This window comes from Hibiscus syriacus, unplaced genomic scaffold (genome assembly GCF_006381635.1).
Source record: "Hibiscus syriacus cultivar Baekdansim isolate YM2019G1 unplaced genomic scaffold, ASM638163v2 tig00113726_pilon, whole genome shotgun sequence".
NCBI lineage: Eukaryota > Viridiplantae > Streptophyta > Magnoliopsida > Malvales > Malvaceae > Hibiscus > Hibiscus syriacus.
In genome coordinates this window covers 3835808-3907896 of record NW_024063472.1, presented here as the reverse complement: position 1 = coordinate 3907896, position 72089 = coordinate 3835808, and the positions used below count along the sequence as shown (strand labels likewise).

The following is a 72089-nucleotide window of genomic DNA, read 5'->3' as shown; positions in this document are numbered from 1 at the left end:
CTTGTTGTTTCTTTTCTTTTCTTTTTTTCCGTTTGTTCTCGTGGTCTCTTCTTTGCAGGTTGGGTGATGGCTTTATAGCCATCACCGACGCTCGTCTCGGACCGGTCCGAAGGGTGGAGTTCGGTGAGTCACCGGACTCCCAGTGGTGACTCACCGTTGGGATGACATGTGTGCGGCTGGAGTGGCGGCGAGGCTGAAGCAGCGCCGCGTGGTCTTCTAGAATCTACGGCGGACTGGGACGTGTCCCTAGGGTATTAATACCCTAGGGTTTCCTCTGGCAAACCGTGGACCGTTGGATCAAACCAGATCCAACGGCTGAAATTGAAGATGGCGGCTGAGGAATAAGAAAACCCTAATCTATTAGGGTTTGTTATGGGCTCATTGGTCTGGGCCACCAAGTTTGTAATTGGGCTTCCATTTGGGTTTTGTAATATTAATAAATAATATATATTAATAATAATAATTATTATTATTATAATAATAATAATAATAATAATAATATAAATAACATTTAAATGAAAAAAAAATGAATATCTTCAAAGTTGGTAACATCGAAGTCTTGGGTTGCAGGGAATGCCATGGGACAATGACTGGGCTGCTGCACCTAGTGGCTCAATTAATTAGCCTAAGCTCGAATTAATCACCCACGTTTGGAGAAAACTGGGCTATTTCTTTTTTCTTGTATGACAATGGTTGATAGAAAATCATTTGGATTGTATCAATTTAGAATAGGGTAAAGTATATTAATGGTCATTGAACTTTTCTAAAGCTTTCATTTAGGACCCCTAACTTTTAAAACTTGCAATACAATCCCTCAACATTTAGTTCGTTTGCAATATGGTCCCCCAACATTTAGTCTGTTTTCAATATGGTCCCCGACGTAACTATTGGGGACCACATTGCAAACGGACTAAATGTTGGGAGACTGTATTGTAGGTTTTAAAAGTTGGGGGACCTAAATGAAAGCTTTAGAAAAGTTCAATGACCATTACTATACTTTACCCTAAACAAAAAGACATTTATGTATTTTTTTAATCTAATTGACATTCGATTAATTAATGACATCAATGCAACACAATTTTAATACTGGTATATATGTTATTAATAATATGAATGTTTTATTCTAAACTAGTTTATTGCACACAAGTGTTGCATATGTATATATCTCTTATTTTTTTTATTTAATAATTATTTTTGCTTGTATACATATTTAATCATTATTAAAATTTTAAAAGAATTTACAGTATAAATGTTATTAAAATTATCTTTTAAATACTAAATTACGACGCCTAGTGTTAAAGAATATTTTTAACCTGAAATATATAATTATAATCAATATTAATTAATGTAGTTCACAAATATAATTAATATTTTTTAACTAATATAAAGTAAAACTGGATGACATAACTGAAATATATTAAAACGATAGCCAGAACAACTCTAGAATGACTAAATAAATTATAAAAGAACAATGTCAACAACTTAATCTCACAAAAACACTTAAGAATATGTTTCTTAGAAAATCTCGAGACTGAGAATAACACATTCACTCAAGAGATAATCACAACCCTCAAAGTTTCTTTGTCACGCTCTTTAAATTTTTAATGTCAAAATTTGGTCGATGACAATGTTGAATGCAATAAAATTTTGTGTTTCAAGCTTTATTTTAATTGTTTTAATACGCTAGATCGATCCTGATATTGAATCGACTCGAGTAAAGTTTCTAACTAAAGAACGGTAGTATTATTAGTAATTAGTTGAGTGAAAAGAAAAAGAAAGATCATTTAATGAGAAATTATCCCAAATTGTGATAGTGAGAATTAAAGTGGAATCAATTAACCGATCGCTAATGTTATCATTTTATAACATATCAATCATTAACAACGTCACTCCGACTGATGTGGCACGTTTGGTTTACTTATTTAGCACCTTTTCGTCACGTCAGGCCCCCATTGACCGACCATATGATTGAAACAACAACAAAAATTCTTTAACGAGAATTCTCAATTCATAAATGATGAACCCCAATTTCAAATAACCATACAACTTCTCATTTAATGTTGACAGTCACATGATCTCTCAGATAAAAATGCCTCAAAACATTATCGTTATCCCCTTATCAATTCCAACCATCTTTGGAATCAGAAAGACTGTAGCATCTCTTTTAACGCAAAGTTGTCATCTAAATTGCAGAGTATAGATTCCACCCCAACAATGTAGGTCTCATATTTCCCATAGCATCCCTAGCCTTTTTTTTTTAATGTATTGTCGATTATGTTCTAGGGGTTAGTCCTATGGTGTAAGTGATGGTCGCTTTTTGGTTAATTGCTTGTACTGGATATTGGTTTTTTTTGCTGTGTTTCTTTCGGGTATGATTAATAAAAGCTTTGGATACTCTTTTAATGAGGGGTTTTAACGAGGCCCTGTTACTTTTTTTTTTTTTTTTTTTGCAGAGTATGCATATACAACAAAAGTCAATACAAAGGTCAATGTTTACAGCATTGGAGAGTGGTAATCCCTGCCAATAGGTAAATAAAACCATTTTATTGTTTCTTTATAATCATTCTACCACTACATCCCAGAAAGTTGTTTGATTTGTTGTCTGATACACATTTAAATGGCAACTTTGCGTTAAAAGAGATGCTCCGGCATTTCTAATTTCAAATATAGTTCAAATTGATAAGAGGACAACGATAATGTTTTGAGGCATTTGTTTCTTGGGGTGAGGTATTCGAAAGATCGTCCACATTGAGTGACCAATTGCATCCTTATTTACAGTTAAGGTTTGTGAATTGGAGATTCTCTTTAAATAAGTTTTATTTTGTTGTTTTAATCAAACCTTCGGTCAATTTTGTTTCAACGTTTTCCAATGGTACCAAGTAAGCTAATCAAACGTTTCACATCAACATTTCATAATTGAAGTGGCGGCGGTTGACGATTAAATGACAAATTATTATAAAATGATAACATTGGTGATTGTTTTATAACTTTTAAATTTTCAATGGTGAAAGAAGAAACCGACTCAAATTTTAATGATCATTTATGTACCCTTATGTTTTAATGCATCAAAACATTGCTTTAAACTCATTTGAAATCATGTACATGCACATTCATATATTTTTCATCACATATATGCACCCTAAGTGCCATTAATGTATCTCTTGATGCAACAAATAATTGTACCATCACATACCATTTTAAAATACATGCAAGTTGCTTTAAACATTGCTTTATGTTTATCATTGATACCATATAGTATGTTTTTACATAAAATAAACAAGTTCTGAAAATTAGGGGTTGCCTCGGTGGCCCAATGTGAGATTTTAAACTCATTCGGGTTTAAGGTGTTACATTTAGTGGTATTAGAGCATCAGGTTGAGTCGACCCTAAGACCTAGTGGTTAGTTTTAGTAAGGTGTCAATGAATACCTGCCCCTAGGTACTTAAAGTACTTGTATAAGTCTGGAATCTTGATGGTGCCTCATTTCTTAATCAATATAATTGAATTGGGGATGATAGACAATTTCTAGCATAATCCCTAGGATATGATAAAGAGGCAAGCCTCTAATCTCGATAAAGTCAGTAAAGAGTTAATGCCAAGGCTGGAGGATATTAGAGTCTCATTAGGTACATGAGTCGTGAAGGCGACCTTCTTTAGAGTTTTAACTTTCACTCTCATAGAGATAATGTGCGTTATTCCTAGAACCTAGACCGTTCAGTTAACCACTCAGGGTGCGTTAGTGCCAATAGAATTCCCAGTAGAGAGACTAAACAGGTATTAGACAGTCAACTTCTATGGCTCAAGTGGTGATGACTAGATTCAATCAATCAATGGTTGAGAGAGAGACCGTAAGAACTTTACGACAACTTCACCTACTTAGAGGTTGACAACAAGAGTATGTCACCGCTTTACTCAAAGTGATATTATCGGTTGGTGAAAGACTGTAGAGGCTCTATAGCTAGAAGTGCCTACGTAGAATCAGTTCCCAAGTGAGTTTAGAGCAAGAATATTAGTGATGTGTATATAGATAAATTGAGAATGCAATTCTAACAGCTAGTTTAGGGAGATCACTCAGTGTACAAACATGAGAGAATGACCTTCTTGGATTGAGATGTTATGCTCCAAAAGTTGATTGTAATTGATTCCTTGAAGTAAAAGATGTCCCGATGGGCTTCATTCGATATCTGTGAGCAGTTATGCTCAGAGTGTTTTTAGTGTGATATATAAGGATAAGTTGGTTGGGTGAGTCAGGCACCTTGAGTACAAGGACTTGTGTACCAGTAGACATATCTTAATCAATAGCTAAGAAAGTCAGAAATTTTAGGGAGTAGAGGAGAGTGACGTCAGCTTAGTAACTCTAGTCAAGTCAGGGGTCAGTTGTAGGGTCTCGTAGGGAACCATCAGCTCTACCGTCAGTGGCGAGCGTTGAAAGCTCTGGTAGAGTTTTAAATTATCCAGAGTGTGAGAATTGTGGTAAAAATTAACGAATACTGTGCTTTGAATTTTTAAGAGAGTGTTATGGATGTGGATCCTTGGCGTATACATTAAGGGATTGCCCTAGTTTAGATATTGATGTTTCAGCTCGACCTAGGGGAGCGTTTCCTATGTCTAGCTTGATAGAGAATCTACCTAGAGAGGTGTTAGTTCTATGCTCAGACAGAGAGTAGAGGAGCAAATCAACCAGTTCTTGATCCGACTATGTGCGTTTCAGCTTAAAAATCGTAGATAAACATGATCAAGATGTCTATGTCACAGATGAGATGTCTGATATATTTTCAGTTACTTCAGTTTTTCAAGTTGCTTTAGTAGTTGAAAGTGTGAGTATTCTGATGTGATGTCAAGTGAACTAGGTAGGAAGTGTATTCGTGTAAATATTGCGAGAGTGAAGAATGCGAGTAATGAAAATGTGGATCTTAGTGGAACAAACAAGAAAACCTTAGATATTTGATGACAGCTTAGATCAGACTCATTAGTCGACCTAAAGGAAGTTGTTAGCACAAGTGCTGCTTTGAACTTAGAGTTTCAGGATTCGGAGATGGGAGAATAGGTGGTTGTCCCTTGTTGAGTTAAAGATCAACTTTAAGAAGATATTTTACAGTAAAATATTTCACCCTTGCATGTTTCCTAAGGGAATATTCATGTGGGTTGTCAAAGTTATATATGGGACTATAAGGATATCTTCATATCATCAATAGAGGGTTTGTGAGATCGATCCACATAGATTTAATAATCCCAATACAACAGTGGAGATAAGGATCTCCCAGTGAGAGTTAAGAATTTCCAGGTGTACATTCCCATGCAGCAATTCTAGAATATCACCCTAGATTCTAAAGGTATATTAGGTGCGATAGTGAGTTGTGAGTCTCAAGGCGCAGTGAACGCTCAGACGTCACCAAGATGTCTTCTTGTATGAATAGTAAGTGAATCAGTTTAGTGAGCCAAACCTCGTTACTGATTTATTCATGTTGGTATATGAGCATGAGCCATATACAACACACATTAGGGTACAATGTTGTATAGTACCGCAGGTTTAGGTGCTTTAGACTAAAGAAGATAAAGTATGTTAAGCATCATTAGCCAGTGTAAGTCATCATCGAATAACTCAGTGGTGGTAATTTTTAGTGAGTGCAAAACGTAGAGTCTCAAAATCCTTTAGTCAGGATACAAATGTGAAATATCTCCACTTTGTGAGGTGTGCTCTCTAAGAGAGCCAATTGTTGCTAGTTTCGCTCGGCAAGTGGTCGATTCCCAGTAGTAAACACATTAGATGCTCGGGTAGTTGTGTAGTGCATAAGTAAACCCCAAGAAAAATGAGAAATAGTCAGGTAGTATAGATGAGTATTGAATCAGAGTTACATAGTAGAAGCGTAGAGTTCGAAGTAAAGAGGTCGAGAATCATCTTTATATCCTCAATAGTCGGCATCGAGACTGTGTATGGCATGTGTTAGTAGAATCTCAGCATGTAGTACGCAGGTTACCTATTTTCAACGAGCATCAGAGAATTATAAAATTGTATAGTAAATTAACCCATTGAGTAAGGTTAGTAAGTGATAGATTTATGGATAACAACTGAGTTGTTGAGTGGCGTTTTCTTTATGGAATGTTTTAAGTATTCAGGGTTAAGATAACCAGGGTAAGTCGTATTTCAATATAAGTAAATTTTGAGGACAAAATTTCTTCTAAGGATAAGAGAGTTGTAACACCTCAAATTTTGGGCTAGTAGTTTCGAGTTTACCCGAGAGGTAAATAGACCCCGTGAAATTATAAATTTAAGTAATTATGCTTAATTGGGTTGGGCTTGGGCCTAATTAGCCATAAAAAGGATATTTTTGACCAGTGGAAAGATATGGGATAACCAAAAGTGTAATTATCCAATTTTCAAAAGATTGAGACTTTTTATCTCTTCATCTTCATTTCTTCTTTCTTTCTCCACCAATTCTTCTCCATTCTTCCTCCCAAGCACCTTAGAACAAAGGTAAGATCTTGAACTCATTGTTATACTTCAATTTCGTTCATAAACCCACCAGTAACACCTTTTCAATGAATCAAGTCTTGGTTTAATTCCTAGCTAGAGAAAGTAAGGGTTTTTATCCTAATCACCAAGAAAATGAGTTTAGCTAAACAATGAGCTTCATTTTAGGATCCTAGCATCAAGGTAGGGTATTTTTAATCCTTAGTGGTGTTATGGCTTTATTAAACATGAAGATTTGCTAGGATTAAAGTATTTAAGTATTTTAGGGTTTATACTTGATTTAAGACATAAATGATGAATTTGATGTAAAATATATGGTATTAAGACACTTTATGGCCCTAATTAGCTCTCGAATCATAATACGGTTATAAACCAAACTATGGCCTAAGAAGTGATTTCAGGTGTTTTCTGAGCCTAATTGAACCATTTTAGGTTCGTGTATCAATATTGGATGAATAATATTGATATTGGATGATTTGGGGAAAACGTTAAGGATTTCAAGCTGGGAGTATCGATACCGAGAGGATGAGTATCGATACCAATCTCTTAGTATCGATACTGAGGGTTGTAGTATTTATATTAGATGTACAATATCGAGATCGAATGCTCAGTCTTGAGATCAATGGTCTCCATACCGAACGACTGGTCTCCATACCTAAAGACTGGTCTTTATACCAAAAAATTAGTATCCATACCGAAGGCTTAATAATAATACCTAAAGAAGTTGAGTGACTTCAAGATGTTAAATAGACTCAAGAGTGAAGAGTTTAATATCGATTGAGATCGAGAATCTAGCATGGGTGTGGAAGGTAACTAAAATAACTTTGGGAGATAAAATTACCAAATTACCCTTATAAACCTCGTATTGAACATCTAAGAATAAAGAATCATTACAGAGGGTGTACTGAAAAGCGGTATGATGAGATAATCATATTACGTAATAACAAGGTTGTGAATAGCAAGAATATCAACGAATTATGATTGTACAATTGTCCCTCTAATTCGAGGGTGAATTGAGGGAAAGTGCAGTAGGAGCAATTAGGGATTTGCTACCTAATCTTAAACCCGATCCAATTATCTATCTAGCTAGTGTTACAGACAGTGAGCGATCAACATAGTAATCATCGTGAACTTATGAAATGCGTATAGACTTCTCTAGAGACAAAAATAACTAAAATACCTTTAAGCAACGAATGACCTGAATAGAACAATTTAATAATTAACAAGAATAACAGACTAATAAACCCTTGCATATTATTTTAGATGAGGGAACAATGCAAGATAACAACTAGAACAACAGTAAATGAGATGAGTAATAACTTAGAACAGTTATAAAAAGTAACCACTAGGATGTCATAAAACTAGCCTTTGTGTATGACACATAAGAAACAGTCAAGACACTATAGTTACTTTAGTAATAGGACGATTGTCTTGTTTGCTAGGATGTCCAGGTATATATCAGTCAGTGCTAAAGAACTTCTCTTGCCAGCTGGGCATATATACCCTAAGACTCAATGGAGTAAGTTGGTCGGGTGTACGTTTTCGATGTAGAATTTTGGATCTCACCACATAGTACCTTCGGGTATTCAGGTAGGCTAAAGGGGTACGCGAGCTCAAGATGTAGATCCCTCAGCCACACCATGATGCCCGCCACAGCTTGTGTGTTTGTTGTGATGTGTCTTATAGTAGTGTTAGTGGTAGGCTAGAGGAATGTGTGCTCCAAGATGCAACCCCTCAACCATACCATGATGTTTACCTCAGCTAGTATATGGCACATCAGGTTCAATTTTGCATTCAGATAATACATAGTAGAGTCAGTATTGCATCTAGATAATGTACAAAAACATTAGTATTGCATTTAGATCATGTGTATTAAAGACAATCATTAGGGTTAGTAACCTTTAGAGGTATTTTAATGGTGAAGCCCTTAGCATAAGATTAAGGGAATCCTACGTCAGTGATAAAACAGTTAAGTCTTAGGTAGGTATTACTCGATCTAGATCATGCATGTACTTACGGCTTAATACCATCTCTTCAGCATGTTTGTGTTTATGAAACTCTTAACGTTGTTTTAGATTAGCTATTATACTGTTGGGCTTTGTAAGCTTAGCCTTTGGATGTTTTTTATTGGCATGTCAGTAGATATAACAATTTGTGGAGCACCGTCGCAGTAGGATTTCCAGTATCTCCTTTAAAGTACTGTAATGTAGTTTAGTGGGTATATGTATTCATCGAATCTTACTCGTGTATTCAGATTTATGAGAAAATCTTTTATTATTTGATTTAAAATATGTGTCATGGAGCTCCAAATTATAAAATGTTTTATAGCTGATATTTATGTTTATCATTGATACCATATAGTATGTTTTTACATAAAATAAACAAGTTTTGAAAATCAAGGGTTACCTTGGTGGCTCAATATGACATTTTAGACCCATTCAGGTTTAGGGTGTTACATTTAGTGGTATCAGAGTGTCAGGTTGAGTCTTTTCTAGAACCGAATGTAATATTTTAGACTTATTCGGGTTTAGGGTCACTACAAGAAATTTCTATTATTGTGACAAATTTAATTTTGTCAAAATTAATTTTGTCACTATTAGTAGCTTTTTGGTGACAAAATAAATAATCGTCGCATTAGATTAAAAAAGATATACAATTATGACAAAAAGTAAAATAGTCATAATAATTTATCATAATTAGCAAACATGTGTATCATATGGTGACAAAATAAATTTTATTACAAATTTTTGTCACAAATGTTTCCCTCTAATTTTTTGGCGCCAAATTGAAGGCATATAGTGACAACTTTTGTAACTAAAAGTTTTACTAACTATGATAGAAAAATTATCACAGCAAATAATAAGATATATATTTGTTGTGCCAAATTTTGTTTGTAATTATATATTTTAATTATAGTGACAAAACGTATAGTCACAAATGATTATCTCCAATTTTTTGTACAAAAACAAAATCATATAGTGACATGTTTTATAACTATAAGTTATAATTATTGTAATACCCTAAATATCATGTCAGTGACATTATTGAAAAGATTTAGAATTTGAGGATCTATTTGAATAATTAGTAAAAGATTATAAAAATGATTTGAAATAGTGTTTAGACTAATTTGTACAAGAGATAAATTAAGAGGGCATTTTGGCCCTTAAAGGGGTAAATGAATTTAAAATTTATTTTTATAATGTATTAAAATAAAAAGGGGGAAAGAGGTTACCAAAAAACCATCTATCTTTTCTTTTTCTTCCCCGTGGAAAGGCTCTCCTCCATAGCAAAGGTGAGATTTCAATTTGATGGTTTATCCTTTTATTTTTGGTTAGTTATTAAAGCCTTGGGCATGATAGAAGCTTAACGAAGGATTAGATAGGATTAAAACTATGAGATAAGTGAAATAATATAGATTAAAGAAAATGATTTTTTAAATAATATATTGATATATGAGTGTTTATTGATGTTTATTGGTAAAATTGACTTGTCAAAGAGGGAAATGAAAGATTAGAAGCTTGTGATTAGTGTAAAAACAAGTTAGAAAATTTGGTGTGATTATTGGAATCAAATGGTATTCAGGGATATGAGATGTTTTAAGTACCTAAACGAAGGAAAATTAGTATGGTTAAGTAGAAAAGAGTTACATAGTATTGTTAGGGGTAAATGTGAGGAAAATTGGCCAAATTTGGGTATGTCTCGGGTTTAAAACTGGAAAAATATGGGCATGGCTATCGGTACTGATAAAACAGTAGTGATACTATAGGCAAAAATGGGTTGAATTAGATGAGAAGTATCGATACTAATTTAGGGTATCGATACCAAGCAACATCGAACCTAATTTCGGTACCGATACCGGAAGGGGGTATCGATACCATAGTATAGTAGTATCGATACCATGGTAGGGGTATCGATATTGAAGAACAAAAAATTTTAAGTTATGCTAATATTGTTGTAGAAAGGTTAATAATAGTACTTTTAATCAATGTTTAAGAATAATTGTTAGGAAATATACTAATAATTGATATTATATATGTACTTAATGAATATGGAATAGATCGAAACCAAGCACCCGAGATAAGCAAAACTAGGGGCAAAGGCAAAGTACCAAAGTAATCAACCGTACATTTTGGATACATAGCAAGGAAAGTCAGGTGAATGCATTTAATTGTATAACTATATGACGTAATAATCATATATGTATGACCGTTTTAAAAATGTACATGGTGATTACCAAATAGGCTCTAAGTGTGCATTTCACGGAATTCATTCTATGTGGATGAATAATCGTTTCGACACTGAGTGTGCAAAACGCATAATTCTTAATATGTTTATGAATGACGTATGGGCACTGTGTGTGTATTATTGGCATGAAAGTATGTCATAGCTGAAATGCATATGGGTGCATTATTGGCATGAAAGGATGCCATAGTTGAAATGCATATGGGTGCATTATCAACATAAAAGAATAATGCATATGGGTGCATTATTGGCATGAAAGGATGTCATAGCTGAAATGCATATGGGTGCATTATCAGCATTAAAGAATAATGCATATAGGTGCATTATTGGCATGAAAGAATGTCATAGCTGAAATGCATACTGGTGTATTATCAGCATAAAAGAATAATACATATGGGTGCATTATTGACATGAAAGGATGCCATAGCTGAAATGCATATGGGTGTATTATCAACATAAAAAATAATGCATATGGGTGCATTATTGGCATGACAGGATGCCAACATTGAAATGCATATGGGTGCGTTATCAACCTAAAAGAATGCTATAATTGGAAATGCATAATGGTGCATGATAAACATGAATGAATGTTATTAATGAAATACTTATGTATATATATAAGGTGAATTGTCGTAATTGTAGTGGATGAGTATCCATGTAAATTATAGAAAAATTTTGGTATTATTGCACTGGCATTATGGGTATAAATCATAAAATGTATAATGATTGGAAGGGTTAATTTATACTAGGAATGATTATTATAGTAGAGACTCCTCTAAAATAAAAGAATAATGGCTTAAATGTGCAATTGATAGAAAAGTGTCAATTATGCCAGTTAGATAAATGGTTAAAAAATGTTGGGTAAAAGATGAAAGGTTAAATAATGTTGAGTAAAAGATGAAAGGTTAAGCACTGTTGAGTAAAAGAATAATGGACTAGTTGTGCATTTAGCAGAAAAGTGTCAAACATGCAAGTTAAGTGAAAAGCTAAATACCTTTGGGTAAAAGAGAAATGTATTATAATGTAATGTGATATGAATGATATATAAGAGATATGAAGGGATGATATATATATAATGTATAATAATGCATAACTCGTATGAAGGGATGTTATAAAGGAGAACGTAAACAGAACATAATGGGTATAAAAGGATACCTAAATGAAAGTACAAAATGGTGTCTTAATAGTATTTAAAGTGTCCCCATAATTATTATAAAAGATACATGCTTAATTAGCACATTGGTGAAATACATGTATAGTACTTTCACATTTAATGTATATAGAGCAAATAAAAGAATAAAGGGGGAAAACATACAGAAGGATAAGTATGATGAACATATTATGAATAATTTCCATGATATTATGAAAGAATTATGGTTTAATTGAGAATGGCTTAACTGGTCCTTATGAATGATGAAATTAAAGTCCTTATTCAGTATTTATAAGATATTGTAGTATAATTGTAATATCTTTGCAGTATTATGTGTCACTAAGTTAATATTTTAAGTGTGTTTATTTCACACGTAGGTAAAGACAAAGATTAATTGCGTAAGGAGTGTAGCAGTAGCAAAAACTTTCATCAATTAAAGGTTGACTCATCAGTAATATTATGACAATCTTATTCATTATGAGAACTTAGTTGGCATGTAATTAAACTATATTACATATTTTGTAATTTACTTAAGTGATAGTTTTAGTATATCGATTTTATAAAAATCATACTTTGTAGTTGATCAAATTGAAACAAATTTTTATGGATTTTCAAATGAAAAAAAGTTTTATAAAGTGATGTAACCTCTGTATCTCGTGTACGGAAATGTATATGGAACATGGGTGTTACAATTATTATTACAAAAAATTTATCACAACAAATAATGAGATTCAAGGTTTTTGTAAAAAACAATGTTTGTCGTTATATGTTTTAATTACAGTGACAAAATATATTGTCACAAAGATTTCCCTCCATATTTTTTTACTCCAAAAAAGTAATATAATGAAAAATTTTGTAACTATAAGTGTAAATAATTATTACAAAAAAACATTGTCAGAAAAAATGATATTCACATTTTTGTGACAAATTATATTTGTAGTTATAAATTTTAACTACAGTGATAGCATATATTAATTGCCATAACTATTTTTCTCCATTTTTTTTGTTTCAAAAGTTATATTGACAATTTTTATAATTATAATTTATAGTTATTATTATATAAAAATTATCACATCAAATAATATGTTGAGTTAATCGATTGATGGAATAAGCCAAGAGGGGGTGAATTGGCAATAAAAATTTCGGTGGAAGCTTTTGCAGAAAATTGAAAATATTTGCACAGTGATTTAGAGTGGTTTGACTTTCTCAACCAAAGTCTACGTCCACTACCTTAGCTATCCACACTAAGGATTTTCCACAAATTCACTAATTTGTCTTTCTTTTGAGGACAAAGAGTAACCTTACAAATCCCTCAAGAATTATACCCCAAATTCTTGAGAACACTCTCTCCCAAAGAGAACAATACAAATTTTGCAAACTTACAAGAAAATCCTCACAAGGAAAGATGTTTGCACAATTCTATAACAAAGAAAGAACACTCAAGAATAATACAATTGAGTACAATAAGTTTTCTTGAAAGAAAAGATGAATATTGAATAAAATAGGCTTGAAAATGCTCAAACTTGAGGTTTGATGCTTTCTCTTTGATTCTCTCTTGATTCTTATTTCTTGTTGTTGATCAATGGCTTCTAAGCATGTTTAAATACTCCTTGGATCATTTTTGAATGTTGGGGATCATTAGTGGAGTTAATAGAGCCGTTATTGTGTGAAAACACTTAATAAAATTAGTTAGGAGCGTGCATGCATCGATGCCTAGTTAAGGTGCATCGATGCATCAAGTGTAAAATTCAAATATTTCGACCGTTGGAACTCTTAGTGCATCGGTGCACTAAAATGCATTCGATATTTCAAACAAGCCTAGAGTGCATCAATGCATGGTTTGTGCATCGATGCATAAAATACATTCGATGTTTCTATAAAATCCTAAGTGCATCGATGCATGGAAGTACATTGATGCATAAAATGCATTCGAAATGGGGTGTGCATCGATGCATCAATGAGTGCATCGGTGCATCCCTTCACAAATTTGATTTTTGGCTCGTTTTTTGTTCGAAATATTTTGTGAAAAATGTTTCAAAAATATTTTAAGTATAAAACACAATTGTACACTTTAGTAAGGATTGAAATTAAACTTCGAAAGACTTGGAGTAATATTTTGATATTCGAATAATTGTATCGAATATACTATAGAAAATCATTTGTAAAATCTTAAAATTCATTTAACTTAATTTGTTTTATCGAAACATCAAAATGTTTTCAATAACCTCCCCCTTTTTGATATAACAAAACATTTGAGTAATTTTAAGATTTTTAAGAAAATCATTTTGAAATCAAATTTGAAATTACTCCCCCTTACTATGATACATCTTCTCCCCCTTTTGTTAAATAAAAAAGACTCTTATAAAAACTATTTTAAAGAAATTTTTTGAGAAATAACCAATATATCGTAATTCAATATTCATAATAAACGAATGTGAAATGGAAAAATTTGTCATATGCTAACAGATGCAAAAATCTAATAAACCAATATAAGTTCAAAGACCAAATATATAAATATAAGTTCAAGCATTCAAAGTTAAACATCCAAACAACATAAATAATCCACAAACATTCAAAATGTTAAAACAATAAGTTCTAAATCTACGAAAGCAAAAGCAAAGCAAGGTCTAGTCGTCAATAAGAGGATCGGGATGAGGATAATGTGCTCGCACTTCAAATGTGAGAGCATCCATATGTTCACGCATCTCCTGTTGAAACTCAGTCAGTTGAGATTCCATGGAAGCAAACCTCTGATCAAATGACTCCATAAATGATCGAAAATATGGAGGCATTTGTTCCTCTTGTTGTACTGGTTTCGATGCTGGCTCATCGTCTGGTAGACGTGATCGTCAATATCTTGCATAAGCTGTTGAAACTTTGGATCATCGTCCGTAACTGGTGCCTGGTGGAGGAGGAACATGAGAAGAGCTAGGAGCAGAAGGAGTTCGTGAAGATCTAGCTCCCGGAATTTGCTCAGTGGGTCTATATTCCCATTGACACGTTACCTTATATTGTTTCCATCCGGCTTTCTTTAAGGAAGTTAGGTTGATTTGGTTTTGGAGAGGCATGGGAATGTCAACCGAGACCTTAAGCTTTAGTCGGATAAATAAATTGGAAAGAAGACACCCATAAACTAAAGTTTCGATGTTTTTGGAAGGAATGACGTTTACGATATCGACAAGCTCACCAAAGATAATTTGTGGCAAATTAATCTTCTTATTATGTTGGATACAATGTATCCACCATAAATCTATGACTCTAAGTTTGGAGTACCTATCTCCGGATGGTCTAAACCACCAAGAGATCATCAAATGAAGGAAATGATTGTTATGAGTTCGTAAGGTACTAACACTATCATTAGACTTATAGGGAGTAGCCATAAGATCTTTTCCATTATCTATCCCATCATCGTCTAAACCAAAAACATCAGCAATTGTTTTTGAATTAATAAAAATGACTTCTCCTAAGAGATAGGATCGTATGCCCAAGGTTGTGGTTTGACTAGCATTTTGAACACAGATCGCATTTGAATAAAAAATGTGAACTAATTGTTGATAGACAATGGGTTGATTTTGGCATAACTTATCACATTTCCAGGAACGAAGAACATGAAGATATTTAAAGTTAATATCTTACATTGCTTGAATGAAAGGGATACGTTCCTCTTGAATTTTGTAGGATTGAAAATGACTAACGAACCTATCATATAATTCAACTCTAAGACGACCGGGTTGGTTGAAGCAAGAGTTAAGAATGGTTAACTCGGGTTCGTTTGGATTTGGATTTTGTGAAGGAGGAGGAATAGGAGGGCAGTTTAATCGACTTGAAGAGGACTTAGGTCGTTTAGGGTTTGACATGATTTAGGAAATTGGAATAAGGAATGTAACCTGCAATTTTGAAACACATGTATGCAATATAATTAATCCCAAAACTCAATTAAGTCTGCAATATTTCAAGATTCTCTAAATCAAATCCTAATGGGCAAAGTTTTGAAAAACTATTTTGAAAATAATGTTTGAAAAATCATAGCAATATAGTTTTCATGAAAACAACACAATTGAATCAAAAACATCTAAATTAAATCAATGATTTTTGATTTTTTTTTATTTTGAAATTTCCAATATTTTTTGAAAAATGTTTGTTTTTGATGAAATTAGTTGTAAAATCAAGTTTATAAACACTAAAAAATCAATGTCCGATGTAATGTTCATCCTAGAACTAATCAAAACTAGTCTTAAGTTCAAAAATTAATAAAACAGGGGATTTTACCTTGAAATTTCGGATTTTGTGAGAATGAGATGTTGTTTTGCAAGATTTAATGATGCAAGTAGGTTTTGGAGATGAAGAATGATCAAAATATGTCTAGAATATGTTGATTTGAGGCAAATGGAGAGTTTAGAGTGAGAGAGGGACAAACGACGGGGAGTGTTTAGGGTAGAGGGTTTGTGAAAAATGAAGAAAATAAGCATTTAAACCCAAAATCCCGACGGGTGTATCGATGCACTGCTGAGTGCATCGATGCACATTCAAGGAGTGTATTGGTGCACCTTCATTTTGCATCGATGTACATTCATAGGGATGAATCGATGCACCTTCATAGTGTATCGATGCATTGTGCACAAAAATGTCAAAAATCCATTTTAAACACTTAAAATGCTAAATTATTTAGGTCTGGTGGTATTGGCAACTCATATATTGAAAATTAATCATGTTTAATCAATCAATTTTATCCTTAAACTACATTTGAACATATAATTAATTTTCACCAAAGATCATAAACTCCCCCTAACTATTAGCATAGAATGCATTCAAAAATGTTATTTTATAAGCATTTTCAAATCTAATTTGAAAAGTGCTAAAAATATTTTAAACACTAAGTGAAGATAGGTTAGTTAAACCTAATTCTCTCCTAAGTGTCTTAAATCTTTCTTTGTCTAAAGGTTTTGTAAAAATATCTGCTAATTGGTGCAAAGTATCAACAAATTCTAGAGCTATATCTTCCTTAGTGACATGGTCTCTAATGAAGTGATGTCTAATTTCGATGTGCTTAATTCTAGAGTGTTGAATGGGATTTTTAGTGAGACAAATAACACTAGTATTGTCACACTTGATAGGAATGGTACCTACTTCAATTCCATAATCAAAAAGTTGTTGTTTCATCCATAAAACTTGTGCACAAAACTACCGGCTGAAATGTATTCCGATTCAGTGGTAGATAATGCAACACAATTTTGTTTCTTTGAAAACCAAGAAATCAATATATTTCCAAGGAATTGGCAAGTACCGGAGGTGCTTTTTCTATCTAATTTGCATCCTCCATAATCCGCATCTGAGAAGGCATGCAAGCTAAAACTAGAGTCTCTAGGATACCAAAGTCCTAAACTAGGAGTGTCCTTAAGGTATCTAAAGATCCTCTTAACGGCTAGTAAATGTGATTCTTTAGGACATGATTGAAATCTAGCACATAGACAGACACTAAACATGATGTCTGATCTACTTGCGGTTAGATAAAACAATGAGCCAATCATGGATCTATATAATTTAACATCTACACATTTACCTCCTTCATTTATGTCAAGCTTTGAAGAAGAACTCATTGGAGTGGCATGAGGTTTCCCATTTTCCAGTCCAAACTTCTTGAGCATATCCTTGACGTACTTAGCTTGATTGATGAAGATGCCATCTTTTCTTTGCTTAATTTGGAGTCCCATGAAAAATGAGAGCTCCCCCAAACTAGAGTCTCAAATTCACTTTGCATTAGCTTAGAAAATTCTTGGCAAAGAACATCATTAGTAGAACCAAATATTATATCATCAACATAAATTTGAACTACTAATAAATCTTTACCTTTATGCTTTAAAAAAAATGTAGTGTCAACCTTCCCTTTTGAAAAACATTTTTCAATTAAAATTTTGGCAATATTTCATACCAAGCTCTAGGAGCTTGTTTTAAACCATATAGCAATTTTGTCAATTTAAAGACATGATTTGGAAATTTTGAATCTTTAAAACTAGGTGGTTGTTCCACATACACTTATTCTTTTATAAAACCATTTAAAATGCACTTTTAACATCCATTTGATATAATTTAAACTCATTGAAACATACAAATGCTAATAACATTCTAATTGCTTCCATTCTAACTACGAGAGCGTATGTTTCATCATAGTCTATGCCCTCTTCTTGAGTATACCCTTGAGCAACAAGTCTAGCCTTGTTTCTCACTATATTACCACTTTCATCAAGCTTATTCCTAAATACCCATCTAGTACCTACAATAGATTTATTACTAGGTCTTTCAATTAATGTCCATACTCTACTTCTCTCAAATTGATTTAACTCTTCTTGCATAGCCATAATCTAATGTTCATCATTTAAAGCTTCTTTAATATTCGTAGGCTCTATGCATGAAATAAATGCAATATAATGACATATATTTCTAAGAGAAGATCGAGTTGTTACCCTTTTTGATGGATCACCTATTATTTCACAATCCTTAACATAGTTGTATTCCCTTGGATAAGAAACTTCCTTTTCTTTAATGGTTGGATTCTCGAGAGGATCTTGAGTTTCCTCATCTTTCGTTTCTTTCTTTGATGATGGTTCTCCAATGCCATATCCAACGTCATTTATGTTTATAATACCTACATCATCATTCACACAAGAATCCTTCCTCTGAAGGGGATTATCATCGAAAACAACATGTATAGACTCTTCTATAACTAAAGTTCTTTTATTAAACATTAGATAAGCTTTAGAGTTTAAGGAATAACCCAGAAAAATTCCTTCATCACTTTTAGCATCAAATTTGCCAAGATTTTCTTTATCGTTGTTTAAAACAAAACATTTACATCCAAAATGATGAAAATAACTAATGTTAGGCTTTTTATTTTTAAAAAGTTCATATGGAGTTTTCTTCAAAATATGCCTAATCATTACTCAATTAATAACATAACAAGCGGTATTGGTGGCTTCCGCCCAAAAATATTTTGGCAAATTATTTTCACAAAGCATGGTTCTAGCCATTTCTTCTGAAGTTCGATTTTACCTCTCAACAACTCCATTTTGTTGAGGGTTCTAGGTGCTGAAAAATTATGGCTAATACCATTAGAATTATAAAACTCAGTAAATCCAAGATTTTCAAATTCAGTGCCATGATCACTCCTAACACTAGTTATAGAGTAACCTTTTTCGTTTTGAATTACTTTTAAAAACGTGATGAATTTTTCTATTGCTTCATCTTTAGTATTTAAGAATAGAACCCAAGTATATTTAGAATAGTCATCTACCAAGACAAATGCATATTGTTTTCCACCCAAGCTAGTAGTTCTAGTTGGCCCAAAAAGATCTATATGGATCAATTGTAATACTCTACTAGTTTATACATCATTAATGGACTTAAAGGAAGCTCTAATTTGTTTTCCTTTAGCACAAGCATCACAGATTTTATCTTTATCAAATTTTAGCTTTGGCAACCCTCTTACTAAATCTCCTTGAATTAGTCGTTACAAAATACTCATACTAGTATGTCCTAGTCTCCTACGCCATAACCAACTATCATGCTCATCCTTAGTAACTAGGCATAAATTAGTCAAATCAATAGAGTCTAAATGCACCATGTATATATTTTCTATTCTATGACCAACAAACATAATCAAAATATATGCAATGTCAATCAATTTTGTAAGCACTTTAAAATAAGACATTATATCTTTTGTCAAATTCATCTAATCGGATTATGCTTTAACCCATTCACATATAAAACATTATGCAATGTTGATTATTGAGATTGAAAGCATATGCATAAAGTTTTAAAGATGTTATGCATTAAAAGTTGATATCATTGAAAATTTGAAATCTATGCATAAGCATTAAAAGTTTAAGGTCAAAATTTGTAAAACCAATAGTATTTGAAAATTTTGATATGAATTGTTAAAGAGATATCATTTACGTGTAAAACAATTTTGACCAAAAATTATTATGATGAACTAAAATTAAAAAAGATGAAAAGTTTATATTGTTCATCATAAAGTATTTTTCAACATACATGAGATAAAACATAATTATTCAATATTTAAATTTTCATGCATGCATAAGCAAAATGAGCAACCAAATAAAACAATAGTAATATTAAGTTTAGAAGTTACCCATTCATTTTTCATGTGTGGCTAGAGCATCTTGAATAACATCATTTTCATCATAATTGCTCCCACACACCTACAAGAAACATTTAAGTAGATTTTGGTATCCAAATTTCTTTGGATCCTTTAGCGTTAGTTTCAATGCTCCTTGTTCCCTTGGGAATCCATACTTGTCTGATTTTGAAATATTTTCTTTTCTTTAAAGGACAAGTATGTTCCTTGTGACCATGATAATGACAATATGAACATTTTGTCATTATGGAACTAGATGAATTATTTAAAATGATCTCTTTTTGTTTTGTTAAGCTTTCAAGCTTAACTTTCAAATCGAAATTTTCTTTTTCCATACTTTCAAATTTCATTTTTGAAAGTTCTAAATTCTCCTTCAATATTTCGTTTTGATTTTCTAAATATGTTTTAGCTTTCAAAAGAAGATCATTTTTACCTATAAATTTAGAAATAAATTTATTGTATTTGGAGTTCATAGTCTCAAACTCTGAAAATAATTCATCATAATCATCTTGTAACTCATTAAAAGATTTTGAATTTAATCTATTTGAGTTAGAAGATACATTTGGCTTTGTGAGAGCTAATAGAGACATCACCTTTATTGGTTCTTCTTCTTCCTTGTCTCTATATATCTCCTCAAGCTTATCCCACATCTCCTTGGCACTTGAACAAGAAGAAACTCCTTTATATACATTAGTATCAATTGCACAACACAACATGTGCATAGCCTTTGTGTTTTGTTGAGCTTTCTTCTGTTCTTGATTACTCCACTTCTTTGCCTTCTTCTTAGGAGAGGAATATCATTTCTCGAATATCATCCAAGCTTCCATATCAAATGCTTGGATAAATATCATCATAAACCTCTTCCAACGATGATAATTTGTTCCATTGAAGTATGGAGGCACGTCAATTGGTTTGGATTCTTCCATGGAGAATGAACCGGAAGTGGACTCCATCTTTATCGATTTAACTATTCTCGGATCTACTCAAGAGGCGATTAAACCTTCAAATGAGTGAGACTCTGATACCAATTATTGAGTTAATCGATTGATGGAATAGGCCAAGAGGGGGTGAATTGGCAATAAAAATTTTGGTGGAAGCTTTTGCAGAAAATTGATAAAATTTGCACAACGATTTAGAGTGGTTCGACTTTCTCAACCAAAGTCTGCGTCCACTACCTTAGCTATCCACACTAAGGATTTTCCACAAATTCACTAATTTGTCTTTCTTTTGAGGACAAAGAGTAACCTTACAAATCCCTCAAGAATTATACCCCAAATTCTTGAGAACACTCTCTCCCAAAGAGAACAATACAAATTTTGCAAACTTACAAGAAAATCCTCACAATGAAAGATGTTTGCACAATTCTAGAACAAAGAAAGAACACTCAAGAATAATACAATTGAGTACAATTAGTGTTCTTGAAAGAAAAGATGAATATTGAATGAAATAGGCTTGAAAATGCTCAAACTTGAGGTTTGATGCTTTCTCTTTGATTCTCTCTTGATTCTTATTTCTTGTTGTTGATCAATGGCTTCTAAGCTTGTTTAAATACTCCTTGGATCATTTCTAAATGTTGGGGATTATTAGTGGAGTTAATAGAGCCCTTATTGTGTGAAAACACTTAATAAAATCAGTTAGGAGCATGTGTGCATCGATGCCTAGTCAAGGTGCATCGATGCATCAAGTGTAAAATTCAAACATTTCGACCTTTGGAACACTTAGTGCATCGGTGCAGTAAGGGTGCATCGATGCATAAAATGCATTCGATGTTTCAAACAAGCCTGGAGTGCATCGATGCATAAAATGCATTCGATGTTTCCATAAAATCCCGAGTGCATCGATGCATGGAAGTTCATCGATGCATAAAATGCATTCGAAATGGGGTGTGCATCGATGCATCAATTAGTGCATCGGTGCATCCCTTCATAAATTTGATTTTTGGCTCGTTTTTTGTTCGAAATATTTTGTGAAAATTGTTTCAAAAATATTTTAAGTATAAAACACAATTTTACACTTTAGTAAGGATTGAAATTAAACTTTGAAAGACTTGGAGTATTATTTTGATATTCGAATAATTATATCGAATATACTTTAGAAAATCATTTTTAAAATCTTAAAATTCATTTAACTTAATTTGTTATATTGAAACATCAAAATATTTTCAACATAATATCAAGTTTTTTGTAATAAATTATTTTTGTACTTATATATTTTAATCATTATAAAATATTATACTATTAGAACCTCCCTATTTTTTAGTGTCAAAAATGTTATATATTAACAAAATATATTGTAATTAATAAAATTTAAGAATTTTGTAATTAATTATTTTTGTAGTTATATATTTTAATCGTTATGAAAATTTATACTATCATAAATATTTTCCCCTATTTTTTGTGCAAAAATGTTATAGTGACAAGTTTTGTAACTATGTGTAATAGTTATTGTTATAGAAAAATTATCACAACAAAAATTATATTTTTTATTTAATAAAAGATTCAAGTTTTTTATTAAAAAAATTATGTTTGCAGTTATATATTTAATTATACTGATAAAATATCATTATTATTATAAAAAAACAAAATGATCAACAAATTTAATTTTTTTTCTTATATATATATATAATTAAATGGAATTTTTAAATAAAATATAATAACAAAATATATTATCAAAAATTTTAGGGGCTTGTTTATTTAATAAAAATAATTATTCTAAATTTAAAATCTAAAATAAACAAAAAATAAATTATAAAAAATTGTAAAAATGAAATTTAAATTACTAAAAAATTGATATATATATATATATATATATATATATATATATATATATATTGAATTGGGAATGGACAAGCTAACTTAAGCTCTCATGTAAGGTTGTCCGTGCAAGTCTTGAACAATATATATTAATCATAGTTGGAAAATTTTCCTATTAAATTTTTTATATTAAGTTTAGTTAAAGGTTACTTCCGTTTGTCATGTTATATTCACTACAATACTCTTCTTAGTTGTATAATTATTTTAACATTTTTTATTATATAGTTTCATAATGGTTAATGATAGAAGTTGTTGGTTAAAGGGTCATGTTAATTTTTTTCCTAAGTTTGATGGTCGCATTGAATGCAACATTAATTTGATGGCCAAATTGAATTTTTTAATGTACAAGAGCCTTAGGTATCTTTTTTCTGAAAATTAATATAAATTAAATCAATATTAATTAGGTATCGATGACTCGAAAATACATGTAATAGGCTTTATGGGTACCCAACTTATGGGTGCCCACATATTACTAATTGAGACGTAGACCGAATTTTTGGCACAAAAAAATTTTGAATACTTGAAAAAACGAGTACCTAGATATGAACATCCCTAACTAATATATATATGATAAAAAAATCATGTATTAAATTTACTACGATTATTTTTATAAACTATAACACATCAAAGTTTAACCATAAATTATTTTTAATACACGGATTTTATATACGATTTTTATTATCTTTATTAATAATTAATATTATTAATATTATTGATTTATTTTATATTTTAATATTATATGAATCTCTTCAGAACCATCATGTTCTGAAGATTATACTTTTATTATTATTATTTAAGAATATATCAAAATATCCTCTAATTAATAATAATAATTGTACTATGCGCTTAATAGGAGTGTACTTTTTTTTTAATATTTAATTTATTACAATATTTTATTATTTTAATATTATATGAGTTAAACAAATAATTGTGCTATGCTCTTAATAATATTATGTCTAATTACTCTAGTATGGATGAATTTAAAAGAAATCTAAACCTAAGGATTTGATCTAAAAATTAAGATTCTATGACTACATTGAAAACCCAACAAAATTAAATGTAATTAAAAAGAACCAAGGGATTAAAATGTAATAAAATAAAAAGGAAATAGTTAATTAAAAATAAACATAATAGCATAAAATGATGACTAAATTGTACTAAAACAAAATAGAGAGCCACGATCAGAAATTAGAAAGAAACATTCAGTGACCAAATTAGAATAAAGGAAACAAAGGGTCCAAATATAAAAGTATGTGATACTATAAGGAGCCGTGTCCTAATTATACAAAAACCCAAGCCTTTCACGCTTGTTGTTTTCACTTGGCCATTTCTCCTCTTTGTACGCCGCATCTCTCTCCTCCTTTTTTTTTTCTTTTTTACCATTTGCAAACCCTAACCCCAAAATTAGAACACTCTCAAATCTCCCCTACTCTCCACGGCTGGGACTATTACTGGGCATTAAATCAGCGTTGGTATAACCCCGACCCCCGTTGGAAATTAATTTGGAAGCTTCGTGTTCCTGAACGGTTACGTAGCTTTCTTTGGCTTGCTATGAAAGAAAAACTTCTCACTGATCATGTTCGTTGTCACAGAGGTTTCACACATGACCCATCGTGCCTGGCCTGTGCTAATTCTGAGGAGACACTCCTTTATATTTTACGCGATTGCTCCAACATTCATGGAGTTTGGAATTCTATGGTGCAATCTCATTTTCCTGGATCTTTTTTTACTGCTCATTATAAATCTCGTATAATATCAAAACTTAGTATCACAATAAATAGTGTAAATCTCTTGATGAATGGCTTACTATAAATCTCTCCTGTAATGCTCCTCTTTATAATGTTTTTGGAATATTTGCTTTGTTTCGATGAGGAAGAAGGAAAAACGATTGTTCGGAAACTTCCTAGTGATTCTTTGAGTATCAATGGACACACATTCACGTTTGACTCAGTTGCCAGCTCGGATGCAACTCAGGTACTCATCATGTCCTAATCTCTTTTTCCCCCTTTTCCTTCTTTTTTAGGTTATTTAACTTCGTTTAATTATTTCTTAATTAAAAATTAGCGAGATATATTCCGGCTTGTGGGAGCACCACTAGTTGAAAATTGTCTTACCGGGTTTAAAAGTTCAGTGTTCGCTTACGGGCAGGTACTTTTCTTCTTCTTTTTCTTTCATTTCTATCCTTTTCAATTTTCATTGTGTTTGAATTGTTTTGTAATTTTTTTTTCAATTTGTTTGTCTGGGTAAATTGATTTCTCACTAGACTGAGACTGGTAGTGGAAAGACTTGCACGATCTGGGGTCCAGCCAACGCCTTGTTGGAAGAAAATTTATCAAGTGACCAACAAGGCTTAACTCCCTGTGTGTTTGAGCGACTCTTTGCTCGTATAAATGAGGTAAAACTGTAAAAGTTTTAGTTATGTTCATCTATGAATGTGCTGAATGTTTCTGTTTTGAATGGACCATTTTTAATAGTTGGTTTTTATGACCTTCTATATTATAGGAGCAAATTAAGCATGCTTATAAACAACTCAAGTACCAATGTCAGTGTTCTTTGTATTATCAGATTGTTTAGCTTTGTATTATTCTTATTTTTTACCCCTTTTTTCACTTTATTAGATCTATAATGAGCAAGTCACGGATTTTTTGCATTATAAGGAGCGTAGAAGTCACGCGATTGCTCCTCTTGATGAATGGCTTACTATAAATCTCTCTTGTAATGCTCGTCTCTATAATGTTTGTCCTTGGAATATATCATTGGAATATTTTCCAATGATATACTATTGACTCATCCTCGCTGCTCAACCGTAGCATCTCCTGGGCTAAACACTACCTCGACGCTGCTGTTTCTTTCACCGATTTTTAGCCTTATAATGCTGAGTTAATCCGGTGGCAACCTCTAGGACATAGTTGGGTTTGCCTCAACACCGACAGTGCCGTCTTTGTGCCATCCAATCTCGGCACTGCTGGTGGCATTTTCCGAGATCACATGGGTACGTTTCTCCTGGGTTATAGTCCTCGGTGATCCATGCAGAATTATGAGGCGTTTACGAGGGTCTGAAGCTGGCTTGGTCGAAGGGATTTCACCACGTCTTGGCGCAAACCAACAACGTAACTGTCCTTGATCTCCTCTCCCCCTCGTCCTCGGAGAGTCCATTTGCTCTGGTGCGTAACATTACTGGTATGTGCTCAAGTTCCTAGTATGTCGAATTTGTTGCAATTCGAAGAGAAGCAAAATTTTCTGCCGATCACTTTGCCTAACTTTCGAAACCTCACGATCACCTCCTCACTGTGTATGATGCACCTCCGACTTGATTTCCAACGGGGGTCGGGTTATCCCAACGCTGATTTGATACAAGATTATAGGCACGATGGGTCATGTATGAAGCGCTTATGAGTCATTGTTGGGACTATTACTGGGCATTAAATGCCCCATATATGTATTTTTTTAATGTATATATGGATAAAAAAATGTTGATTTCAGGCACAAAAACATATTAAATTAAACAAAAATATATTAAATTTAAGCAAAATAGAAAGTTATGTTAAATTTATTTCGTCATAATATTTTCTCAAAAAAACAATTATGTTATTTTTTTGAAAAATTTGTATAGTCATAATTAGAAGTGCATAAAAAATCCGAATATTCGATTTTACGTAAAAAATATCCGAAATCTGATTTGGGAAAAACCGATTTTTTTTAACCGGATCAGATATTTTAAAATCGGATAGTTTAATCGGTTTGGGAAAAATTGGACGATCGGATTTTTTACAGGATTAAAAATTGGTTTGAAAAAAATCGGATAAAAAATAGGTTTTTTATTTGGAAAAAATTTGGTTTGGGGTTTAAAAATCCGGTCTGGAGTTTAAAAAATTGGATGACCGGATTTTTTACTGGATTAAAAACTGGTTTTTTTAAAAAAACATGTTTTTTTCAAACCGAAACCGGTTACACCGGTTACATCATCTGACCCTCCAAACCGGTTATGATCCGAACCGATTTTTTTATAAATCGATTTTTTGGCTTGATGAAAAAACCGGATCGATTTTTATCCGATCCGGATCGGATTTAAATCCGACTATGTGCATCTCTAGTCATAATAACAATTTATAACAAATATTAATTTATTAATATAAAAAATTATGACAAATAACATTCTTTCACTATAATTATAATAAATTTTAATAAATTTATTTAGTTACAATAACACGGTATATTTTGTCAAAATAAAAAGTTATGTTACATTTATTTTGTCACAGTATTTTGTTAAAATAAAAATTGTGAAAAATTTATTTAATCAAAATAACAATTTATAACAAATATTAATTTCTCAATATAAAAAATTGTGACGAAGTAATATTCTTTCACAATAACAAAATTACAACAACAAAATTATTTAGTCACAGAAAAAATTTATAGAAAATATTTAGTGACGAAATAAAAGTAGTGAGAAATTAAATTTTGTTGTAACATGTCTTTTAGTCAAGAAAACATTTTTTATTTGATGTCATAATTTAAGTTAATTGTGACAAAATTTACTTTTTGTGATAAAATGAATATTTTATTTTAACAAATATTTTGTCTATGTATTTTACATTTAGTGCCGAAATAGAAACTGTGACAAATAATGTTTGTTATTGTATTTATTTTTGGACAAAAACTCTTTATATTTGATGTTAAAATATAAGTTAGTTATGACAAAATGTAGTTTTCGTGACGTAATGATTAATTGATTGTGACAAATATTTTATTGTGATAAGTTAATTATAGTAAAAAAATTATTGTTACAATAAATACTATAAAATGGTAACAAACAAAATTTTGTCACAATATACTTTACATGACAAGGTTGTTCTAACAAACATGGTAACAAATAAAATTAGACAAAATAAATATATCATGACAAATTTAGTACTTTAGTGATAAATAATTTTGTTGAAACAATCGAAATTTGTTGTAGTGGGTGTTACAGTTTGTCTTTGAGACTAAGGTTAAGCAACTTAAATCTTTGGATCTGGTTGGCTCTTTGGCTACTGAGTTGGACTCGTGATTTAATTACTCAACTGTTGAGGGTGGTAGAATCTGGATTTTGTGGAAGAAAGGTTTGACTATTTTTTTCATTCAGGTTGCTAGTCAATCCATGTCTTTCATATTGGACCTATTTGGTAGAAAGGCTATTATTACAACAGTTTATGCGTTTAATGAATAAGCTGGTAAGAAGACTTTATGTGATCAACTTTGAAGTTTTGAGGTTAGCGTTGGTGCTCTTCCATGGTTTGTTGCTGGGGACTTCAACACATTTCTCTACCTTGCTAAGAGTTATGATTTTGGTAGTTTGGGCTCCTATATTAGTGCTGACATTATAGATCTTAGACATTACTTGCAAGAAATTGAATTTCTTGATCATCTGTTTACTTGGACTAATAAGCGGGATGATGGTATTTTCCTAAGATTCTTTAGAGATGGTTTAGTGCTTGTGTTTTCTCTTCTCGGTTTTTCATTTATTTTAATGAGACTTGTGTGGGTTATTTTAAAAGTGAAAGTGGGTGAAATAAGGAGACCCCCTTTCTCCTTGTTTGCTCTTGCAATGAATGTGCTCTCTGTTCTGTTGAACTTGGTGATTGTTCAAGGTGTTTCTAAATTCTATCCTAAATGTAAAATAGTGGATCTCACTTATCTTTGTTTTGTTGACAACCTCCTGATCTTTTGTAAAGGGGATATTGATTCGATCTTGGGTGTAATGAGCGTGCTTGATGAGTTTTATATAATTTCTAGATTGAAATTGAATGCTTCCAAGTCTAAACTCTTTGCCTCAGGGAAGAGTGGTGATTGTGTTGCTGAGGTGGTTCGTGCTATACGATTTTAAATTGGGAAATTTCCTGTTCATTATTTGGAGATTCCCTTAGTGGCTAGGAAACTTACTATTAAGGACTGCACTCCCTTGCTCTTGAATATTGCTGATGGCTAAACTCTCGAGATAACGTTCTCGAATAAATTAATTCACGAGATAATGCACTCCTCAGATTAATTGCTCAAATAGGGTGAAATCTACAGTGTTGGTCGTAGGTCGCCATGCCATCCGGGCGACCTACTAGGTCGCCATGTCCTCCCGGCGAGCTATGAGAGAGATTGCATGTGTCATGCACGTTCCAACACGTTGGGCATCCGAAGCCATCCGACCGAGGCCATTCGAGCGAGCTATGCGAGGGCATCCGAGGGCAAGAGGAATCACGCGAGGAGCAGGAGGAGTGCATGGCGACCTATGCTGGGAAGCTGCCACGCCGTAGGTAGCCCGGAAGGCATGACGACCTACGGCCAACACTGTGCAATTCGCCCTATTTGAACAATTAATCTTGGGAGTACGTTATATCGTTAAATAAAAAATTCGAGAACATTATCTCGAAAATTTTGCCATTGCTGATAGGTTGAAAGCATGGTCTGGTAAGCTCCACAGTTATGGAGGCAGACTCTAGTTGATTCAGTCGGTACCTTGTAATATCTCCAGTTTTTGTGAAGACAAGTTTTTCTCCCTAAAGTTGTGATTAAAAGAATCGAGCAACTTTATTCTCGGTTCTTCTGGCAGAGAAGTGATAAGTCAGCGAGAGGTACGAGGGTGTTCTGTGATCATATTTTCTCTCTTAAATATGAGGGGGATGGGTTTGAAGAGGCTTGATTGTTGGTCCAAGGCTTGTTAGATTATGCTTATTAGAAACATCGTAGCTAACCACGGTTCTTTGTGAGTTGTTTAGATGCATTAATACATTTTGAGAGGGATTGATTTTTGGATTCTTGAATGTAACTATGATTTTAGTTTGATTATGAAGAGGCTCTTGAAGTTGAGGACTGAAGCTGCGAGGGTTTTCTCTATAGTTGATAATGGGACTGTTTTCACTGCTAGATGGATATGAGAGGAGGTTCAAAGTAAAAAGGGATAGAGTGATTTGGCAAAAAATGGTTTAGTTCCCCTTGCACATTCCGAAGCACGTTACCATTGGATGGATGACTATTCTTGATAAGCTACCTACATTCAATCGTTTGTGGAGGATAGGATTGACGGTAGTTAATGTTTGTCATTTTCGTAATTTGGATCCTAAATCTAAGGACAATAATATTTTGGGTGTTCCTATGTAAGGGAATTTGTTCTAGTGTGTTGAGATGGTGTAATATCTCTAGATCGGTTTATGAGTGGTTTGAGGAGTTAGCTTGAGTTATTGTTGTTAGACAACATGGTTAATTCGAGATAAAAATAATAATAATATTATTATTATTATATAATCGAACGAAGCAAAATAAATCAAACTTAAAGTAGAGGCAAGAAATTGGTTTACTCATATTTAGACACTGAATCAAATGAGTAGAGTATGATAAACAAAAGAAATATTTTTTTAGACCTGTATGAACAGTTTCCTTAAGACATATTCGTCCTCTCCTCGGTGTTTTGAGTAACGTTGGACGTCGGTCTCCCAGGATACAACAAACGATCACAACAGTAAGCACAACCGTAGTGATCAGTCGAACACAATCTTGTCTTCCTCTATCACCGGAAAGAACGAATTTGGAAGGAATTTTCTAAGTGTTTTTTCTATTCCAAAATTCTAAACTTGTGTAACTTGTAACTTTTTGCTCATTGTGCCTAAACTAGCTTATATATAGGGAGAGGAAATTGATTGAAAGGTTAAGACCTTTCGATGAAATGACTTAATCTTTCAATTAAATGACTTCTCCTTTTGATGAAAAGTGCTTAATAAGTATGATTGCATGGATGCAATTTTAAACCAAAAATTAAGTTCATTCATCAAGTGACATGACTTATTATTAATTAGTTATAAATAGCATCAATTCATTTAATAATTTTTTCAACTCCCTCACATGAATGAACTTGATGATTCAAACACTGACTCAATATGGTGATAGATTCTACGTTCGATATTTGCATAGGATAGCTAGGTGTCCCCCTTTGAACCTTCCCTTGTGAAAATATGTTTACCTTACAGGCTGTCTAGTAGACATGATGTCCTTGAACTGTTCTGTTGTTAGTGTAAGCGATGACATACCTCACACAGATATCTCACTGACAAGAATTTGGTTCTCATGGTTATGTCCATATAGCCGTAGACATCTCCTGGTTCTACAAGATTTTAGAGAACTATACCCCAATAGTCTCTTTGAAGCGGCTCCACTTCACTCTCACATAGGTGACTTATGTTGTTCGGCTCACCGAAACACATAGTGGTCATTAAAAGCATTGCTTAACCTTTTCCACATTTTAGTCACTATTTTCATCATATGAATGGACTTGGGGATAAGAACCCCCACAGTGACCTCACAAGGTCTATGCAAGTAGGTTGTCCCTATTGAACTTAGATCTTGGGATCTCCAGCCAACTAAGTTGGGTTTTCGTTCACATAGCGCCTTTAATATTAATGGGCTTTAGTCATATTCCTTTCGATGTTTATCAACTTGATATCGATTCAACTCAATGTTTAGCGGAGCATATCCACAATGCTATCTTTTGATCTTACAAAATCAATATAGATAACTCTAGTTGAGTTCAATTGTTTAATAATATTATGTCAACGACGTATGTGTCTCGACTTACCATTATACTTGTACAAGGCACCCCCACGCTTTGATGTAGTTGTAGGAAAGTTTTCCAAATTTCCATAACTCATATGTTGTCTCGCCTATTTTCTTGTAAGTTACCTTATTTAAATGTAATTTGCTGACAACTCAGAACATGACCAAATGTCATTCATAATTCTTTAGCAATCTTATGGATACTATACTCTTCATATTGTGTATCTGACAATCCATTCGAGATGTAATTCCGACATAGAAACTTAGAATGATTTCAAGCTTTAATGACAACAATGTCTATCTCATCCTCTCTATGAATAGGAGGATAATCCTATATTTGATCATATCCAGCATGATTAAATATAACATCTTATGTCGCTATATCTTGAAATTCTATCCATGAATTTCACATGCTTCTCGTTGTGGCTCACAACCACTGACATCGTTGAATTTTATTCAAAGTCGGAATAAGAATCAACATTTCAAATCACGAGTTAGGTGAATCAGTGGGGTTACCATTGTTTCGTGTAAAACACGTAATCAGAATTTGTAAATATTCCAATAATAAATTGAAAGTTAATTCAATTTGTTTTACCATTTGTTTCTATTGAACAACAAAATTTAATTAGAAATTAAAATTCTAAAACAAAATTTGTAACAATGCTGTTACCTCCAAACGATTTTTGTTATCAATAGTAAATCAAATAAATTTTGTTGAACAACAGGATTAAAATCCTAAAACAGAGTTATAGGCCATATTTTTGTTCATCGACATATCATAATTTCGTTTCGGCACCTTATTTATCGCAACGAATTTTAGTCAAAACTAAAATCCAACAATTGAATAATTTCTATTAAACGATGAGAATTTTGTAAAATTAAAATCCCGAAACAGAAATTCATAATCAACAATCTTTTTGTTGAATCCGTTAAAGGTCAAGATTTAGTAAAACTAAAATCTGAAACAAATCAACTTCTGTTGGACAATGGGATTAAAACCCGAAACATAATCAATTTCTATTGAACGATGAGAATTTAATAAATTAATTCTCGAAACAGAACTAACTTCTGTTGATCAGTGGGAATTTAATAAAACCTTAAACAATAGTATAATCTCAATGTATAAATATTATAAAAGAAATATTGAATTGTTACACATACATTTTCGATTTCTTGATCGAAATTCCAATATTGCCAACTTTTCACACTTGAAACAACGTAATCCTTATCCAATTTCTGGAATTGCATATCGGACATTTTGTCATATGTTCTACTACCTCCTTTTCATTCTCAATTTCTCCACTAGATATAGACAAATCAAAATAAACGTGCGGTGCATGGCTTATAGGCAATTCAAAACAAAAGTTCCTTACTGCACAAAAGTTAGTGTGAATGTATCTCTAAAAAGTCTCAATCTTAGTTTCTTGCGTTCAAAGTTTCAAGGAAGTGATGGTAAATATTAATCAATAAAGAAAGAAGCAGTACATGCGTACCAATTTAAAGGCCACTACCCAATTTCCTAAATTATACCAGTTGAACGTACCAATTTTTGTATGCGACAGAGAAACCAAATTGCATTGATCTCCATTGTTTGGATTAATATGAACCCTAGACCCCATTCATAACAGTCTTTGTCGGGCCTCCCTCAGAGGTGGGTAATCCACGCTTTTTTCTTTTGTTTGTATTTGTAATTCGTCTTCACTATCAAATAGAAAAAAAAAACACACACACACACACCGCAAAAGGACCTCTGATTTATTAGCGAGAGTCGAGAATTAAAATCCTTCTGATAGAAAGAAAGTGATGATGATTTCCATGATTATTGCTTTCAACCAAGATATTGTTCTCCTCGATGTGGTTCTTTTCTCGCGAGTTATATTATGCTTTCATACCTGGACTTCGCATATTAGCACCACATTTGATTGATTTCTTAAGTTGCTCTGCGTTCAATAAGCATGGAATTGACCAGAAAGACGTTTGGCTTTGTACGCAATAACCCCAAACATAAAGGGATTATAACTATATATATGTGTATATATCCATATGGATTCACATTCCAAACATGCAGACTCGATCACTAAGAAAAATCAATTCATTTTCCCACTGGTCGATTGTCGCATGGCTTAGATTAACTCAAAAATATTTCGTACGGATTAAAATCGTAAAATAAAATATGAAATATGTCTTAAGATTGTTTGACAATATGGTTAATCCGAGATGATAATAATAATAATAATAATAATATATAATCGAACGAAGTAAAATAAATAAAACTTAAAGTAGAGGCAAGAAATTGATTTACTCATATTTAGACACTGAATTAGATGAGTAGAGTATGATAAACCGAAGAAGGATTTTTGTTGAGGCCTGTATGAACATTTTCCTTAAGACAGATTTGTCATCTCATCGGTGCTTTGAGTAACGTTGGACGTCGGTCTCCCAGGATACAAGAACAAACTATCACAACAGTAAGCATAACCATAGTGATCAGTCGAACACAATCTTACCTTTCTCTATCACCGGAAAGAATGAATTTGGAATGAATTTTCTAAATGTTTTTCCTATTCCAAAGTTCTAAACTAGCCTTTCTCTATCACCGGAAAGAACGAATTTGGAATGAATTTTCTAAATGTTTTTCCTATTCCAAAGTTCTAAACTAGCCTTTCTCTATCACCGGAAAGAACGAATTTGGAATGAATTTTCTAAATGTTTTTCCTATTCCAAAGTTCTAATCTAGCCTATATATAGGGAGAGAAAATTGATTGAAAGGTTAAGACCTTTCGATGAAAGGACTTAATCTTTCAATTAAAGGACTTATCCTTTTGATGTAAAGTGCATAATATTTTCATAAAAGGATTTAATCTTTTCATGAAGAGAATTATTGAATAAGTATGATTGTTTGGATGCAACTTTAAACCAAAAATTAAGTCCATTCATCGAGTGACATGACTTGTTATTAATTAGCTATAAATAGCATCAATTCATCCAATACTTTTTCCAACAATTGTTTGTCTTAAGGGGAAGTCTCTATTGGTGGTGATTATGAAGCTGGCTTGGAGTGGTTTTGTGTACAACATCTGGTTGGAAAGGAATTCTTCTTGTTTTCAGGGAAAGAGTTGTTCTAGTGAGGATCTTCTGTCCTATATAAAATCTATTGTTCGTATACGGTTACTATGTAAGAAGTTAGATAGGGTTGACAGTGTAAATAATAGACGTTACATAGCTTGGGGGCTGAACTAACTCTCGGTTTAGGGATTTCCTTGTTCTTTGTAGTATACTTTGTTTTCTTGGATAATAAAAAGCAACTTATCCAGAAATTAAATTTTTAACTCAAATTAATGAATATTACTTAGGTCAGCCTTGTTGGGAATTTGGGCCTCCGATAATTTCTAAAAATTCTACTCAACAACATTGCCCCAAAGCCTCATGAAGTAAAATGGAAACCCTACGATTAAAACTAACAACTCAATCAAATGCTTGCACTATGTAAGGTCTGGGCCACTATCACTCGCCCGCTTTCTTGCCTTCTTTAGTGATCATATCGGCCACATCTTTTAAAATACATTTCTCATTCCCCCTCATCATTTTTAGGGTAAATTTTATCTTTTATCATTGAATTTTATGAGTTGTATCATTTATGCCATTAAAATTTTAAGAAAAAAACACTAAAAATTGGTTTACATTGATTTTGCAACAACAAAAAAAACTATATCGAAGAATAATTTGAAGAAATCTTGTCATATCCTGTTCAAACACTTATTAGAAGATTTTTTTCTTGTAATTAGATAAAACTGAATCTATTTTTTTAAGATTTGTGTAGATGTGAGCACATCTTAACTATAAATATAAATAGATTTACATCTGGTAATATCTAAACCAGAAGTAATACCCGATGTAGATGGCAAAAACCAGATATTAATTACTGCAAAATCAACACAGATGGAACCAAGAATCGGAATAATGGAGAAGCAATGTGCAGTGTGGTCGCTAGAGATTATAATGGAAACTGGCTTTGGGGATTTGGCAGGAAAATATGAATATGTACTATATTGGAAGCAGAACTGTGGGGTATACATGAAGGCTTAAAAATAGCTTGGATGAAAGGAGAAAAAAATGCGATTTTGGAATCAGACAATAAGGAAGCTGTCAACCTTATCAAAAGCAGATCGATTGAACACATGCAATTAACAATTCTTCAACACATAGAGAATTTGTTAAGGAGAAATTGGGTAGTGGATCTTTAGAACATACCAAGGGAGGCCAACCGCGTTGCTAACTTTGTCGCCAAGCAGATGTAGAAGCACCAGGAAAATACAATTTTCTGCAAAATTACCCAAAGGAAGCTGAGGAGTTGCTATTAGCTAATAAAACAGGCAACTAAGCGGCTCATTCACCTGTATTCAATAAAAAAATTAGACTGAGTTCATTCATTACGGGGAATTCAATTGTAAAAAGAGACTCTTGAGCTCTCTTAATTAATAAACTTTTTTATCATTATTTACAATATATTTTTTATTAGTGGTAAAGAAATTATTGTTATTTCTTAAGGTTTCGGATTTGAGTATTAAAAATATTAGGGGTATGTGTGTTCAATGTCAAATGATTGAGAATTATATTTAAATAGATATTACCTTATATTTATCTTAAATTAATAAAAATAATTAATCAAGAGCTTAATCGTTTAGGTATTGAATTAACTCCTCGGGATCGAGGACCCCCCATTTTGCGCGTTTCTTTTACAATTAATTTTTCAGCTAACGCACATGTTATTATGGGTAAAAAATAAATTAAAATAATTAAAATTAAGAAAACATCTTATAATTATATGATGATATGTCATAATCTAATTGGTTAAATTTAATTAAATCAATAAGATATGTAAATATTGAAAATTAAATGTGTAACTATATAAATGATTTTTACAATATATCAATATTTTTGTTAAATGTTAACTATAAGTGGATTAAAAAATTAAATAATTAGGTGTATAAAAAATATAATTAATAATTAATAATGAAGATAAAAGTGGATAATAATTAAGTGGTTATAAGTATAATTTACCCTAAAATGCAGGATGCACGGAAAGATATGTGGGATCGCCCTCATAATAACACATTCTTCATGAGCATTTGCAGGAGGGGGACAGCAGGCTTCACCACGTACCTGATTCTCTTTCTGTCGGTGAGAATAGTTAAAAAGTGAATGGCAGATCGGTAATTGTATGTAAAATCAAGCCCTCTTTATGAAAGACACTCCAACAGAATAGTCACATTCGCATTTCACACTATCGCTGCTCGGTGTACTACTAGTACTAGTATTTATAATTGCACTTTTAACCAAAATAATCCATTCGATTCTTTTTCTGATTCCTAATCAAATTTTATCTTTTTCTAATTTCTGTTTTTTAAATGATTAATTGAAAAAAAATAGCAATTCCTTCTCAAAGGTTTCATTGCTAGCGTTGAGAAATGATCGAGTGGATCTCGTTTGTATTAAATGGAAACGGAAAATGATGAAGTTGTACATATCAACAGCAGGGATAAAGAGGGTTACGATATCCAACTCGATTGAAGGAAGTGGGAGTAAAGGAGGAGCTACGGTGGCAGCAACCAGTGCTGCGACCGCGCGTGGACGGCTATCAAGCCGACCGCTGTTGCCGATTCTCTTGGTATTGGGGATTGTTTTGCCTTTCCTTTTCGTTAGAGTTGCCTTCTTGGCTCTTGAATCCGCTTCTTCGTCTTCTTGTTCTTCTCCCGTCGGTAATTTCATATTTGCTCCATCCAATTCGTTTCAACTGAATCTTACTATTTTTTTTTTTAGAAATTCATGCTTTAATGGTGTTGTTTGTACCTTCGATTCGCGTCTCTCGACCAGTCGATTGTACTGTATATTTTGTTTTGGCTGAAATAGAATGAAAACAAATAATTGTTATTGTTGGGAGAATTATTCTTTGAGCTGCTCACAGATATACAAATTCTCTCTTAGCCTTTTAAGCTATTATTTTCTAGTTGCATAAAGGTTAGTTTAAAGTTAAAATTGTTTAATATTATTTGTGTTTCATTGATTTTATTTAAAAAAAATCAATTATTGACTTGAATGGGATTTGCAGAATGTAAAGGATGGAGGCTTTTTAGCAGGGGTTACGTATCTCAGGTTAGTAGACTAAACTTCCTATTTTTATTTATTTTGTTTGGATTTATTTATTTTTAAATTTTCTCATAAAAGAATAATATAAAGGGTGAATTATGAGTTTAGTACCTAAAATATCAGTTTTGATGAATTTTAGTACTGGAACTTTCAATTTTTTTAAAATCATACCTAAAGTTTAGTTTTTGTTTCATTTTAGTATCATCGTTCAAACTTTAACCTTCAATTTTAAAAAGATTGAAAGTTTAGGTATTAAAATGGATCAAAATTAATAATTTTAAGTACTAAACGTGTTAAGTTTTAAACTATAGGTACTAAAATAAAATGAAAATTAAACGATAAGTATGATTTTGAAAATAATTAAAAGTTTAGGTACTAGACTAATCAAAATCGATAATTTAAATACTAAAAGTCTAATTTACCCTAATAGAAACAAGCAAGGAAAAAGGACGTAATCCGATTGACTCGTGCTAGGGGGTAGTATGGGGGAATTGAGCGGCCTCTTTGTTTTCTAGCATTTGTATCATTGTCGAGGATAGGATATAGGATAATTACACTACACTTTGATTTTAAATCTAAGATCATATAATATGATCGTAGATTTGATATACGAAGGGATTTTTTTGGTAAACAGCTTTAAACTCTTTCAGTTAATCTTTAATTATTTATTTAAATATTAAAGTTTAATTCATAATCTTTTTATATTTTTTTAACTTTAAATTATACATGATTTTTTTTTAATTTTGCTTTTGGAACCATTTAGAATAATGAAACCATGTTAGGCGTTAAGTGACAAAAATAAAAGTAAAATTCAGATGCCATATGACACGAGTCGGTTAGTACAAATTGTGCTGAGGTGCTAAATGAAAATATGAGTGTAATCTAAGGGCCAAAAAGAGATAAAATGAAGTTTAGAGTGTAAATGGGAAATATATATATATATATATATATTAGAGGTTAATTTATGAATTAAACAAATAATAAATAAAAATTTATAACAAAAGTTTAAAATTGTTTGTTAAAAAAATCTATCATTGAATCATATAATCTTATAATTTTATACTATATATAATAGAGAATACCATGGTTTGATATATTTTTATGGCTTATATCATAAATAAATACTTAAATTATATATTTTTTCATTTAAGTACTTAAAATATATCATCTTTTTTATTTAGGTATCTAAAATATTTTTTAATCAATGCTAGATGTCAACTTATAAGAACCTAAAAGGAAAAGAATGATGTACTCCTTGCATTTAAATAAAAAAAGATAAAAAAGTTCAATACTTATTTTGATAAAAAATAAATATTTGACTAAAAATAATAATATACTTTAAATACTTATTTGTAATATAAAACTATTTTTATTTTTATTTGCAGGCCTTATTAACTTTGTTGGGTTGTAGTATCTAAAAGCTTACCAGTGTACCTCACCGTCAAGGTTAGGAAGAAACCCGAATCAAAGTCAATTCTAACTACTAGAATTTAGTTTGTTTATATATAATCAAATTAAATTGTTTGTATCAAGACTTGAATGGCTTGAAAATTGAAGGCGTGTACTTAGTACTTATACTAGAAAATTAGGATGGGAAATATATTTCAAAAGTGATTGGAAAAGTTTTCAACTTGCAAAGTTATACATTTATGAAAATTTTCTGTTTAACATTACGTTTAAAAAGTATTTTTAGGTTTAAAAGTACTTTTGTAGTCATACAGAACAGTACTAAATACATTTTTTAACAAAAAATGCATTTGATTACATTTTCATTATGTTATCAATGAAAACTAGTCAAATGGTAGATCTTTTGCTTGGTTTGGAAGAAGTCAAAAGTATTCCCGGCAGCAGCAGCAGCTCATATTGTTTATGTAAAAGCATGCTATCATCTTTAGTCATCATGTACGTCAACACGGCTTGGTGAAATCAATGATTTGAAAGGCCTGTAGTCTTTGTAGAACGAAGGGCGCATAATACATGTTTGACGTAGATAATTATGATAAAATATAAATAAATACAAGTAAAGGCTATGAAGCGTGGACATTCATGCAAGGGTGTCTATTATCATGCCGGTTTCTTGATTTTTCTAAGCTGTGTCATGTTGTACTGTAGTTGGTGTTCTTATTTTGTACTTCCTAGCTTGTAAATGATCATATCTGATGTAGTTTGTGATTGTCATTGCCATGCATGTACCATAAAGAAACTCAGAGAAGAACTGGCAAGGGCACTAATGGAAGTGAAAGATAACATTGTTGAGGGGACAACAGACGGTTCACTTGAAACATTCAATGACCTTGTGAAGGAGATGACGTCAAAGCAGCAAGATATAAAGGCTTTTGCTTTCAAGACTAAGGCCATGGTATTTTACTCTTGCTCATTTTGTTCTCGTCTTTATGTACGTGGATATCCATTTCTGCTCTTTCAGTCATTAGTATCAGTTTTTGTAATTTACTTCATTCATAATGAGATAACTTACTCTTTTCTGAACAGTGCCAGACAAATGTTTTTACAGAATTTTTATTGTATTGTATTGTTTTGTTCTTTTTCATTTTTAGTTGATGTGAATCAAAGCTAGGCTTAATTAATTTAGAATTTGTAAGAATTAAGACAACTGAAATATCCTTTGATACTACCAACATGTTTATTATCATGATTTATGAAGGGTGATATTAAGAAATTCTGTGTATAAATAATGTATTTTGTTATTTGTTCAGTATGTAACTTTCAATATATGTAAACATTTCAACATTCCTTTAAAAATTTGAAGTACTTCCATTTTTTTATTCCCAGCTTTTAAATATGGAGCAGAAGGTCCAGTCAGCAAAGAAGCGTGAGTTAATGTACTGGTATTTAGCTTCAAGGGGTGTCCCAAAGAGCCTACATTGCCTCTGCCTGAAATTGGCAGAAGAGTATGCTGTAAATGCAATGGCCCGCTCTCGTTTACCTCCACCCGAACATGTTTCTCGCCTTGCCGACACATCCTTTCACCATATTGTGCTTCTGACTGACAATGTCTTGGCTGCCTCTGTTGTGATATCCTCTACGGTTGAGAAAGCTTCAAACCCTGAAAAATTGGTGTTTCACATTGTCACAGACAAGAAAACTTACACCCCAATGCATGCCTGGTTTGCGATGTATTCGCCAAAGTCAGCTGTAGTTGAAGTTAAGGGATTACATCAATATGATTGGTCTCGGAAGGTGAACGTTGGGGTTAAGCAGATGTTGGAAATACATCAATTGATTTGCAGTCATTACTACAATAATCTGAAAGAAGAAGACTTTGAACATGGGGGAGAGCATCGAAAAGTTTTCGAGGCTTTTAACCCCGGCTGCCTGTCCCTTATGGATCATCTTCGGATTTATATCCCTGAAGTAATTACTTTAAAATTCTGCATTGAATTTTCTGTCAAGTGATTTGTTCTAAACCTTAAAATTCGGTTGCCATTGATTTGTTCTCAACAGCTGTTTCCGGAACTCGACAAGATAGTATTTTTGGATGATGATGTTGTAGTACAGCATGACATTTCATCTTTGTGGACATTGGATCTCAATGGAAAAGCCATTGGTGCTGTTGTCGATTCATGGTGTGGGGACAACTGCTGTCCAGGGAGGAAATACAAGGACTACTTGAATTTTTCGCACCCGATGATTTCATCAATCCTCGACCAAGATCGTTGTGCATGGCTCTCCGGTATGAATGTCTTTGACCTTGAAGCTTGGAGGAGGACCAACATCACATCTTCTTATCATAAATGGTTGAAGCTTGTAAGTAAACTGTATTCTGCTGGTTAGATTAATGTTGTTTTCCTGTCTATTTAATTGCTCGAACCCGATATCATCCGTTTCATACAGAGCCTCAATTCAGGGTTCACTCTATGGCAACCGGGAGTGCTTCCGCCAAATTTACTTGCTTTCGAGGGACATGTGCATCCTATTGATCCTTTATGGCAAGTGGCCGGATTAGGCTATCGTTCATCATCTGCTCAAGGACATATATTGGAGGCTGCTGCTGTTTTACATTTCACTGGCCCTGCCAAGCCATGGCTCGAGATCGGCTCTCCGGAACTACGAAGCCTATGGAGCAGACATGTAAATTTATCAAACAGCTTTATTAGGAAATGTAAGGTTTTGCATTGGGGTTAGCGGACAAAGCTCCGACTTTTACACATTTCATGAAAAACGGCAATAACGCAATAAGGAAGCAAGCAGAGGGAAGAAGGTTTAGCCTTCAGCCTCTGCATATAGTAGGAAATTGGTAACTGTCATATCCATAATAGAAAATAGATGAAGGCACCTCATGATGTAAGATATAGTACATATCTTCAAGCCTCGACATATATGCTTAATTAGTTAATGATTATATGATTAAATAACGATATGTGGATGGAACCAATCTTGTTGTATTTTGATTGAAGAGATGGATGATATGAATAAGTGATGCATGCATCACACCATGCACTTCAAAATAAGATGGATTAACATTTTTACTTGTCCGATTACTGTCTTCGGACTAAACTATTCACAGACAAATTTCAAACTGTAGTTCAAGCATTTATTAGCAAGGGTTTACACGCGACATGGAGATTGAAGATTTTAAGGAAGGGAACCCATCAATCCTTTCTCCTAAATCTACATGGACAATCACAACTCATCGATGGTCAAAATAGTAGCAAACTTGCAATAACTTTTTAAATGAGATCCAGGTGTTATTTAGTCAACATATCTTCTAGAGATACCATTGTCTGTCTCTTAATTTTTCAACAGTATTTGAATCGCATCAATCATATGTCGGGAACTCAAGATAGTCTATTTTAATGAAGACAATGCATGCAAACAATTTTATACGAGATTAAAACGAGATTTTAAAAATATTACAAATTATAAATATTTTTATTGATTATATGTAATATAATGTGATATAGGATACTTTACTATATTTTAGGATTATATTCAATTAAAAAATCCTTAGTTTCTTATTAATTTATTCATTAGTTACCTAAGACTTTTAAACTTTTCACTTATATAAAGGAGGTTGCATTCAACTTTAAAATAAGATTACTTTAGATTAATAACACAACGATGAGAATATTTTTGCAAGTGTTGATTGTCTTGTACCTTTGAAGCATTCTTCATCATTAAGCTTTTCAAATTTTTCATGAGGGAGATCTTTACACTCCGGTTTACCTTTTCATTGCGATTAGGAGGGTTGGTTAGAGCAATTATCGAGTTTGGCTAGTCAATTGTGGCTAGGAGAGCCTGTAGGACGACTATCTATTACCATCATCAAACATCATTAAATTATCCACCATCACCATAAAACCCTAATTTAACTAAGTGTTCCTATCTTTGATTGAGTTTAGATCTCTAGGCTTGATCAACTTCAAGTAACATTCATCGCTCCACTGTCATCTCTTATCGATTAGTATCAGGTTTGAATCGATTCTTGGAGAAAAGCAAGCAATCTTACTTGTTATTGCATGCATAAACTGTCAAGGTACCCCAATGGAACTAGTTCACAATGATTGGCCGATTTTAAGTTCTTTTTGCATTTTTTTTATTTTTATCTCAATTCATTCTCATTAGTTTGTTATTTTACATCAAAAAGAAAAAAAGACAAAAGACAAAAAAAAAGGAAAAAGGAAAAACCTAAAAAATAAAAAAATGCAAATGGAGGAATTTGGATTGATGTTTTACAAGTAAACTCTTCATCCCAAGAGTAGTCTTCACACAAACATTCAGGTCAATTGGACATCAAAAACCCCTTCAAAAGTACTATTTAAATTTGATCGATAGATTTAGGGTGACCAATGGCGTTGACAGGATTGAAATTAGAGTTTTTTGAAATTTTAGATTTTTTTATAATTTCAAAAAAAATTGGATTTTTTTATAAAAATAATAATTTTAAGTATTCTTTTTAAAAAAAATAAAAACTTTTGATGTTTCATATGGCTGACACATGTCAAATAATGGTTAAATTTAAATATGGTTACAGTCCAAGTACCTAAAAGTGTAACAGAAAAAATATTAGACACTTATTTTTAACGAAAATTTATTTAGATATCAAAAGTTAATTTTGAGTATAATTTAGACACCTATTTTAATATTAAGTTAAATAATATGATAAAGTCATTAATGTTAAAAGATAGTTGCATAACAATAATGTTAACATCGGCTAGCTACTGATCATAAGATAATAAAAAGATATAGACATTTATTACACCGTGGCATAAATTATTATCTTAGAGGTAATTTTTTTTGAATTAGCGTAATCTCGAAAGGAGATGTTATCCCTGAGATTAATATGGTCTTTAAACTTTATAATCTGAAATAAGGAAGTGAAACTTGATTGTGTTGCCTTCTTCGACAAGAAATTTTCGAGTTAAAATAATTTAACCATCAATTTTTGTGTGTACTAATGGGTAGAGAAATTATCCATTTTATAGCAAAGAGATAAAATTATCAAATGACAACTACCTATTCCAACCACTCTCAATATAGATAATCCACTCCCCAAGCTAGATACCCAATATTAACATTAGTTACAATTGATATACAAATAACATTGCAAAGGGATTTCAAAGAGTATTGTTACATGTAAATATGATCCCTTGTGATTCTAAACAACATAAAAACCTTCTTACCCGGTTGAAGAGCCTCCAAGGTTCATTCTAAGGGACAGGCCTCCATTATAATTGTTTAAAGGATCTAACACTCCACATTAAATATTATACAAGAATTATTAATTATTATTATTTTAAAAATATTTTTAAATATTTATGGGAAGTTTAAAACTTTACTAAATAATATCGAATATATATATAACAAAACCATTTTATGTAAATAAAATTTTAAAAATCAAAACTCAAGATCAATATAAATATATCAAGAACCATATTGAACTAAAAATTGACTTATCATAAATAATTTGTAATTTTTTTAAAAACATATGGTTAAATATCAAATTTGTACAAAATTTTTATATTATGTTTGATTTTAGAGATGTATCCAAAATTTTATATTAGAGTTGCAAATTTGTAAAAAAACTATATTAAAAATCTAAGAATACAAATTAAAAAAAATTAGAAATATAAAATTAAATTATCAATAAATAATATAAAATTTTCAATCCCAAAACCCTCTATCTATCCGGTGCATCCAGTTCATGTAGAATGGCAGCTCTAAAGTTGTAAATCAAGTTGTTTTTTATCGAAGGTTTATTGTTTTTTCATCATATCTAAATTACTATGCATTTAAAAAAAAATCTTTATATTTTATAACCCATTAAATTTAAAATTATTAAATATATAAATACATCCAAACCCAATCTCTTCGAAATACAAAAATAATACTATCCTTAATTGAATAAAAATTCAAGCTAGAAAATATTAATGTCTTTCAAGTAACGTAAATACAATCAAGTTCTACATTGATATAGAGGACGTTTACGAGAAGCAAGAAAGCAATTCATGTTGAAATGTGTGGTGTAGGCAGCGTTTAGGGTTACTGAGATATAACAAAAGTAAACTCCAATCGGAAATAATTCACCTTTTAAGTAAACAAAACATTCAATTTTGTATCATTATAATAAAATTATAAAATATAAATAAGATTTAACTAAGGTTTAGAACATGATAACATCGCAGCAGAAGTGGATGTAGCTACTGAGTTGAAGAAATATTTCCAAACAAGGGATGAAAAATCAAGCGTGTTCTATATGTACCAAGAGTTTTAATTAACTTACAAGCATATAACACAAAAATAAACAGTTAAAAGGAGTCCAGTATTGAATCCTATGCTCCTCACATTCATCGCCAACACCTAGTTTCAACTCTTTATAAACTGTATATACTTGCATGGTTTATAGATATATATATATGCTTCACCAGAGATAAAGTTGTTGAACCATTACAGACTGCTGCTGCTTGCATGTCAGCTGCACCAAAATCAGAGAAACAAATATGCATCACAATGTCAGCAATATTTTAATGGTTAGATGGCAATTGAAATAGCCTTTTCCAACTTAATTTATATATATGAAATTGCATGTAATAATTAGAATTGAGATACATGCATGTTTTGTAACCTTGAATTTGTGGATGGAAGGGGAGAAGGTAGGTTATACAAGTTGAAGAGCAGTTTGGTCTTGGTTGGAGTAATCATTACTGGGTTCCACCAGGTTTAATGGCAGAAAGTTGCGATTGTAGGAGTCTTGCATCAGCTGGCTTGATTGTTCCTGTTCCCTTTCATTTTCAGCTATCTGCATCCATACATAGGTATGATATCAAACATCTATGATGATGATGATGAGCATCTAACACCTCCGTCTATAATTGAAACTACACAGACAGGGACGCTTACCTTTGCTCTCAGGTACATGTTATCATTCTGCAGTTCAACTTCCTACAAAACATATCTGTGAAGTTGGAAATTCTGGGGGTTTGAATATATAAAGATATAAAAGACGGGACGAAAAGTTACCCTCTTTTGCATGAACCCAATTTCTGCAAACAGTAATTCATTCTGGTAGAGTTGAAGAATGTAGTGAGTGTTGGATAAAATAAACAAAGATATTATTAATGAGGAAAAGGTGAAGTAAAAAAGAACCTTTTTGGATCTGATTCTACAAATGCCTTTCTCCAGTCTGCCTTCCAGGTTCTTGAGTTCCTTAAAGGTCAAAGAGCTAAGAGCCTCTCCAAGGATATGCCTTGAAAAACACATCCATCATTTATATGTATATGTATATGTATATGTACATCTATCGAAGAAGAAGAAGAAGAGGGTTACCTGTTCATGTTCTGAACATCACGAATTTGTCGTCGGAGTTTGGTGGCTTCTTGCTGGTAGAACTGAGAGTTCATTTGGATTTTATTTTGTGTAGGTGAAGATGATTAATATACTAGTAATTGGTATATAAGATGGATATGGGACTTGCCTGAATGTTGGCTTCAGCAACGGAACCTGGGTTTGTGGAATCTGAACATGCTTTCTTGTATCTTTCAATCGTTGCTCTCACACTGCAAACATTAATAAACACAATGCAATCTTTACAACTTCACATTCTCAATTTATGTAAACATGGAATAAGAGTAGCAGCATAACGCAATTTCAAAATGCACGGTTACATGTTACTTTTTTATCACGTGATCAAAGATAAATAAAACTAATTTTAACCGTCTAAAAAATCTTTCTACTTTCTTTTCCTAATTTTCCCCTTAAACTGTGGTAAATTATCTAAAAGTAAGAAATATTAATTAAAAAAACTATCTTATTATGAAAAAAGGTAAATAATGTCTAGATTTTATTTACATTTCCTTTCTTTTTCCTCTCTGATCTCAATCCAATGCAAATAAAGGGTTAATTTAACTATTTTCTGTATATACATCTATACTTACCTTAAAATATGTCCTCTAGTTTATTATCATGCTTTGTTTAAAAAGATTGAGAGACAAATAGGAAATGTAATTCTAAAATTAAGGGGACATTTTTCGCTATGGCTCAAATCTAAAGTATGATCAATGGCAATTTTAAGTCTATAATATATAGATTAACCTATTGAATCTCAATGGTTAAAGAAATTCGATGGTTAAAAAATGTTCCTTTCATTTGATATTATAAATTTGAACAATTATCTTACAATGTGTACTATTAAATACATGGTAATCATCATATAATATTAAAAAAGGTATACAATATATATATATAATGGGCATTGAGATTATTTTTAATCTATTTGTGTAATTATGTTGTGTTATTATTATTTATTATATTTATAATGTTATATTATATTTTGCAATATTAAAATTTATTAATATATATTTAAATTTAATAATTTGTTATATGTACATTTGATGTATTCATCTACGTGTAGTGTTCAATTTTTTTATATGTTTTGTGTGGTAGATTATGTTGATGTGATCGCAAACTTATTTGGACGAGTGTTGGTACAAGTAGTTGGGATTAAAGAATTTTAATTTGTAAGGCTATTTTCGAATCCTACTATTGTCACTCTTGGTGAACAATCTGTAAATTCTTATGTAAATCTCAATTAAGTCTTAGGTATGTCTTGACCCTGACTGGAGTAGCCTCCCTTGACCTAAACTTTTATGAATAAAAAATCATAAACTAATTTGTTTTTATAAGTTCATGATCAAATTATAAATCTTCATTTATATCTTATTTTAGATAACTTATTATAATAATTTAATTTGTTGATAAATTTTAAATTTAATCTTACTCTATTTAAATAAGAGGAGAATGATACTCCAAAAAAAGGAAGGAGAATGCTCTCGATGAGTCTAGAACCTATGTACACAGAAGAATATTTTACAGTTGACTCCCACCAAAAAGACTATTGAGATATAATTTTATGGAGATTATGTATTTAACTTATTAAACATTATCTGCTTTGATTTTAAAAAATCTCATGATCTTATCTCATAATAATCATTCTGTGAGACTGAAATGAATGTGAGATTTCATGTTGAAAGAGGTCAATTTCTAAAATTTTAAGAAGGCATAAACTTATCGATATAAAATAAAAAGAAAATATCTACAATACACAATAATTCGAGATTTTAAGGGATCCCGCCTACTACTCCCTTCGGTCTATCTCTATAAGTATAGCATGAACGAGTTTAAATCACTGTATAATAGCATAGTTCTTCCTCAAAGTTTTTTTTATATGGGATTAGGGTTTTATTCTAAAATAATATAAATATAAATAGTTCAAGTAAGCCAAAATTCTTCTTGTTTGTTCAATTATGATCATTATTATTGTAACATCTTATAGTTTGTAGGTACAAACACACTTAAACATTCACAAACTTGTAATATAGACCATAAAACGAATAAAAAAACAAATCTAATTATAAAAATACATTAACACTTGATTATCTAATGCTTCCATAGTGTTTCACTTAACCCTCTCCACCACTACTTTTTTTAATCAATTTGTTAACTTAAAATTGTAAAGCATGTATTATATACTAAATATTATGAAATTTATACTTTTTGTATAATATTTTCTTTTGATTAATCTAGGGTGATTACAATTGGTATTACCTGTTCCGAAGAATCCTAACTATTTGACAATGAGAGCTCAAATAGCTTCCCATCGCTAATGTTCAAATTTTAGATCTCTAGAAATAACAATCATTCATTCTATCACGAAGATTGTTTGGCTCGTGCTAATTTTTATATAATATTAAATTTAAAACTAATAACATAATTGGGTGAAAGGTCATGTAATGAGTATGAAAGTGACCAACATCTATGTTAATAATGTTAACATTTTAAAATGCATTAATAAACTTTAAAACTATATGGGGATATGGGTAAAGATGATTTATTTAATATTTAAAAAAAAAGCTGATAAAATAGTAGCCAAATGGCAAAGCATACTGTGCAGAACAAAGCAAAGTAAAGCACCAACAGCTTGTTTACAGTAGAGAAACAAGACAGGCAGCTGTTTCCTTAATTTTGTCGAGCTTGATTGGTTGTCTCTGTCACTCTGGCACAAGATCCCTCCGATATGATTGGCTTAGATCCCTTTTACTTTTACTTTTGATGTTATGTTTTAGTATGAAAAATCTGAGCTTATTACATTCCACGACATGTAAAGACCAGAAATCCTTGACATGCCCATAGATTTAACCTAGTTGATGGACAGCCAATAAACTTTTAAGAATTTTAAATTATTATATATTTAAATATTTGAGTCTCTTCTAGAATTTTACAAGTTAATATCTTTTAAAATTTTATAAAATTTTTAACCGTTTAATATTTTTATGTAACTTTGGTACTGAATTAAACATAAAATATGGCTTGTTTCTAAAGGGAAATGCTCACGTGAAATAGCCTTAATATAAGGTTAAAATAAGACACTAAAATAATAACAAAACCGGTAAAAAATGACCGAAAATATTATTAGGCCTTAAAAATGACCGATTTTATTATTATTAGGGTTTTAATCGAAATTTTTAAAAAATAATCGAAAACATTATTAGGCGTTAAATAATGATCGAAAATATTACTAAACGCTAAAAAATAACCAAAAATATTAAAAATAAGATTTTAAGTAAAAAATTAATATTATCAATAATTTTTATCGATTTTATTATTTAAACAATAACAAAATTAATAAGACTTATTTTAATCTAATATGAAGGCGTAGAACTGCTGGTTTCTAAAAGTATGAAAACTATGCAATATTTAGAGAGTGAAAATTTAAGCAGTTGCAGAATGCAGAGAGAATCCTATTGGTCCGTACCCATTGTTTCTCTCCATCACTTCCATCTTTTCATTGTTCTAATGCCAGGTCTAGCTGTTAGAATTTTCTCCTTTCTTACACTACATATATTATAAAAAAAAAAGAACAAGTTTTTCTTATTTTATCATTAATTGTCAATATGATAACCTACATAAATCAATACCAAAAAAAAAAAAAAAAACTGAGATGAAATGAAAGCAAAGAAATATGAGTTCAAGAAACTGGAAAATTGATTTAAGAATATTTATTTTCAAAGATTGAGATTCAAAACTTAATGAAGGAAAGAGGGGGGGAGGGGGAAGCTTGTCTGACATGACCAAAGATTCTTATTAGAAACACAACTAAACCTTAAGCCAACCCTAGCCTTGAGCACCCAAACCAAAACATGGGTTCCTTTCAAATTTTCCAAAGGAATTTGATTTAGATACCCATCTAAGTTTTTAAAAACTCTAAACTCTTCGAATTTGATTTGACCCCTTCCTTTACCTTAAACAAAGAGGCCAACTTTAGATTTATACTATTTGAGGGAAAACCCTAATTTAAATCTTATCTTGAATGACTTGATTTTTTTTTTCATTTTTCACACATCCATTAGACTGTTTACCTTAAACTCCATCATGTAATTGAAGTGTAAAATAAAAAAAAAACTTAGTTTTTAAAGTAGTTTTATAATCCCAGAATCCAAGAGAGATGGAGGAGTGGGCTAATGAAGCTTGACAAAGGTGATGTTTTCATCAGACTTTTTCTGCAAGGTGATGAGAGAGAGAGAGAGAGAGAGAAGAGTAAGAATCAAGGAAAGAGAACCCTCTTTTACATATCATTACAACCCTAGTTTATTTGCTATTTCATATTAATCAAAAGGTTTAGAGAAGAAATTCCTCAGTTTTCAGAACAAAACGGTCATAAAAATGGTACCTTTAATGGACTAGATTGAAACAAAAAGATCAACAAACAAAGAAGAAAGAAAGAAAGAAAGGGGGTTGAAGGGAAACCTGTTGTTAGCATATTCATAGAGACGGCCACGGCTGGAGAAGACGATGAGAGCCACCTCAGCATCACAAAGCACAGACAATTCGTAGGCCTTTTTGAGCAGTCCATTGCGGCGTTTACAGAAGGTTACTTGTCGATTAGTGGTGTTCTCGATCCGCTTAATCTCGATTTTGCCCCTTCCCATCTTCTTCTGGGAAGAGCTTTCGGGTTCTAGAATCGGGAACTCCATGGCTGAACAACCTGAAAGGAAAAAAAAATTACAACCAAACCCCAAAATTTTCCATTAAATTTGTACAAACAAGCTTTGATGAATCATGTTGAACAACGTAAGGAATCAAACCTGAGAAGGAATTGAACTTTGAATTCCAACTCTTCTTTTGATGAATTAATTAGTTTTTTGCAAAGCAACAACAGTTTAAGTTTGAAGAAGAAAAAAAAAGGAGCAAGTTTTCTGCTTTAGCAGATAGGCATTTATAGACACAAAATTGACCCTTTAACAGTCACCCAACACAAGATTTTACTAATTTTTTTAGTTTAGTTTAGTAAAAATCTATATTTTCAGTGAAAAAAAAAGAGAGGGTGCTAAAGAAGGATGGTTGATGTACACTATGAGATTCCATTAACCGTCCATTTTCATCTTGTAAGGGGAAAAAAGACAGGTGATGAATAATAATGATAAAGGGTATTTTGGAAATTGACAACCCCATTGTCTTCAATGAGAGACCCTATGGAATAATAATAATAATAATAATAATAATAATAATAATAATAATAATAATAATAATAATAATAATAATAATAAATCAAAAGAGAAAAAATTCCATGGCCTTTGGTTCTTCTAGTTTTGATTTTGCTGACCCTTGAAAACCCTATTGATGAAACAGGGTTTGGACATCTCTCTTACATTATTTGAACATTTATCTGCTTGCTGAGGATGACGTAACTGAAGGCCATGTGAACACCTGCTCTTCTATTCTTTGGCCATTCATTTATGGTAAATAAAAGATGACCTGATTTTATTATTTTCCTTTTCACCTGTTTGGTTGATGGGAAAATTTGTACGAGTGAGAATATGGGTTCCTCCACTCTCACCACTCCAACTTGCTAATCTATTCACTGTCCTGTCGAAATGATTCCCGCAGCTTTTTCGGGGATCGATTCAACTTAATTTTGAGAATATGTTGGGTTTTAAAATAAATACATAAATAAACAAATTTGGAGTCGTCATCGACCATTAAGTTAGGTAGGTCGAATACCTAAAAATACCTTTTAAAATAATTTTAAAAAATAATTTTAAAAGATAAAAAAATTGATCTACGCTTGACCAGAAATTCATTTTAAAAAAGAGTTCGGGAGTCGGTTACGCGTGGGGAAGGATTAGCACCCCCACAACGCCCAAAATTGGTACCTAAACAATTATTTGTCATATAAATATTGAAAATGGCAAATTCGAATAACATTTAAATTATGATATTTTTTAGAAAAATAAAAAGAGATATTATTTTGTACGAATAATCCTCGAAAATACATTCATAGTTAGTTAAGGAAGTATTTTTATGGATTCCTCTTACAAGATAGTAGTACCCAAATTTTGGATAAATAAATAAAAATAAATTTATTTAAAATATAAAAATATTATTTTATTCGAGCAATTCTTAGAAAAACACTCAATGTTAGCAAAATGTAACACCGATTCCCATATACCCTTCCGTACATGAGATATGGATGTCACCTTAAAGTTTTTTTAAACATAATATATTAATATAATACAAAATATTGATGTCAACATGTCAAACATTCTGATTGTTTGAAATTAAAGATATTTAAGTATTATGATTACATGCCAATAAAACTTCCAAAATATATATTAGATTGTCTGGTGTTACGGATTTGTCCACCTTAGTTGATGATCACCACAGCTACAAAAGCACTCCTTACTCAACTAATCTTGTCTTTGTCCTACGCGTGAGAAACCACACACGATAAACATTTACTTAGTGAGATAATATAGCAATAACATTAAAGAATACATAAGTATCTCATAGTTATTTCACTTCAGAAGAATTTATACCATCCATAGGAATGTGTTAAATTATTCCTATTATATTCAAACATTGGTTGTATTATCTTTAATATAATCTTTAGTATGTCCAACATACTTATCTTTAGCTCATTTAAGTCACTTATATCTATTATCACATATTTACACATTCAATTATGCTTTTTAATATAAAGGACAACTTTTAATGTCCTAATACACCTTTTTCAAGCATTTCCAATTATGACACATGCCTTAATGCATCCTTTCATGCATTTTAAATTATGGCATCTGTTCATGCCTTTGTGCATCCTTTCATGCATTTTCAATTATGGCATCCGTTCATGCCTTTATGCATCCTTTCATGCATTTTCAATTTTGAAATCGATTTAGAGCAGTTCATACTCTAAAACTTATTCATAATATTCTTTTTATACTTATAAGATATCATAATCAATATTATAAGACATATATAATTTAAACAAGGTAAATTGAATATTCATCATTTCTCATACTTATAAATAAGTACTCACCTCGATTGCCTTCCTTTGATATCCCAAATTCACAATTTGCTACTCCGGAAGTTTGTCTTTGTCTTTGGCTTTACTTGATTCTAGAGCTTGTTTGCGATCTATTCCATATTCATTAAGAACATGCATAATATCAATTATTAGTATTTTTCCTAACAATTATAACTTAACATTAATCAAAATATTTATTATAAACTTCCTACCACATTATCAGCTCCAAATTAACATTTCTGGCCCTTTGGTATCGATACCCCTGCTTATGATATCGATACTACCCTATTAGGGTATCGATACCAAAATTAACTTCGATGTAGCCTGGTATCGATACCCAATTTAAATTCAATGTTTACTGGTATCGATACCCTTACCATGGTATCAATACCACATTGCTTGGGTACCAATATTGGTTGAATCAGTATCGATACCTCTTATATAATTTAGCCTAATTCTTGCCTAGGGTATCGGTACTGTTCCATAGGGTACCGATACCCCTACCCAGATTTTCTAGTTTTCCTTTCGAAATTTAGCCAACTTTAGCAAAATTTTCTCTCATTTCCACCTAATCATACTATATGACACTTCTTTACTTAGCCCTACCAACTTTCCTTCATTTAAACACTTAAAACATCTAATATTCCTTAAGAGCATTTGATTCAAAGAATCATAATACAATCTCTAACTTGTTATTTCACTCAATCAATGCTTCTAATATCTTATTTATCACCTTTACAAGTCAAAACTACTAATAATCATCAATAAAAACTAATATACTAACATCTCATTTAAAAACCCAATTCCTAAAATCTCCACTATTTCCACCATTCCTTATCTTCATCTCATTTTAATCCTCCTTAAGCTTATATCATACTTCAATCTTTCATAACCAACATAAAAATAGAAATATAAACCATAAATTTGAAATCTCACCTTAACTAGGGTTGAGGCTTCATACATGAAATAGGAAAGAAGAAGAAAAGAAGGTGTTGACTTTCTTATCATCTTTTCTCCTTATTTCTCTATTATATATATCCTATAAAAATGAGTTTTAAATTCATTCTTATTTAAAAATCCCACTATTGTCCTTTTTCATCCTTCATCCTCACTATTTAATTAAACTATTATTTCTAACTCATTTCCCTTCTTTATCAATTAATCAATTTAATCCTCCCTATTTTTAATTCCTTTCAATTTAATCACTGTCCCACTATTTGGGGTATTACACAAAAGGGGTATTTCTTTTAAATTATTCGTATAAAATAATATATGAAAATTTTATTTTTGTAATAAATTTATAAATATGTAAATAAATGATTAAAATAATAAATATAATAATTTTAGGTATTAAATTATAAAACTAATAAAAGATCAAGACAACAATTGCAAATATCTCATATGTTATGTACTTCAAACGTAAATAAACCAATAATATTATGTACAATTAAAAATATTAAAATTTTAGGATTAAATTGTAATATAATCAAAATTCATAGCCATAAATAAAAATAACACGCAAAAATAGGTACTGGAAGTGTAATTTGACCATAACTAAATTTCAAGATCAAAAAATAAAATAAAATAAAATTTAGGGACTAGATTAGATATTTACCCAAAACATATATAAATACGGTTAATGACTAAAATAGAAACAAAATAAAATCTGAAATTTAAATTAAAAAATGTGAAAATTAATTTTAGTGACCAAAATGTAAATTTACAAAAATAGAACGACCTGGAGAAGGGTTTACCCATGTGCTAAAACGAGAAATCCCCTCCCCAAAATGACTTCGTGAAGGGAGGGGTATATTTACCTTTAAACAGGCCCTATAGTGCCTTCATCTCTCATTTCTCATTTTTCACTTTTTCTAAAAGAGAGAGTTCTCTCGTATCTCTCTACCTTTCCTCACCAGAGAGAGAGGCCAACAACCGCCAGCCACCGCTTGCTAGAGTTTTCTATCACCGCCCACGGTGGCCGGCGACATAAAAACACCCCCAAAATATAGATCTTGACACCCTAAAGCCAAATCCGATCTTCCCTCATCCTAAAAACCCCTTTATCGCCCTAGATCTAAATGAAACTGAAGGTTTTTCCTTCGGTTAAACAATAGTTTCTAGTGACGTTCAACTTCCATGGTGGTAAGTTTCTCATCTCTCTTCGTTTTTCATTCTCTGTTGTTGTCTGTTGTGGTGGTTTGGTTACCTTTTTTTCTATTTTTCTTTCGTTCTCTCTGTCTCTTCACATCTCTTGCAGGTGGATTCCATATATAGGAACCCGTGGATCTCCCTTCGGACCGATCAGAGAAGAGATGCCCACTAAGTCACCGAGCTATGGCGGTGACTAGGTAGGAGCGAGGTTGATTTCTAGCTAGGTTCATTTAATGCACCCAGATCTTGCGGATCTAGCCGGTGACATCGACAGTGATGGTGGCTGGAATCTAAGGAGTCGGACGCATGCTCCTCACGTGCGACAGGTGGACGGTCCAGATCGACAGTGATAACTATCTTCCTTTAGGGTAAAAACCCTAAATCTGATCTAATCTAGACTATTGAATCAATAAACCGATTCAACGATTGAGGGTGAGCGGTGACTGAAATGGGGTTTATAAACCCTAGCTTCTTGGGTCTTTACTTGTTGGGCCTGAAATTGGGTTTCGAGATGGATATTTGTAAATGGGCCGAGTTTACTTTGTAATTGGGCCCCTGGTTTAATTTGTAGTTGGGCTTACCTTGTAAATAAATAAAAGATAATTATTATTTAATAATAATAATAATAATAATCAGGACAAAAACTATTACTGCCCCTCTTTGCTCATTCTTGTGTAAACAAGAATAGGGAAAAGATGAATAGACAATAAGTTTTTATCCAGTCGACTTAATGCTTTGAAATTTGATGAAATATTTGGTCCATTGTTTCTCTAGAGCAAATCGGACTTGATCTGTTCCTCTTTTTCGGGTAGTCAGAGCTGAAGGAAGACAGGTCTTCTCTACTCTTCTTTCAGGGGAGATCAGACTTAATTTGTTCCTCTTTTTTGGGTAGTCAGCTTAATTTTGGAAGACGAGTCTGCTCCACTATTTTTTAAGGGGAGATCAGACTCAAGGTTGATTTGCTTCGCTTCTTCTTTAGGAAGGCAAAATCTGAAACAAGAAGAATATGCTCCACTACTCTTTTGGGGATATCAGACTCGAGATTGATTTTCTTCGCTGCTTCTTCAGGAAGACCAAATCTGAAATAAGAAGAATCTGCTCTGCTACTCTTTCAGGGATATCAGACTCGAGATTGATTTGCTTACCAGCTTCTTCAGGAAGACCAAATTTGAAATATAAAGAATCTGCTTCACTACTCTTTCGAGGAGATCAGACTCGAGATTGATTTGCTTCGATACTTCTTCAGGAAAACCAAATCTGAAATAAGAAGAATATACTCCACTACTCTTCCGGGGAGATCAGACTCAAGATTGATTTGCTTCACTGCTTCTTTAGGAATACCAAATATGAAATAAGAAGAATATGCTCTGCTACTCTTTCGGGGAGATCAGACTCAAGACTGATTTTCTTTACTGCTTCTTCAGGAAGACCAAATCTGAAACAAGAAGAATCTGCTTCACTACTCTTCCGGGGAGATCAAACTCGAGATTGATTTGCTTCGATACTTCTTCATGAAGATAAAATCTGAAATAAGAAGAATCTGCTCCATTACTCTTCTGGGGAGATCAGACTCGAGGAATCTTTTAAGATCCCTCCTTTTAGGGATTTTGAATTAGTTGCTCCTAACTTAAAGTTATAATATCTTCAACCTTCAACTTTTTTTGGGAAACCTGTAGATACCATATTACATTTGTTACCATGCATTTATGAACGTCATGATCCTTTTTATACCTAAAATGTGTACAATGACGCAATTTTAGTGTATTTTATTTTTCGAATAAGGACCCTATTTCTTAGGCCATCTTGTGACTCGATTTCATCTTCAGCATAGGAAGCCTGACCGATTTACCCTAACTGATAATCTTGATCCCATGTTCTTTAATCGTACATGATCTTAGTTTTCTTTCTTCTTGAACCCAGCCAGTACCAGTGACCAATCACTCGATTAATGACAAATATTTTGGTTCATTCTCAAATGGTTGAAAGTTTCTATGTACTCCAAGGTTTTAGTTTCCATGTATCATGTCATTACACAAGCTTAAAGGTTAAAACCATAGTTAGCTTCGGAACACCTGTACTTTTCCAAAACTTTTTACAGAATAATACACCATGATTTCATGTATTTTAAGTTAAACTACATGTTTTTAATTTTCAAATTAGGATGCTTGCAAAAGGAGAGTTAACAATAAAATACCTCTTTTTATTTATATAAGTGTAAAGAGTTTTTTAAGGGACTACATGACAAACTTTTATTGAAAAAATATAAAAGAAAAATATGTAGATATCCTCAAATATCAATAGTACAAATGCTTTTGAAGTGGCATGCCGCAGAGTGACTCAAGTGTATCTTCTGTTAAAAGGATCTCAAGAGTCGTGATAATGCGTAAAGGTGTGAAGTTCTTTCTAGACTACCATATCTCCATATGTTGAGTGCCATAAACCAGTATTGAATCTTATATCTTCAATTCTAACACTGATCACCACTTGATGTTATTATCCAACCCAGGAACCTTTTAATATATGCAATGAATCCATGACCTCCACCAAGAACGAATCCTGAATTTAAATAATACTCAAGCCACCCTTTGTGGGTTTTCAACTTGAGACCTCATTTGGTTTCAAGGCATCCTTTTTGGATTTTCATCTTGAACCCTCTTTTTATTTTATTTTTTCTTTTTTTTAGGAAAAATATATTTTAACTGCATCAGAGTTCATTGGATAGGGTAATTCCGACCCATCCATATTAGTAAGGATCAGGGCTCCACCAGAAAAGGCTTTATTCACAATATAAGGTCCTTCCCAATTTGACATCCATTTCCCTCAGAAATCTTTTTCAATAGGTACGATCTTTCTTAGACCATATCTCCCTCGTGGAATTCTCGGAGGTGGACTTTCTTATCGTGTGCTCGTATCATACGCTTCTGGTACATCTAATCACGACAAATAGCTTTCAATCTCTTTTCTTGAATCAAATTCAATTGGTTATATATGGATTGTACTCATTCTGTCTCATCTAGCTTCACCTCTGATAAAAATCGAAGTGAGGGAATTTCTACCTTAATAGGTAGGATAACTTCCATCCCATAGGCTAAAAAAAACGGAGTTGACCCAATCGATGTTCGTACTGAAGTTCGATAAGGTAACAAAGCAAATGGTAATTTCTCATGCCAGTTCTGATAAGTTTCAATCATATTCTCTATAAGTCTTTTGATGTTCTTATTAGCAACAGCTACTACCCCATTCATCTTCGGGCGATAAGTGGTGGAATTATGATGCGTTATTTTGAACTGCTCACAGACTAATTTCATCATCTTGTTGTTTAGATTCAATGCATTGTCAGCAATAATCCTCTCTGATAGAGCATATCGACATATGATTTCCTTTTCAAGAATTTACAGACTGTTGACTGAGTGATGTTTGCATAAGAAACTGCTTCTACCCATTTGGTAAAGTAGTCTATTGCTACCAAAATGAAGCGATGGTCATTTCAAGATTTGGGAGAAATTTGTCCAATAACATCCATGCCCCACATAGAGAATGGCCATGGAGTTGTTATCACGTGCAACGGATGAGGAGAGTTATGTATCTTGTCTCCATAAATCTGACACTTGTGACATTTTCGGGCATGATTGATACAATCAGTTTCCATGGTTGACCAATAGTATTCAAATCTCATAATTTGTCTAGCCATTACATGTACATTGGCATGAGTACCACATACTCCTTCATACACCTCATCGAGAATCGTTTTAGTTTCTTTGGTGTCCACGTACCTTAATAGAACCTGATCCAGGCTTTTCTTGTATATTATCTCACCATCGAGTACATACCCTGATGCCATTCTTCTAATAGTTATCTTATCATTCTTGGTTTCCTGTTCGACATGACTCTGATATATGATGTATTGGAAGATATCATAATACCAGGGGTTTTCATCTTCTTATTCCTCAATGTTAAAGCAATGGGTTGGATACTCATAAGCCTGCATTTCAATGGGCATCATGTTTGAATGCTTATCTACCTTGAATACGGCTGCCAAAGTAGCTAATGCATCTGCCATTTGATTCTCTTCTATGGGGAGGTAATTGAAGGTTACTTCTTCAAATTCTTCAATAAGTTCCATGACTAATTTACGGTATTCTACAAGCTTGGGATCTTTTGTCTCCCATTCTCCCATGAGTTGGTAAATTACTAGAGCTGAATCCCCATATACCTTGAGTATTTTTACCTTACGTTCGATGTCATCTCTAAGACCCAGAACACAAGCCTCATACTCAACCATGTTGTATGTGCAATCAAAATTGAGACGACTAGTGAAAGGATAATGCTCTCCATTTGGTGAGACCAAATTTACAGCAATCCCATGTCCTAAGGCATTCGAATCACCATCAAAGTTCAACTTCCAATATTTATTGGGTGGATATATATGTTTTTTCTACTGAAATTTCCATTAGATCTTCGTATGGGAAATCAAAGCTTAAAGGCTCCTATTCTTGAGAAGCCCTACTTGCAATAAATTCTGCTATGACATTCCCTTTAACCGCTCTCTGGCTTATATACTGAATATCAAACTTTGACAACAGGATCTACCAACGAGGTAATCTTCCAGATAATACAGGTACACCTATCAAATACTTCAAAAGATCAAATCTGGATATAAGCCAAGTGGTGTGATATAACATATACTATCTGAGCCTTCGAGTAGCCTATACCAAAGCATATCACAATTTTTGATTGGCGAGTATCTAGCTTCGCATTTAGTGAACTTCTTGCTAAGATAATAAATAACCCTCTCTTTTTTTCTCAGTTTGATCATGTTTTCCTAATACACACCCCCATTGAATTTTTATAAACCGATAAGTAAAGAATTAAGGGTTTGCCAGAAATGGGTGGCACTAAAATTGGGGTACTTGACAAATATCGCTTAACTGCTTCAAAATCTTCTTGGCAATCATCATTCCATGCCCCTGAGTTATTCTTACAGAGGATACAAAAAATAGGATCACATTTCTGAGTCAACTGCAATATAAATCAAGCTATATAATTTAGTCTTCCCAAGAATCCTCGAACCTCTTTTGTGTTTGCGGGGGTGGCAAATCTTGAATGACTTTGAATTTATCTGGATCTATTTCAATTCTTTTTTTGCTCACTATAAATCCCAAGAGCTTCCCAGATGTCACCATAAAGGTACACTTACTTGGGTTAAGTTTCAGCTGACGTTTCCTTAGTCTTTGGAAAAGCTTTCTTAAATTCTCGACATGTTTTTCCTCTGTGTCTTGGCTTTGGCAATCATATCATTGACATAAACTTCTATTTCTTTATGCATCATGTCGTGAAATAATGTTACCACATGCCTTTGATATATGGCTCATGCGTTCTTCAGCCCAAACGACATCTCTTTATAGAAAAATGTTCCCCATATGGTGATAAACGTTGCCTTTTCATCATCAGGGTGTATTTTAATTTGATTGTAGCCAGAGAATCCATCCATAAATGAGAACAAAGCATTTCTAGCAGTGTTATCTACCAATATGTCTATGTGTGGCAAAGGAAAATTATCATTTTGACTAGCTCTATTGAGATCTCGATAATTAACACACATACGAACTTTCCCATCATTCTTTGGTACAAGGACAATATTTTCTACCCACTCAGGATATGTAACATCCTCAATACCGGGTTAGTGACCAAATTGTAAAGTTTCAGAATTTGGTGACTAAAGTATAAGAATGAAATAGTTCAATGATTATTGGATATATATATGATGAAGGTTATTTAGTAATTATTAAAGGAAATTAAGGGTTAAATGGTCATTTGACCAGAAAGATTTTTATATTCCTTTTAAAGGTAATATAAACGTGGGAAATGTGAGAAACATCCAGAGTTCTCTTCTCCTTTCTTCTTCTTCATACGTGGGAGAGCAAGGCAAAGGTAAGTTTAATTTCAGTTGGTTAATTCTTGAGTTTTAAGCTTAGTTTTGATTCTTTGGGTATTAAATAAGCTTAAGGAAAGCTTATATGGGATTTAAACAATAAGATAAAGGAATTATGAAGGAATTTGCAATATGAGTTTTAAGATGAAATTTTGGTATGGTATGGTTGTTGAAGTTTTATGGATGAATTTGACTTGTCATCAATCTAATTAAGAAGTATGAAGTGTTAGAATTGGAATTAGAACACATTGAAAATTTGGTATGATTCTTGAATCTCATATGGAAGATAGGATTTTGAGGTTTAAGATGAAATAAATGAATATAGATTGGTTTAAGTATGTGTACTAGAGTTAAGAATGAAAAGGGGATATATAAAGTATTTGAGAGGAAATGAAGTAATTTTGGGTTGAAAATATGATTTCTGGGCAAGGGGAATCGGTACCCATTCAAGGGGAACCGATACCCCTTCAAACGAACAAAAATTCCAGAATGTCATGAGGGAATTGATACCCCCTTAGTAGGGAATCGATTCCCCCTAAAGGAAAATGGGAATATTGGTTTAATAAGTTCGTTTAAGTTGCTAGTATCCAATTACAAGGTGTAGGTATCTAATAATTGCCTCAAAATGTACATTTATGTAGATTCTGCGCGTAAAGCAATTCCGGAACATTTGGCAAGTAAGATCGATCAAGGGAAGATAAGAGATTGGAATGGACTAGTGAGGCAAGGTGAGTGCATACTAGTGATATGTAGTGTTTAATGGAAATAAGACTTGCGATGAGTCTATTTCCTAGAGTAATATGCATGAAGTCATGGACATGATTATGTGTGATTATAATTATATGTGATTATCTGTATTACATTGATTGTATGTATGCATGACTAAAGATAATGTATGCTTTGTATATGCTATATGATGTATGTAAGACTTTAATATGTAATAATGGAAGAACATGAGATAAGTTATATGATAGAGTCATAAGAAATGAAATGAACATGAGAGAATAAGATAATCAAGTATAAGTTATATGATATGGTATAAGTGATTATACGAGAAATGTTAGGAGACTCTAAGAGAATATATGAATTCGAGGGCATAAATAAGGATACATAAGTAATATAGGGAAGATTGATAAATTAAAGGAAACTATGGTTTATGTATTATAGTGAAGAGCTACAAAGTTTTATTAAAGAGTATTGGGGAAGTCATGAGAAATGGAACTAAATAATAGATGGTTTATGTGAGTGGAAAAGGAAAATGATATAAAATAAATGGAAATTATTTATAAGATAGCATGAGACTAATTGAACATGTAATATAAACTTTATAAAGGAGTAATTGGGTAAATCATTATATGATACAATTATAGAGTATTACTATACAAATTATATTAAAATATGATATATGAGAATATGAGTAAGTTTATAGGATATTGATAGGACATATAAGAATATTTAAATGTATGCTGATATGAAAAAGGGAATACAAAGAAATGGAGCATAAGGTAGATAATATGATATCAGTTATTATATATCTATATGATATATGTCATCAGGTAATATGAAAGGACTCTGAAAATTGATATAAGCTACGTGAAAGTGTTCTAGGTGTTTCTATATGTTATATGAAGTATATGATCTTATGTGAACAAGATATGATAAGTATGTTTACATGAATAAATGTGATTGGGTGAGAAATGATAGAAATTATATGAAAACATGATATATGTGACATGTGAATTATATGGAAATGATCTACGTGTAAGTGAACTATGTGACTATGTGATAATATGAAAAGAAGCTATGTGATACGTGATATGTGAAAGTGAATTACAAGTTTATGTGAATATTTGAAATGAAATAAATGATAACGCCCATGTTATGTGTCATGAGAGCTAGGGGTATAGTTGGCATGCCAAGAGTCGAGGGTCTACGTGGTCCTTCGGGACATATGTATATTCTTTGGAACATATGTGAAGTCTTGAAAGACACATACTTGATCCCTAGTATATTTATATGATTCTTAAGGAATAATATGTGGTCCTTATGGACATTATTATATGGCACTACGGTGCAATTCTACGTGGTCCTTCGGGATATATATATTCTGTGGAACATGTGTGAAGTCTTGAAAGACACATACTTGATCCCTAGTATATGTATATGATTCTTAAGGAATAATATGTGGTCCTTATGGACATTATTATATGGCACTACGGTGCAATTCTACGCGGCACTTCGGTGCAATTATACGAGCTGTGGTGACAGCATTAGTGCACAACCTCTATAGACTCACATATCGATAGTTCTCACATATGTACATGGGCTAATCCAGAGATATGAACAAATATATGTTAGTGGTATGATAAATGTTATAGAAATTATATGACGTTGTGTGTGTATAGTGTTTGATTGAAAAGGTTAACCATAAAAGTATGTGATTACATGATAAACTGTTAATGATGAATTATGTGTATGTATGTATTTACTGTAATTAATCTGATATGATTTTATATGATACGAAGAATGCATGGAATTGGTATAACATGATAGAACAGAACATGCATGTATTGATATATGTTATAAAGTGCATTATAAGTTGTTATGCCTCACTAAGTCTTCGACTTAGCGTGTGATTGTTTCACACGTAGGTTTCGAGAAGAGTAAAGAGTAATGCGGAGCAAGACAGGTCAGTTTTCCTTACCAAATGTCAGATCAGAAAATATAGGTACTGTATATAGAGTGTAGTTGGCATGTAGTCTAAAGATATAAATTGTATGAACTCTGATATATTTTGTAAACGTTTTGAATAAGTTAAATGTTATCAAAGTTTTTTTAAATTACTCACTATTTTATACGAATAAATGTTTGAAAAGTCAATGTGACACTTCGGACTCGTATCCGGGTCGGATAATAGTTGGGGGTGTTACATATTTGGCCACTTTAAGAAACCCAACATCGAATTGTTTCTTTACTTCTTTTTTTACTTTTAGTAGCATCTCGGGTCTCATCCTTCTCAGTTTTTGTTGCACATGCTTACATTCAGGCTTTTTCATTAATTTATGTACCACCAACTCTCTATCCAAACATGTCATGTCTTCATACGACCAAGCGAATACGTCTTTCTATTCTTGAAGCAATTTGATCAAACTATGTCGTCCTTCATCAGATAAAGTAGTGCCAATCCTTACTTATTTCTTATCCTCGTCTGACCCCAAATTTAAGGTCTCAGTAGGCTCCTCATTAGCCAGAATTTGTTTATCCTCTCGTTCCACCATTTTTAGCAGCTCGAAAGGTAAGTCAAATCCCTCACCATCATCACAATCCTCGAATTCCCCTTGATATATAGGCATCTCAAAATCAATCTCCTGGTCAGTGTCATCGGCATTCATATTATTGATATTTAAGGTCCTGAAAAAAAGAAAGAGAGAATATATACATATAGTCATACGGGAGAATCTTTTCCCATATCAAGATAAAACGAAATAATACATACATATAACCAATAATGAAAAGAATGCATGAGAAATTTTTTTCCATTTTGAGTTAATTGGAATGCATCTTTTAATGAAAGTAAGAAAATCATATATTTAACCTTTTACAAAAAACCAATATTTCCCCAGAGCATAAGCAATAGGGAAAGTTCTTGTGTATTACTCTGAAAAAGACTTGAAAACTACATGTAATTCCTCTGTGGTCCAATTATTCAACTTAAAGCCTGGTGGTGCGGGGTAGATGCCCATAGCTCTCATTTATTCAAATTCATCGTCTGATATGACATTGATACTCAGCTCTTTCAAGGCATTCTCAACGATCGGTTCCTTGTCTCACTGATTTTCTTGGAACATATGTCCCCCAGATACAAAAGTGTGATGCAATGGTGAGAATGTCATTGGCTCATAACTAAGGTCTTTTCCAACTAACCTTGCTCTTCTTACCTCTTGGTTTTTCTTAATGTCTTTTAGTTTCTCCCTTATAGTCGACTGATATCCCAAACCGAATCAATCTCTCTTGGTGACGGGGAAAACTGGATTAACCGGTCCCTGTAAGTGACTTCCTCATCCTTTTCCGACCTTTGATCCTCTCCGCAGGGTTAGTTTGAGCTCTATTTTAGTGCAATTTGAAAGTCTGGGCTTGGGTATCTTTTTTCTTTCGACCACAAATGTGGCATTAATAAACTCCAATGACCTAAAAGAGCATTCAATATCTTTCTCTTCCACTTCAACATATGGAGTTATTGAGTTAATCGATCGACGGAATCGGCCAAGAGGGGGTGAATTCGCAATTAACATTTTGGTGGAAGCTTTTGCAGAAAATTAAAAGTAATTGCACAACGATTTAGAGTGGTTCGACTTTCTCAACCAAAGTCTACGTCCACTACCTTAGCTATCCACACTAAGGATTTTCCAACAAATTCACTATTTTGTTCTTTCTTTTGAGGCCAAAGAGATAACCTTACAACTCCCTCAAGAATATACCCCAATTCATGAGAACACTCTTTCTCAAAGAGAAGATTACAAATTCACAAACTTACAAGGAAAACCTCAAAAGGTAGATTGTTTTCACAATTCTAAAACAAAGAAAAGAACACTAAAAAATGAATACAATTGAGTACAAGTAGTGTTCTTGAAAGAAAAATAAATATTGAATGAAAAATAGGCTTGAAGTGCTCAAACAATGAGTTTGATGATTTCTCTTCGATTCTCTCTTGATTCTAGTTTCTTGTTGTTTCTTCTTCTTGATCAATGGCTTCTAAGCTTGTTTAAATACTCATTCAATTGATTCTGAACGTTGGGGATGATTAGTGGAGTCAATAGATCCGTTTAAGTGTGAAAACAATTAATAAAATAGTTTGGGAGCGTCAGTGCATCAATGCATACACAAGGTGCATCGGTGCATCAAGTGTAAAATTCAAATATTTCGACCGTTGAACCCTTAGTGCATCGGTGCAGTAAGAGTGCATCGATGCATGAAGTGCATTCGATGTTTCAAAATAGCCTGAGTGCATCGATGCATGTCTTGTGCATCGATGCATAAAATGCATTCGATGTTTTCATAAAACTGAGTGCATTGATGCATGGTATGTGCATCGATGCATAAAATACATTCGATGTTCAATTTATTCAATGGTGCATCGATGCATGGATTGGTGCATCGGTGCATTCCTTTGAAAAATTGATTTTAGACTTGATTTTGGTTCAAAATATTTTGTGAAAATTGTTTCAAAAATATATTAAGTATAAAACACGATTTTGCACATTTAGTAAGGTTTGAAATTGATCTTGAAAAACTTGGAGTAATAATTTGATATTCGAGTAATTAAATTGAATATACTTAGAAAATCATTTGTAAAATCTTAAAATTCATTTAACTTAATTTGTTATATCGAAACATCCAAATGTTTTCAACATCTCCCCTTTTTGATATAACAAATATTTGTGTAATTTTAAGATTTTCTTTGAAAATAGATTTTGAAATCAAGTTTGAAATTAGTTTGAAATTACTCCCCCTTACTTTAATGCTTTCTCCCCCCTTTTTGTTAAATCAAAAAGACTCTAAAACGATTTTAAACAAGGATTTGAAAAACTTAGCCAAAATGTTTTTGGAAACTGAAAGTTTAAGCTGCTAAGATCAAGAGAAAGGTTAGCCATTAGTTTTCATAAGCAATATTCATAAACATGTAATGGATAATTGGTCATATATGTCTAATGATGCAAAAATAAGTATTAATATCAAAAAGAAAATTCAAGCCAAACATATATATATTAAGATTCAATATCCAAAACAACCAAAATATAAATCCAAACAAATTAAAAAATCCCAAAGCATTCAAAATGTTTTAACAAGAAAAGTTCTAAGTTGATCCAAAGAAAAAACAAATCAAGGTCTACTCGTCCATAGAAGGATCGGGAGGAGGAGGGAATCGTGCTTGCATCTCAAGAGAAAGAGCATCCATACGTGCAAGCATCTGCCATTGAAACTCCATTTGTTGAGCTTCTAAAAAGTCTAAGCGATGATTCATCGCTTCGTTGTTAGCAGTCAAATAGGATTCGATGGAAGCAAACCGTAGATCAAATATCTCCAAAAACGAACAAAAATATGGAGGCACTTGAACCTCTTGTGGTGTCGGTGTATTGTCGGGATCGTTAATGTCTTGAAATTATCCTTGAAGCTAGGGATCATCATCTGCAGCCGGTGTTGGAGGAGGAGGAGGGGCACGAGAAGAGCTAGGAGCAGAAGGTGCTCGTGAAGAACTCGCTCCCGGAGTTTGCTTAGAGGGTTAATAAACCCATTGACCAATTTTCTCGTCCTATTTCCAATCAGCTTTCTTTAACGAGGTGAGATTGATTTGGTTTTGGAGAGGAATGGGATTTTCAAGAGAGACGTTAAGACCGAGTTTGATAAAAAGGTTACTAAGAAGACATCCATAAACTAATGTTTCGACATGTTTTGAAGGAATAATGTTTATGGTATCCACTAGCTCACTAAATATAATGTGTGGCAAGTTTATTTTGTTCTTATTCTTGATACAGTGCATCCACCATAAATCCCTAATACAAAGAGTGGAGTACCTACCTTCGGATAGTCTAAACCACCAAGAGATCATCAAATGAAAAAAATGATCGTGATGAGATCGTAGAGTACTAACACTAGCATTTGGAACATATGGATATTCCACAGTTTCTTTCTCATTATATAAACCATCGTCATCAAGCCCAAAATGTGAAGCGATAGACTCAGAGTCAATATGAATATATTGTCCTAAAAGATAGGATCTAATTCCTATAGTCCCACATTGAGTCTCATTTTGAATACATACCACATTAGAGTAGAAAATGTGGACTAACTGATGATAGACGATAAGTTTTAGGGAAAATAGTTTATCAAACTTTCATGTTTTGAGAATCGGAAGGTATTCGAATTCAATATCAATCATGGCTTGAACATAAGGAATACGCTCTTCTCGAATTCTAAAAGATTGGAAGGAGTTCATATACCTATGGTAGAGTTTATCCCTACGACGCTCAGGCATATTAAAACAAGAACTTATAATGTTTTGGTCATTCAGGTTTGGATTTTGAGGAGGAATAGGAGGTCGGTTTGAACGAATCGATGAAGATCTAGGGCATTTTGGGTCTGACATGATTTAGGAAACAGAATTAGAAATGTAACCTGCAATTTTGAAACACATGTATACAAAATAATCAATCCCAAAACTTAATTGAGTCCGCAATAATTCAAGGTTCTCTAAACTGAATCCTAATGGGAAAAGTTTTTAAAAACTATTTGAAAATAACATTTAGAGATATCATAGTTCATATAGTTTTTTTTTATGAAAACAATACAATTAAATCAAAAACAATGATTTTCGAAAATAACAAATTTTTTTATTTCGAAAATTCAAAGACAATGTTGAAAAATTGCTTTTTTGACGAAATTAATTGTGAAATCTAGTTTAGAAACATAATATAATCAATGTCTGATATAATGTTCATCCTAGAACTAATCAAAACTAGTTCTAAGTTCAAAAATCAATAAAACAGAGGTTTTGAAATATTACCTTGAAAATTTTGAATTTGAGAGGAATGTGATGTTGTTTTGCATGAATTAATGATATAAGCAGGATTTGGAGTTGAAGAACGATTGAAATCCGTCAAAAATACGTTGATTTGAGAAAAATGGAGAGTTGAGAGATAGAGAGGCGGCAAAGAGGTGTTTTGAGGGTTTTGAGAAAAAGAGGAGAAACAAGGTTTTTAACCAAAACCCGACGGATGCATCGATGCATGGCTTGGTGCATCGATGCACATTCAAGGAGTGCATTGGTGCATCTTCATGATGTATCGATGCACATTCAAAGGGATGCATCGATGCACTGTTAAGTGTATCGATGCATTAAGCACAAAAATGTCAAAAATCTGTTTTAAACACTCAAAATGCTAAATTAATTAGCTCTAGTGGTATTGTCAACTCATATATTGAAAATTAATCATGTTCAATCAATCAAATTAATCCTTAAACTACATTTGAACATAAAGTTAATTTTCACCAAAGAACATAAACTCCCCCTAACTAATAGCAAAGAATGCAATAAAAAAATTAGTATTATAAGCATTTTTCATTTATTCTTAAAAGTGCTAAAAATATTTTAAACACTAAGTGAAGATAGGTCAGTTAAACCTAATTCTCTCCTAAGTGTCCAAAATCTTTCTTTGTCTAAAGGTTTTGTAAAGATATCCGCTAATTGGTGTAAAGTATCAACAAATTCTAGAACTATATATTCCTTAGTGACATGGTCTCTAATGAAGTGATGTCTAATTTCAATGTGCTTAGTTCTAGAGTGTTGGATGGGATTTTTAGTCAGAAAAATAGCACTAGTATTGTCACACTTTATAGGAATAATACCTACTTCAATTCCATAATAAAAAAGTTGTTGTTTCATTCATAAAACTTGTTCACAACAACTACCGGCTGAAATGTATTCTGCTTCAGTGGTAGATAATGCAACACAATTTTGTTTCTTTAAAAACCAAGAAATTAGCATATTTCCAAGGAATTGGCAAGTATCGGATGTACTTTTCCTATCTAATTTGTATCCTCCATAATCCGCATCAGAAAAGGCATGCAAGCAAAAGCTAGAGTCTCTAGGATACCAAAGTCCTAAACTAGGAGTGTCCTTAAGGTATCTAAAGATTCTCTTAATAGCTAGTAAATGTGATTCCTTAGACATGATTGAAATCTAGCAGATAAGCAAACACTAAACATAATGTTTGGTCTACTTGCAGTTAGATAAAGCAAAGAGCCAATCATTGACCTATATAATTTAACATCCACACATTTACCTCCTTCATCTATGTCAAGCTTTGTTGATGAGCTCATTGGAGTATCATGAGGTTTCTCATTTTCCAGTCCAAACTTCTTGAGCATATCTTTGACGTACTTAGCCTGATTGATAAAGATGCCATCTTTTCTTTGCTTGATTTGGAGTCCCAAGAAAAATGAGAGCTCCCTCATCATGCTCATCTCGAATTCACTTTGCATTAGCTTAGAAAATTATTGGCAAAGAACATCATTAGTATAACCAAATATTATATCATCAACATAAATTTGAACTACTAATAAATCTTTACCTTTATGCTTTAAAAACAGTGTAGTGTCAACCTTCCCTTTAGAAAAACCTTTTTTAATTAAAAAGTTTGACAATCTTTCATACCAAGCTCTAGGAGCTTGTTTTAAACCATAAAGTGCTTTTGTCAATTTAAGAACATGATCCGGAAATTTTGAATCTTCAAAACCAGGAGGTTGTTCCACATACACTTCTTCTTTTATAAAACCATTTAAAAATGCACTTTTAACATCCATTTGATATAATTTAAATTCATGAAAACATGCATATGCTAGTAACATTCTAATTGCTTCCATCCTAGCTACGGGAGCGTATGTTTCATCATAGTCTATGTCTTCTTCTTGATTATACCCTTGAGCAACAAGTCTAGCCTTGTTTCTCACTATATTACCACTTTAATCAAGCTTATTCCTAAATACCCATCTAGTACCTACAATAGATTTATTACTAGGCCTTTCAACTAATGTTCATACTTTACTTCTCTCAAATTGATTTAACTCTTCTTGCGTAGCCATAATCCAATGTTCATATTTTAATGCTTCTTTGATGTTCATAGGCTCTATGCATGAAATAAATGAAACATAAATACAAATATTTCCAAGAGAAGATCGATTAGTTACCACTTTGGATGGATCACCCATAATTTCACCATCCTTGACATAGTTGTACTCTCTTGGATAATATACTTCCCTTTCTTCAATGGTTGGATTCTCGAGAGGATCATGAGTTTCTTCATATTTTGTTTCTTCTTTTGATGATGATTCTCCAACGTCATGTCTAACGTCATTTGCTTGTACAATACCTACATCATCATTAACACAAGAATCATTCCTTGGAAGGGGATTATCATCGAAAACAACATGTATAGACTCTTATACAACTGAAGTTCTTTTATTAAATACTCGATAAGCTTTAGAATTTAAGGAATAACCCATAAAATTTCTTTCATCACTTTTAGCATCAAATTTGCCAAGGTTTTCTTTACCGTTGTTTAAAACAAAACATTTACATCCAAAAGGATGAAAATAACTAATGTTAGGCTTTTTATTTTTGAAAATTTCATATGGAGTTTTCCTTAAAATTGGCCTAATCATTATTCGATTTACAACATAACAAGCGGTATTTGTGGCTTCTACCCAAAAATATTTTGGCAACTTATTTTCACAAAGCATGGTTCTAGCCATTTCTTCTAAAGTTCAATTTTTCCTCTCAACAACTCCATTTTGTTGAGGGTTTCTAGGTGATAAAAAATTATGACTAATACCATTAGAATCAAAAAACTCAGTAAATTCGAGATTTTCAAATTCAGTGCCATGATCACTCCTAACACTAGTTATAGAGTAACCTTTTTCGTTTTGGATTATTTTTGAAAATATGATGAAATGTTCTAATGCTTCATCTTTAGTACTTAAAAATAGAACCCAAGTATATCTAGAATAGTCATATACCAATACAAATGCATATTGTTTTCCACCCAAGCTAGTAGTCCTAGTTGGCCCAAAAAGATCTATA

At 32.3% G+C, this 72089-nt stretch overlaps 3 protein-coding genes across 6 annotated transcripts; 2 read left to right on the top strand and 1 right to left on the bottom strand.

Annotated features, from left to right (window-relative positions):
* The first annotated feature begins 24187 nt into the window (after positions 1 to 24187).
* Positions 24188 to 26243, top strand: LOC120187893 (kinesin-like protein KIN-12A). Its single transcript, XM_039191488.1, has 5 exons — positions 24188 to 24301; positions 24422 to 24803; positions 24894 to 24977; positions 25093 to 25224; positions 25332 to 26243. Exons 2-5 carry the CDS (start codon positions 24654 to 24656, stop codon positions 25401 to 25403), a joined length of 438 nt encoding a protein of 145 aa, XP_039047419.1. The 5' UTR covers positions 24188 to 24301; positions 24422 to 24653; the 3' UTR covers positions 25404 to 26243.
* A 10513-nt stretch (positions 26244 to 36756) lies between these two features.
* On the top strand, positions 36757 to 41869 carry LOC120187876 (probable galacturonosyltransferase 15). 3 transcript variants are annotated; one of them, XM_039191477.1, is made up of 6 exons: positions 36757 to 37165; positions 37516 to 37559; positions 39754 to 39912; positions 40344 to 40925; positions 41016 to 41318; positions 41406 to 41866. In XM_039191477.1, exons 1-6 carry the CDS (start codon positions 36916 to 36918, stop codon positions 41694 to 41696), a joined length of 1629 nt encoding a protein of 542 aa, XP_039047408.1. In that variant the 5' UTR covers positions 36757 to 36915; the 3' UTR covers positions 41697 to 41866. The 3 variants fall into 3 exon arrangements, with proteins under 3 accessions (XP_039047408.1, XP_039047409.1, XP_039047410.1); XM_039191478.1 differs by having other exon boundaries at positions 41419 to 41654; XM_039191479.1 differs by lacking the exons at positions 36757 to 37165; positions 37516 to 37559 and adding an exon at positions 38952 to 38999 and having other exon boundaries at positions 41406 to 41869.
* A 3333-nt stretch (positions 41870 to 45202) lies between these two features.
* On the bottom strand, positions 45203 to 51184 carry LOC120187877 (agamous-like MADS-box protein MADS1). Of its 2 annotated transcripts, XM_039191481.1 has the most exons (9): positions 51152 to 51184; positions 50814 to 51051; positions 46486 to 46567; positions 46338 to 46399; positions 46158 to 46257; positions 46032 to 46073; positions 45912 to 45953; positions 45637 to 45810; positions 45203 to 45486 (listed from the first exon to the last, which is right to left on the bottom strand). In XM_039191481.1, the coding sequence occupies exons 2-8, from the start codon at positions 51038 to 51040 to the stop codon at positions 45670 to 45672; spliced, it is 696 nt and encodes a 231-aa protein (XP_039047412.1). In that variant the 5' UTR covers positions 51041 to 51051; positions 51152 to 51184; the 3' UTR covers positions 45203 to 45486; positions 45637 to 45669. The 2 variants fall into 2 exon arrangements, with proteins under 2 accessions (XP_039047412.1, XP_039047411.1); XM_039191480.1 differs by having other exon boundaries at positions 46032 to 46257.
* Positions 51185 to 72089: the final 20905 nt, after the last annotated feature.

Bases quoted from the DNA above. Each gene is read 5' to 3' on its own strand.
- LOC120187876 (XM_039191477.1), top strand. From the start codon at position 36,916: ATGATGAAGTTGTACATATCAACAGCAGGGATAAAGAGGGTTACGATA. The intron at 40,926-41,015 runs GTAATTACTTTA...TGTTCTCAACAG, and splicing joins TTCGGATTTATATCCCTGAA to CTGTTTCCGGAACTCGACAA. The intron at 41,319-41,405 runs GTAAGTAAACTG...CGTTTCATACAG, and splicing joins ATCATAAATGGTTGAAGCTT to AGCCTCAATTCAGGGTTCAC.
- LOC120187893 (XM_039191488.1), top strand. From the start codon at position 24,654: ATGCTCCTCTTTATAATGTTTTTGGAATATTTGCTTTGTTTCGATGAG. The intron at 24,978-25,092 runs GTACTTTTCTTC...ATTTCTCACTAG, and splicing joins CAGTGTTCGCTTACGGGCAG to ACTGAGACTGGTAGTGGAAA. The intron at 25,225-25,331 runs GTAAAACTGTAA...TCTATATTATAG, and splicing joins TCTTTGCTCGTATAAATGAG to GAGCAAATTAAGCATGCTTA.
- LOC120187877 (XM_039191480.1), bottom strand. From the start codon at position 51,040: ATGGAGTTCCCGATTCTAGAACCCGAAAGCTCTTCCCAGAAGAAGATG. The intron at 46,400-46,485 runs GCAAGTCCCATA...ATGAACTCTCAG, and splicing joins TTGCTGAAGCCAACATTCAG to TTCTACCAGCAAGAAGCCAC. The intron at 45,954-46,031 runs GTAACTTTTCGT...TATGTTTTGTAG, and splicing joins TTGGGTTCATGCAAAAGAGG to GAAGTTGAACTGCAGAATGA.